General features: G+C 38.3%; 1 protein-coding gene across 1 annotated transcript; it reads right to left on the bottom strand.

The window, feature by feature from the left end:
- Nucleotides 1-35,269: 35,269 nt before the first annotated feature.
- ELOVL4 (ELOVL fatty acid elongase 4) lies at nucleotides 35,270-67,918 on the bottom strand. Its single transcript, XM_015073998.3, has 6 exons — nucleotides 67,486-67,918; nucleotides 43,672-43,859; nucleotides 42,424-42,504; nucleotides 40,893-41,064; nucleotides 39,759-39,886; nucleotides 35,270-36,496 (listed from the first exon to the last, which is right to left on the bottom strand). Exons 1-6 carry the CDS (start codon nucleotides 67,583-67,585, stop codon nucleotides 36,221-36,223), a joined length of 945 nt encoding a protein of 314 aa, XP_014929484.1. The 5' UTR covers nucleotides 67,586-67,918; the 3' UTR covers nucleotides 35,270-36,220.
- Between the last annotated feature and the right edge of the window lie 4,171 nt (nucleotides 67,919-72,089).

Below are 72,089 nucleotides of genomic sequence, written 5' to 3'. Positions count from 1 at the left end.
CAGATCTCATACTTCTGGAAACTGATCCTACAGAAGTGCCTGCACAGCTACAAGGTGGCATATGCACAAGTGCTATGTTGTGGTATTGACTGTAAGAGCATAAGAAGAGAAGCAGCCCGTTTCCATAAATGGAGGATTGGTGATGTCAACCATGGAACGTCTCACAACAGAATCCATACAGCTGAGAAAGAGTGAGGTTCCCTTCTCTGTTGTGCTAGAGGAAGGCATCCAGGACAGATGGTTGAGTGGAAAGGCAAAATTCACAATAGTGAACACACTGGGATGCCTGTGGTGTCATAAAAGGGAGGGTAAATTTATTTTTGTTTATTTTTTAAATGTTTACTTTTGAGACAGAAAGAGAGAGTGCGTGTGCACATGAATGGGGGAGGGGCACAGAAAATGAGAGAGAGAGAATCCCAAGCAGGTTCAGTTCTGCACTATCAGCACAGAGCCCAACGTGGGGCTCGATCCTACAAGCTGTGAGATCATGACCAAAGCTGAAATCAAGAGTCAGACACTCAACTGAGTGAGCCACTTAGGCACCCTGTTTTATTTTTGTTTATAATTGCATAAAGTACTGAAGGTGTATACTTCAAGGGGAGGGAAGAGATCAGAGAACAGGGCGGGTAGAGTGGAAGCAGAACTTCTCATCGCATGCCATTCTCATTTTTAAAACCTGTGAATTATTACTTATTCCAAAAATTAAGTCATAATTTTAAAATCTTACATTTTGCACACAGGTTTTGGAGCCAAATTCTATGTCTTTTTATCTCTGCCTCACCTCTTACTACATCAGTGAATTTGGGTAAGCTTCTTAACCTCTCTGAAGAAGATTTTGAGGAGTTGATAAATGCAAAGAAACAAAGCCTAAAACAGAGTAAGTTTTGTGTAAGTTTTGGCTGTTATTAATACTGTATGTAATAATAATAATGTTGAAGAACTCTGGGTAATGCTTTTGTGATAAGATTTCTGGAATCTTCCTAATATTCCCGTGTGACAATGGAGTACTACGTGGCCATGAGAAAGAATGAAATATGGCCCTTTGTAGCAACGTGAATGGAACTGGAGAGTGTGATGCTAAGTGAAATAAGCCATACAGAGAAAGACAGATACCATATGTTTTCACTCTTATGTGGGTCCTGAGAAACTTCACAGAAACCCATGGGGGAGGGGAAGGAAAAAAAAAAAGAGGTTAGAGTGGGAGAGAGCCAAAGCATAAGAGACTCTTAAAAATTGAGAACAAACTGATGGCTGATGGGGGATGGGAGGGAGGGGAGGGTGGGTGATGGGTATTGAAGAGGGTATCTTTTGGGATGAGCACTGGGTGTGGTATGGAAACCAATTTGACAATTAATTTCATATAACAAAAAAAAATATTCCTGTGTGATAGGTATACTCTGTTTCTCTTTTCAAAGATAATAAAATGAATGCCAGGAGAAATAAAGTTAATAATCCAAGAGGGCACTGAGTCAGAGGCAAGTACCAATGCAGGAGCTGACACCTGAGTACTGCCATCTCGTTCCACGTCACACATACGGGAACACTATGAGACCAGTGCATTGATTTCTATTCCTTTCTACCAAGTCAGAGAATATAATACATCTGATTTTGAGGTATTAGGAATGTGCAAACCGTTTCAAGATGAGCAAGACATCTGCAAAACACAGCCCCTGAAAGTAACTGCTACAATTCTTGATGAAATCCTCCTACTAATTTTCTAGTTGCCCAGAAAACAGGGGTTACCATGAGGCTGGGAGTTTCTAAGGAGAAACTTTAACTACAGGCAACAGGTTCAGCTGTAATGCTTGTGTTTACAGTGCTGAACATGCCCACCCTCTGATTGTCTATTTTTAAAAATAAGAATTGCTAATGCCAAAATGATAGAATTAGCTGGGCACTGTCAGATCATTTGTCAGTCCCCTTTGGATGGCTCAGTTTGCCTTCTTCTGTGGAAAACGAATACGTACGTGACATTTTGCTATTTGAATTATCAGATATATCAGATAACACCGATTCAAAACAGTACAAAGAAACATTTCAGGTTTTCTTTCTAATCAAAAAACAAAGCCTAACACATGGTGAAGAAATTGTGCCCCCTGCTGATTTAATTTGATATCAATGTCATCAGCTTAAAAAAATTTTTTTTGAAACCTCCAGGACTGCAGGAGAATGCTTGTGTCTTCAAGGTCAGTAATTTTAGTGTCCTCTCGGATTCTAAGGCAGCCTCTGCCAGCAATTAAGAGCTCTTTGCTTGATATCGACCTTGGAGAAAAAGGAATCAAAAGAGGAATACTTCCTTTTGGGAGCCATATAAGAACCTTCTCAGTATTCCTCATACCTTTGTTGCCTCTGAATGGAAGAAGCAGGCAAGACAAAAAGCTTAGAGAGACGTGTGGGCTGATGGTGAGCACAGCCCCTTGTGATTACTTTCACTTTTATTAGGACACAAAGGACGCTAGAACTCCGCTAGAACTCCGTTCCAACTATCAGGAGAAATAAAAATGCTCCTTGTGATTGACTGAGTTTATTCAGTCTGAGAATACTATTATTACCGTGAATAGCAATCATGGTCATACATTCAAGGCGACTGGAAGTCATTTTTTTAATTTGGTATGAACGACCTCTTCAGATTCTAAATGTGTCCTCTGAAAGGGCTCCAGCCCTGGACAAAATAGTGAACTATAAACGTAGCAACTGCAGCCCAACCCTCCCCTCTGCTGGGATCCTCATATTTGTCTTGATGTCTTGGGCCCTTCCTTGCCTATTATCTTTCAACCTGAACTTTCGATCTATTTCCTTTTCTGGTCTGGTACTAATTTCCAAAAGTGGCCAAGCAATCCTTCAGGAAGTTTTCATTGACAGAGTTTATACTCTTCTCTGCAATGAACTGAATGTTTATGACCTCCCCAAATCCATAGGATGAAGCCCTAACCCCACTGCTATGGTATTTGGAGGTGAGGCCTTTGGAAGTTTAATTAGGTTTAGATAAGATCATGAGAAGGGAGATCACATGATGTGATTGACGCCTTTACAAGGGCACATGGAGAACAGAAAGCTTTCCCTCCACCATTTTAGGATACAGTAGGGTGGCCTTCTGCAAATCAGGGAGAAGGTCCTCACCAAGAACCCAACCATTCTGCCACTCTGATCTTGGATTTCCAGCCTCCTGAACTGTGAGAAATAATTGACTATGGTTTGAGCCCCCCCCCGCCCCCCGTACTATTTTGTTATGGCGGCCTTAGCCAAGACATTCTCTCAAAGAAACACATCTTTAGGAGAAAGTCCTGAACTTAGAAAGGACTTCAATGGCGCATCCACCCTTGGAGAAGACAATGGAGGAGGTGTTTGGAGTAGAGGGCAGCTCCTCATGCCTCTCCCAGCAGAGGCCATGGGCCACATCACTGCTTTTCTGCAACTGTGAAGAAAGCAACATTTTCCAGTCCAAAGGATGTAAAATTTTGTTCTAGATTCAAGTAACAGGTAACTAGGAAAAATTGTCTCCCTCCCCCCGCCCCCATCCCTTAGAAGGACTTTCAGTCTTCCCAAGGTCCCTTTGTTCTTTAACTCCGGTTGCCAGATTTAGCGAAGAAAAAGTACAGGACACTCAGTTAAATCTCCATTTAAGACAATAATTTATCATTTACATTTATTGTTTATCTGAAATTCAAATTTAACTGGAGTCCAGCATTTCATGTGGCGACCCGTCTTTGATGTCACTGCTTTGTTTTCCAGGGCATTCTAAATCCCCCCTGAGCTACTACTAAGCCAGAAGGGGAAGGAGGCCCAGGTCACCGCCGCCGCTGTGTCGGGCGCTGGCTCCCTCTAGCGGCCGTCAGGGACCTCTCACCCGCCGAGGAGGTGCCCTCTGAGCAGCGGCTACCGGGCTCCGGGGCCTGGGAGAAGACGCTCAGACACCACACCCTCAGGGGCGTTCTCCAAGCAGTGGGGAAAGCGCCCGAGGAGTTCAAAGCGGGCTAAACTTAGATCCATTACACACCGCCCCCCACCACCCGGGCTACAGGAAAGTAGCCCTGTTCCCATTAGCAAAAATGGAGTTTCTTTTGTTTCCATTCAAAGTACAATAGAAAAATCTGTCTAGAACAACCTAAGCTGTTGGTTAATGTCTAACCCAGCGCTGCACTCCATCACTAATGACCAACTGATAGCTGTCACTGCGTCCTGAAGGGAAGTCTAAGCCCTTCTCCCCACTGACCCCAAATGCTTTATCAGGAGTATTTATTGAGACAGCAAGCTCCAAGAAGGTGGAGACACTTAACCGGTCTTCTGTAATGTGCCTAACACCCAGTAAATATGTTTCATTGAAATATGTTTCACATTGTAGCACACTAGTGGCTTTGAATTAAAAGTAAAGAAGAAACCCATTCTTATCCTCAGATAAATGACTACTTCATGAGGAGAGGGGGTGGTAGCTAAAGTACTTAACTCTTAGCAATGACTGTGGAATTGGGTCTCGGAATTCCACTTCCGCTCCCGCTCTTACCATAGTGGACTTCCCTCACTTACCATTGGCTGAAGTGAGGGGTTGAGAAAGAAGTGTGAGATTGTTTTACAGTACACGACTCACAATGTAAGTGAAACGTCTATGATAGTGGAATGGAGCCTGAGCATGGGTTCTAGAATCCAGAGGTGACTCCCAGATTCACATTTTGAGTTCCTTGAAGGACAGACAGTTCCTTCAGTAGAGGTGTTCCATGGTTGCTTGTTGAATGAATGAATGAATGAATGAATGAAACTATCACAGCTGTCTCCACACCAAAATTTACCTATTATGAAACATACTCACTGACATTATTGGGATTAAGGCAAGGCAAGTAGAGACTTTAATGACCAACTTTGGTGTTAGGAGCTACGCCCCCCCCCCCCATCAGTGGCAGTCCTAAGGATGATTAGGGGCAAGGGTGGACTTTAATCTCCCTCAGTCTCCCTCAAGCACAGAGGGCGAGAATCTAAGCAAAAGCAAACATCTTGCTTTGCATTTTCAAGGCAAATTGCCAAGAAGTTGCCCCTTTTAACCAGAGTGTCTCTTAACACCTACTACACAGATATGCTGGCCCTCCATCCCCTTGTACACCTGTCTTAACCCTGATCTGTCATCTCACACACTAGGGTGGTAGGTATTTGCACAGGAAATTGAGACATCAGATACTCACCCATTTTTAAATTACTCATAAGGAAGGAAATAATAATATGCATCTAATGTGTGGCAGATACCATTTCTTATTACCCTATGTGATCTTCATGGTGTGTTAGCACAGGCTGCTACAACAAAACATCATGGACTGGTGGCTTAAACAGTGGACATTTATTTCTCATAGTTCTGGAAGCTGGAAGTCTGAGGTCAGGGTGCCATCATGGTTGGGTCCTTGGTGAGGGTCTTTCTCCTGGACCAGGAGAGAGAACGAGCTTAGTCACCTGGTTAGGCTTACGATTAGAACCAGAAAAGAACAGTTTTAAGTCCTTTAACTAAATGTCCCCCTCTTTCCTCTTACCACTTTTTGTTTTTCCAAATAACTTAATTCTTGGGCTACTCAATGGCTCCCTCCTTGGCTATTTGCACTGTTCATACTCTTAGATAATTACTATTTCCTTCTTTAAGTCATCACCCACAGTCCATACATTTCATTATCATTATCTTATCTTGGTGTAAGAAACACACCTAAACATACCTATGGACTTCCCTTTGAAGATAATATCATAACAGTAATAATTTGTCTCTCTTTTAATTGAATAAGTTACTTAGAAAATGATTTCTATACCTTATTTCTACTTGTTTCCTTGTAAAACCTCTGTCTACATTGCTGACATGTCACCTGCTCAAATATCTAAGATTAAATCTACTGGGTGGGCAGGCAAGTAGTTGATATATGATTAACAGGCAATTCTCTTTCAGGAAACTCAAGGTTGTGTAAGTACACCTGATTCATACCTCTGCAACTGCAGTGTGTAATAATAGAGCAACAACAAAGAGCGGCGATGATGCCAGCCCAGCCATGGCAACTGGTTCTCTAGCTCCATAAGCCAACAGGGAAATTATGGCCTGGTGAAACAAACAGCTCCCAAAATCATTCCAGAAATTCCAGGAGGTGATGGGATTTTTCTTCTCATGCTTGCAGTGAAGAGACTATGTTGTTTGATGCTTTTCTTCACATTTGTTCCATTGTTTCTATAGTTGCTTATAAGGCTCTTCACTCTCATTCAATTCGATCTCTGCTCAACAAAGATTTCTTAAGCCTCTTTCACATGCTAGACACTGAGCTCAGAGCTGGGAATGCAGCCATAGGTATCATCAAGTGGACACAGACACTTGTCTCTTCTGTTATATTCTTCTATTCACTTAATCAGGTTCATCTATCTTTAAATATTTTTTAATATTTTTTTAAGTTCATTTATTTTGAGACAGAGGGAGAGAGAGAAGGGGAGGGGCAGAGAGAGAGAGAGAGAGAATCTCAAGCAGGTTCTGCACTGTCAGCACGGAGCCTGACACGGGGCTTGAACTCACAAACTGCGAGATCATCACCTGAGCCGAAATCAAGAGTCAAACACTTAACAGACTGGGCCACCCAGGCGCCCCTATCTCTAGATATTTTGATAATGAGTCAAACTATAAGAGTATGAGGCTAAAATCATGGGCGCTAGTCAGAGAGACTTGAATATGAGACTTAACCTCGTCATTGCTACCTGTGTGTTCACGGACATGCATGTACTACTGAGCCTTCATATTCCCATTTGCAAAACAGAGATCACATCAGTGCCTTCTCCCCAGGGTAGGTGTGAGGACTAGATGAGACACTACTTATAAAAGTACTTGTTCCAGTGCTTTAAATTACGCAAGCACACAATAAGAGGAAGCTCTTATCACTTCATAATATGATTTTCCCAGGCATGTATACACAGACTCGACTGGTTTTCTGCCAGAAGGTGAGGGCCTCCTGGAACCATAAGCTGGACTAAGCTTAAGAAAAGATTTCAATAAGGGATGAAAATGATGTGTGACTCATTTCATAAATGGCCTGTGGTTGAATAGTGAACCAGGGGAATGTTCAAGTTCAGATTTCTCCTGGCAAGTGAAATTAATAGAACAAGAACTAGAGCTGTGGTCTAGAGTTCCCTCCATCCAGCATGACGTTTCCTCAGATTTATTCCAGAGAAAACAAATCCTGGGAGAGGCTGTCAAGCACTGGTTCTCTGGTCAAACACCTTTGGAAAATGCTATATAACATATATTGTGCCTTGTATATTGGGAAGGCACATTAGTGTTTTAAAGATTCAAATACTAGCAGAAAAAAACTTTAAGGTTTCTATCATTTTCCAAATTCATATGTGTATAGAATTCTTTTTTTAAAATAGCATCAATTAACATCTCAAGAAACATACTTTGGGAAATGTTGCTAAAAGAAGCTGAAATGAATTTACCTCACAGTCATCAAGCGATGAAAAAGATGTATACTTGGGAAACAGGGAAATTCTTTTTCTGACCTCGACCCTTACCGGTAGCATAATCTTGATTTCTCCACATATCAAATGAAATGATAACACATCCTCCTCAGATAGCCATAGATAGAAGATTCATTATGAAAATGCATGTAAGGGAGGAATAGAAGTTGCCAAATAAAAGTTAATATTGTTACAGTGTGCATGCTATCTTTTACCAGAATAAACGCCAGGAATCATTTCTTAGGGGTGAAGCTTTTTGACAGTAGATGGCTGGGAGGAGGTTGGCGTGTGTTCAGGACATAGCTATTAACTAAAGCATCAGGTAAGTGTCAGAAAGGAGTAGGAATTGATCAGGGGAAGGTGGACAAAAGAAGGAAGATAATTCAGTGCTGGCATGCTGAGACCACCGGCAGAAATGATGAAAAAAAAAAAAAAAAACCCAGAGTGGTAGAGGGGCAAAGTTAGACTTTTTTATAGAGTGCCAGTTTTGAGGCCAACAAACCACCGAGTTTCATCTCTCTGATCTTAGAAAAGTGATCAGAGCGTGAAAAACTCGGGAATCTTTAGCACATTATTTTTTTTTATTAAAACAATTTTAGTGCTTATTTTTGAGAAAGAGAGAGAGAGAGAGAGAGAACACGAGCAGGGGAGGGGCAGAGAGAGAGACACACACACAGAATCTGAACAGGCTTCAGGCTCTGAGCTGTCAGCACAGAGCTCAACTCAGGGCTTGAACCCATGAACCGCGAGATCATGACCTGAGCGGAAGTTGGACGCTGAACCAACTGAGCCAACTGGGTGCCCCTAGCACATTCTTAAACACACTAAAATTATTATTTTATTTTAGCACATGAATGTTTTAAGAAAATGATCATGTCTTATTCAGCTCTTTATCTTCTGTGTTCAACCTAGTGTCTGGTCCAGGGTAGAAGCTTTGAAATGTTTGGAAAATAAGTGAACAAATTAATATGCTACAAATCTAAAGAAGTAGATTCGATATCAAATGGCTAGAATAGGGTAAAATAGCAAATGGATAAAGAAAACGATAGTTGAAACAATGGAATTAGGAAGATCAACAGCTAAAGGTGTGTTAAGAGAGGGGAGACCAAGGACGAAAACAAGAACTACCCACCAGAGAAAACAGAGGGAATCCGAGAGGCTGACAGAGAAACGAGTGTTTTCTAATATGACAGAAAAGTGGGCAGTCAGTGACATCTAATGGTCTGGGAGGTCAAATAGGATACAAATTCACTCTTTCAGTCATGCTTTGGGAAGAGCAACAATACAATAACCCCAAACCCTGACATCTGGGATATGGTGATGCAGCCTGGGTAGAAGTCTCTCTACATACACACATTTTTAGAATGTGAACATATCATGAGCTCACTGATAGATGGAAAACAGAGATTTAACTTTTTTTGTTGTTGTTTCTCACACAGGTTAATTCTTTTTTAAACTTTTAACTATGGAAAATTTTAAACATGCAAAAGTAGAGAAAGAAGTATAATGAACTCCCAGACGCCCAGCGCCCAGTTTGAAGCCCTATCAACTTTATCAACTTTGTTGTCTACACCTCCACCCACTCTCAGACACACATACTGGATTACTGCAAAGTGAACACCAAACACCATATTTCAGTCATAAATACTTTGAGATTGAAAGGTATAAGGGCAGGAAGTGAAAAAAACAGAAATTTGGTGTGGTAGGCCTCCTTCTAGAGTAGATGAACACAACAAGCAAAAACCCAATAGCAAGGAGGAACTTCCCCTTCCTCTCCCAGAGCACGTGGCTGTAACCAGCAGGAAGCCATCATAGTGGGGCTTATCTCTGAATGAGAAAATAGAGAAAAACTACTAGACTTACTAAAGGAGAGAATGCCTTTGGATGAAGTTGAAATGCCTTTCTTCTAGGTGGATTTACTCAAGAAAAAAGACAAGTTAGAACATTTCTAATTTGAGACAAAATTGTATCTATGAAATTAAGGTGAACAATCTTGAAGATTGTTGAAAAAAATCTTGATCTTGTAAAAACAATCTGAAATCAGAAAAGTTTGGAACTTGAACTAAGAAACATTTAATGATTTGTATGGAAAGATGTAGAATGTTTGTGGATCAGATGATTCAATATTGTTAAGGTGTCAATTGACAGTTTCATAAATTTGATCTATAGAGTCAACACAATCCCAATGAAAACCATAGCAGGATTGTTCATAGTAACTGATTCTAAAGTTTATATCGGCAAATCAAAGGACCTAGAATAGCCAAGAGAATTTTGAAAAAGAACAGAGTTGGAGGTTTATACTACCTGATTTCAAGACTTGCTATAAAGATACAGTAATTGGGGCACCTGAGTGGCTCACTCGGTTAAGCCTCTGATTCTTGATTTTGGCTCAGGTCATGATTTCACAGTTTGCAGATTCAAGCTCCGCATTGTGCTCTGCGCTGATGGTGCAAAGCCTGCTTGGGATTCTCTGTCTCCCTCTCTCTCTCTGCTCCCCCGCACTCTCTCTTTCTCTCTCTCAAAAATAAATAAATAAACATTAAAAAAAAATAAAGTAATCAAGGCAATGTGGTGTTGGTGTAAAAACATTTAGATTCTTAGAATAAAATAAAGAATCCAGTAATAAACCTACGCATATATATTCAATAAATGTGTATCATTGGTGCCAAGGTAGTTAAAAGAAGAATGGAAGAAGACAGCAGATACTATTAAAATAGTCTTATGTGTGTTTCCTGCAATATTATCATCTTAAAAAAAATACCCATGTTAAGACTGCAAAAGAGACACACATCTCTTCTTCTAAATTTTGGAGAAAATACGAGCCATTCGGCACAGGAGTATAGATCCTAACACTTTCCTTCAAATGGGGTGGACCCACCCTTTCCAGGAATGAAGAGTAGTGGCTACTAATCTGTAACAAAACAATCCACGTAGGATTCCTAATATTTTCACAAGGAGTAGCTAGGCTTTAGGAAATTTGACATTGCTAATGTGATGTAGTAATTTTGCTGGAGGCTTAGCATAATTATTTCAAACAGGTCACTAGAATTTGTCTTTTGGGTGGAGTCCAGCAGAAGCAAGCTAAGTGTTTACACTAACCAAAAAACAGTTTCAGTGCTTTACATCATGTTATAAATGTCCGACTTCCAAGAGACAATGAGATTTTGGGAATGACTTTGAGAAGATGCGGATAATTTTGTTCCCTCAAAAATCATTGCTCTCAATAGAGTTATGATGCCATTTATCTTTCGTTTTGAGCCAGTTACTTGTGTGCTGTGAGTCGTGATAATTAAACCAAATTTAGATTCTCTTACTCTTACCCTTCATAATTTTTTTTTTCCATTTGAGACTAATGACAATAAAAAGTCTCTCGCTTGGTATGCCATTAGACCACATACTGTACTATGTAAAAGCTAATGATTAAGTTGATGAGTCAGGTACAGCAATGAAGAATTGGGTGGAGCTTAACAAAATTTTTAATTTCATGGGAAGAAATTTTGTTTATTACCAAAAAAGATCCTTTTCCAGGTGTTCTTCTTTGGTTTATAAGGTAGATGACTAGTATATAAGAGCCATATCATTTTAACGTACATGTTTTTTCAAAGATAGTTTATTTGCAAACACAAATGACTAATTCTTACATCATGGTTTTCCTGTTTTCATCTTTGCCTCTTTGTTAAGCTGGTGTCTGTGTACCACAGGCAAAACCAACCAGAACTAAAAAACCTGGTTGCTGTAACTCATTGTGGTTTGTCTGTGTGGCCACACCTCAGGATAGGAGCCTGGAAACACCAGCTTTGCTTGTCCCAGTCAAAAATTATCCACACCTCAGAAACTGATCCTCTCAATTTCCCATCTCTTCCCTCTCTCCCTATGCACCTATTATTTCCCTCTCACTAAGTACATGAATCTGCCTCTCTTTTTCTAGAAGGACCTATCCTGATTCTATTCTGAATCTGATGTCATTGAGATCATAATTAAATAAGAGAAAGAGTCCAGGACCTGGCTCACACCCAGGAGGCCTGTGTCCTGTTCCATCACTGCCAGTATTTCTGTCTGAAGTGTGTGAGAGGCACAAACTCCCCTGTCCTCACTTGCCTTGCCATCAGGATGAGAGGGCTGGCCTGGAGTATGGCCTAAATTCTGTGATTCCGGTTCTTTAGTGATTCCCTTTTACACTGTCCCCAGCTGACCTCCTCAAAAAGTGCTTTACAGTTTAAAAAGCTTCTTCATATCTTTACAATTTAAACAGCCTTTCACACACCTGATCTCATTAGATCTTTATAGCAACTCTGGGGAATAGGCAAAGCAGACTTTATTACCTTCATTTAGGGATGAGGAAACTGAGGCCAACAGAGGATTTGTGACAGGCTCAATAGCTCGTGGACTCTAAAGAGTGAAGCCAGGACAAGAGTCATACTCTTAGTAATCAGTCCCCTATTCCCTGTAGCTACATCTCATGACGTGTCTGTACATAACAACATCAAGGTTGGATCCTTCTAGTCTCATTTCCAATAGTTGAAAACACAAACGCCAATTCATTCATTTTTTTTGTTCCTGAAACATCTTCCCTCATCTTAAGCTTCAGAAAATTCAAAAGTAATTCAAGAGATAGTTTCACAAACTAATCAATGTAAATGTGTTGAACAAGGATTGTTATAGTAATTGGAACAGGCAGGAACAAGATTAGGGTAAATCAAGACACACCTTTGCTTTAGTCACAAAATTTAAGAGGATATAAAAAGTCAATAATCCACATTAAGGTTGTAATGCAATATTTTTAAAAAATCAGAATCAATGCAAAAAATACATGATAAAATATCAACATCTTAAAGTTGGGATCAGTAAAGAAAAAAGATAAAAATTATTTGAAGTCAAATATATTCCTAACTAAATCAGTAGTTGTTTTTTTAAATGTTTTCAACGTTTATTCATTTTTGAGAGAAAGAGAGAGACAGAGACAGAGTGTGAGCCAGGGAGGGGCAGAGAGAGAGGGAGACACAGAATCCGAAGCAGGCTCCAGGCTCTGAGCTGTCAGCACAGAGCCCAACGTGGGGCTTGAACTCATGAACTACAAGATCATGACCTGAGCTGAAGTCTGACGCTTAACTGACTGAACCACCTGAGCACCCCACTAAATCAGTAGTTTTGAGTCTTCATTGGCCGAACACACACCTCTTCTCTAGGACAGCATCTTATACCAAGGAGATGCACAACAGGTATCTATTGACCTGAGATAAATTTGTATTTAATTGAGCATATTTATAAAATAAAATGATAACAGGTTTGGGGGGTGATTTGAAATTGCTGGGATAGACAGAGTAAAGAGGCAGTGTCGAGCGGGTCATAGCAGGCATTTAATCAATAGAAGTAATAATAGTGATATTTACTATGTATTATGGTTTAGGAAATGTTGATTTTATTTCTAAAATCTAAAGCTTTCTAAAAATGTGATACTTATCTTCATTCAGTTCATGGATGTTGTCCAAGTTATCACTTTACTCCTGAGATATATTATGTATTAATACTGACATTAGCCAGTACTAGACAAATCACAGTAGCCATTTTTAAAAAGCTATTTTGCCAAACCCTAAGGCCTGAAACATCTATTCAAAGGCAAATAAGATATTGCCTTGGCCCTCAAACAACTCACCACTTGATAGGAAGCTCCCCATTGGCCTGTTTCCTCTCTGTCCCACTGTCCCCCCCTCTACCCAGACCTTGACCTTCGGTGGTCCTGCTCTGAGCCATTAGAGCTGCCAGCAACACCATATAGCTCAATGTATTCCTGCTCCAAGTGTGATAGGGATGTCAGCTATGGAAAGGCACCTCAGAGCTCTGAAATCTTTTCCCCAGATAAATACTGCTGATTTACTTGATGGTAAGTTTCAAGTACATCTTTTCATTCCGCATGACCTTTAAATGCTGTAGTCCGTGTTTAGGCCCGAAGTTTATACCTACGTGTGACACTTTTAGCTGGAGGACTAAACAAATGAATAACCAACAAATTTTTGAAACACAATTCAATATTGACTGGGAGACTACTGATATAGATGTTTAGCGCATTGTGTAATATCACCATGCCTGGAGAACATCCCCATAGCACCAACTTAAACTAGTGGTAATGAATCCCAACTTGCTTAGCAAGGCAAACTCCATCATCATTCTTTATGGGTAATAAACATGTAGTTAGTTATTATTGCTTAAATTAATAATTACAAAATGACCTGGATCAACTTGATCTCAACTAGCTCTTATTTTCAACAAGTTTAACATTTCCCTTTGTGTTCATGAGCATTACTATGTACTCTCTTCTAGGCATATGTTGGCATTTGGCCATTTCCACAGCTACATATTAAAGGAATGAATTAAAATATAGCATGCTCTCCAGCACCATATCAACAATCCTTATTTCTGCAACATTAACTCTAGAAATTTGTAACTAATTGAAAAAATCCACTGTACTGATTTTTTATTTATTTATTTTTTTTAATTTTAACATTTATTTATTTTTGGGACAGAGAGAGACAGAGCATGAACGGGGGAGGATCAGAGAGAGAGGGAGACACAGAATCGGAAACAGGCTCCAGGCTCTGAGCCATCAGCCCAGAGCCTGGCACGGGGCTCGAACTCACGGACCGCGAGATCATGACCTGGCTGAAGTCGGACGCTTAACCAACTGCGCCACCCAGGCGCCCCTCCACTGTACTGATTTTAACGGTTCTTTTAAATTGTACCATGTTCTTATGTTAAACCATAATCTCATTTCCAGTAGATATGAAACACGCTGACCAATTACCTACTTCTTGGAGTGTATTTTATTTAACTCTTTCACATATACTAATGGCTTCTAATTGTTAAGAGGGCCAACACAGACTAGGAAAGAGGGTCCTTAGATTCTGGCTGGCTGAAGAACTTGGTCAGTTTTTCTGGTTTGTACTCTGATTAATTTTTTCGTACATAGCCAAAATAAGGGGGTATTTAAATTAAGTATCTTCCCAGATTCATGTTTCCATTAACACATGTTTCAGTCAATGAATTCTTCAATTAACTTATAGAAAAGTAGCATGTTTCATTAACATGGTGTCCAGTTTCCATTATAGTGTCACATGTAAGTCTGCCTTGGCAACCATAAATGTTACATGCAAATCTATTCATGTCTAGGCATGAAAATATTACTCCAAAAAGCTCTTTACAAATTAGAAACAAACTTTTCTGAAGTGGTTAGAACTCTCATCTTTGTCTAGGCCTCTATTTTAGCACCTTTTGTAATATAATTAATTGGTTCTTTGCCCATCTTTTCCATAAGTCATTGGCTTCTTCATAAGCTTGGGATGTATATTACTATCTCCCTCAGGCTGGCACAGTAATTGGGGCATAGAAAGAATTTGTTAAGTATTTGTCAAATGAATATATTCAACAATAATCTGAGAGCATAAAGTAAAATTACCATACAAATGGTAGGCAAAGCTCTCTTCATATTACAGCTTCTGACATAAGCATACTACTTCTTGAACAAGGAAATGTCTTGTTTCCAGAATTACGTAGCTGCCCCTCCCCAAATGTTTACATAAATTATGGTTATAATTAGGAAATCTCTGACTTAAATCTGAATATGAAAGGGTAAATTTTGCATAAATTGTTGCAATTTTAACCTTTAAACAACCTTTACAAGTTGTAATTTTAATCATCCCTGAAGATGTTTAAAATTAAGTCTTTGAAAGATAGTTAATTTGAAAGTTAGTTAACTCCATAGCCATGTCTAGGTATCTTAAGAAGCATATATATATACACATATATATATATAATTTATATATAAAATGAACCTTTCAGAATAAAATTTTTATATGTAAATACAACTTTCAAAGATTAAAACTATATATTAATTTATGCTATTTAGCAAATCTATGAGAAAAGTATTAAATAACATGCATATCTGCTTTATTTTTTTACTCTTCTCCAATGTTACTATTATCCCTTTCCCTTACTAGAAAATAGTTAACACTGTACATCCACAATAGTTAGAAGTCCCATTATGTCATGGTGGCTGACTTTATATAATTCCATGAATAGGAAAATCAGAACTTTTTTCCAGTTGCATATGATATACTTATTAAGTAACCCTGAGGCTATCGTATCGCCTACAATAGGCTCCCAGTCCAGTGTATGTTGAAGGCAATCCCTTTCCTGAAACTTGCTGGCCACATAGTGCTGTGAGCTCTATAGCAGATGAGCACTGCTCCCCAAGTTTATTTATGTTGAATTTATTTATGTTTGTTTCAACTATAATTATGTTGATAGATATAAATCAAAATGAGACAAGTTATAATTCAAAATAATTATTATGTACTTTTACAATTAAATGACAGTGACAATAAGGATTACTATTATAGCAATAATATTATGGAAACCCTATGATAATATTGACTCTTGAGCATTTAATATGTGTCAAGCCCTAGGCAAAATGCTTTTCAAACAATATCTCATTGAATTCTCATCAAAACTATAGCCACTCAGTTATGATAGAGAAGTGGGAAAACTGACATGAATTTTAAATACAAAAACGAAATATGAGGGGCACCCAGGTGGCTCAGTCGGTTAAGGGTCCAACTCTTGATATCAGTTCAGGTCTTGATCTCAGGGTTGTGAGTTCAAGCCCCACAGTGGGCTCTGCACTGGATGTAAAGCATACTTTAAAAAAAATGAAATTTGAGGTGAACTAAGCTACCTCAATTTCTCATTGGAAAAAAGAATTCCTCCATCCCCTTTCCCTACCCAGTTTATAGCACATTGGTGGCATAGCATGATGATTCAATCAATAATGTCTCCGTAAAACAAAATGAATAAATGGGGAACATAAGTGATTAACTTTAAGTGTCTGTGACTGATTATTCAGAGCTGCAAGTAGTACTGCTTTAATAATAGTCTAAGGTTGCTTTGACGATATATTTCTAAAATCACAATTTATCTCTAATAAGCAAGAATCACAATTTTGGGATATATTTGCTCCAGTTTATATCCCCTTAGGAATGATAAACTACTTAATCCAAAAAATATGACCTATCAAGACAGCAAGAAGACAAGCCACAGACGGAGAGAAAATATTTGCAAAAGACACATCAGATAAAGAACTGCTGTCCAAAATATACAAAGCACTCTCAAAACTCTATAATAAGAAAATAAACTACCTGATTTTTTAAATGGCAAAAGACCTGCACAGCCCCCTCACCCAAGAAGATGTATAGATAGCAAATAAGGGTATGAAAAGATGCTCCACATCATATGTCATTAGGGAATTGCAAATTAAAACAACAATGAATTACCGCTATACACTTATTCGAATGGCCTGGCAGCACGAAATGCTGGCAAGGATGTGGAGCAACAACAGGAACTCTCATTCACCGCCGTGAGAGCACAATATAGTCCAGCCTCTTTGCAAGACAGTTTGTTAGTTTCTTACAAAAGCAAAAATACTCCTGCCACATGATTCAGCAGTTTGCTCCTGGGTATTTACCAAGGACTCGGAAATTGACATCCACACAAAAGCCTACACGTAGATTTTAGAGGAGCTTTATTCATAATTACACTTATAATTCAAACTGAGATTTATAGATGTACACAGGGATGGGCATGGTATTAGCAATGTTTCTTAATCCAGGGATCCATGGCAGGTCCCTCTGGATTTAAAGTCATTAATTTCTATTATTGTCACAGTGCCCGGCCATGAGCCCTTAATCTGATTATCTCTCCTGCTATTCTAACCATATCTATTCCCGCACTGTCTTATAACAAGTGAAAATTAATTCCTAATATAAAACAATAAGAGCTAATATAGAAATTCCTTTAAATTTATTGCACTGCTAAATAAACTTTGAAATGCTTCAGTACTTGATTAATAAATCATGTTGTTTCCTTTAGCGATTTTCTTTGCCTGAATTCAAATTATAGTGTATTAATCCACTATCAATAATATCAAGACAGCAGACGTACAATTAATACCCCAATCACTCTTTAATTGGAAGGTCTCCCTCTGCACTAGAGATTTTATTATTTGCATCTCATTACAAATATTTTCCTAGGGGGCCCTAAATTCAGAGCATCACTGTAGCTAGTTTGTGATAAATCATAATACACTAGCTATGCTATGCAAATAACAGTGCACTGAATCCTTTACTAAGCAGTTAATACATACAGTGTATTATGTTATCTTAAAAAGGTTTAATACAACCAACCCATAAGAAAGGCTCTATAATTTTCCAACTATAGCAAAGCCATTTTAGAAGTAGGTTTTAAGCTGTAAATAGAACATGAGAAGAAACTAATAAGTTGTCTTAAAAAGTGCCTAGTTTGTTTCTTTGAAGGGAAAAATAACCTCTTTTAGAGGTGAATATAAAAATAGATGTGGATCACTTCCAATTAGAAAAAAGCCTAGGGCAGTAGTTCTTTCTCTTTTTATGACTGTGGAAAGAATTGTTGCCACAGAATAAATCAAAACATAAAAATAAAACAATTCTACCAAATCGGAGGATGAATGAACTTTCAAGGAGATGCCAAGAAATATGCAAGGAATTCACATTAAGCAAGTTCTATGAGCAGCACACTGTACTAAATACTTTATATACATCTTTCCATTTAATTCTTATATATTACCTATTTGAATTAGATATTGTTATCTTCCAGGAAGATTAAATAACTTGTTCAGGTCATATCAGTGACCAAGCTCAGAGCTGAAATTCTCATTTGCTTTAAGAGCATCTTTAAGGGGCAGGGTGGGGTGGAGTACCTGGGTGGCTCAGTAGGTTAAGTGTCTGACTTCGGCTCAGGCCATGATCTCATGGGTCATGGGTTCAAGCCCTTCATCAGGCTCTGTGCTGACAGCTCAGAGCCTGGAGCCTGCCTTGGATTCTGTGTCTCCCTCTCCTCTGCACCCTCCCCACTCTCACTCTGTCTCTCAAAAGTAAATAGGTGTTAACTTTTTTTTTTTTACAAAGAATGTCTTTAAGAATGTTTTCTCCTTCAGGGGCACCTGGGTGGCTCAGTCGGTTAAGCATCCGACTTCAACTCAGGTCATGATCTCACAGTTCGTGGGTTGGAGCCCTGCCTCAGGCTCTGTGCTGACAGCTGGGAGCCTGCACCCTACTTCCGTTTCTGTGTCTCCCTCTCTCTCTCTGCCCGTCCCCTGCTTGCTCTCTCTCTCTTTCAAAAATAAATAAAAACATTTAAAAAGCTAAATAAAAAAGAATGTTTTCTCCTTCAGAAATAGTAAAGAGTCCTCTGACTCAAGACAGTAGAAAAAGCTTGCATCTTTAATTTACCTATATTTTTTACCTGTGTATCTATTTTATTATTAATACCTATTTCCTATCCCTCTCAAAAATCTATTTAAAAGATAATAAAAGAGGGGCACCTGGCTGGCTCAGTTGGTTGGGCCTCTGACTTCGGCTCAGGTCATGATCTCACTGTTTGTGAGTTCAAGCCCCGCATCAGGCACTGTGCTGACAGCTCAGAGCCTGGAGCCTGCTTCAGATTCTGTGTCTCCCTCTCTCTCTGTCCCCCCCCCCCCCACCCTGCTTGTACTCTGTCTCTCAAAAATAAATGAAGATTAAAAACATTTTAAAGATAATAAAAGAGTAGTAAAATGTCTAAACCCACAATGGGGAGAAGTTGAAGGGGCCACAGCAGGTGAGAGATATTAGTAATTTTCTGGAAGATGGAAAGCAGGTGTTTAAATTATTGAAACACGAGGTAGAGTAGAGGAGACTGTTTAGGAATCCCATGCAGAGGTGGCTATAATGAAGAAGAGAGCCAACATTCCCTCCCTAACGTCTGGAAAATGCCACCCTGATGGAGATTGGGCATGAGAATTTGAGTTGAGAAAAGGGGGTTGGAAAGCCTATATACGGAATAGTCAAAACTCTCATTCCCTTCTAGCACTCTCATCCACAAAATGTATAGCATTACACTATCAATCTTCACTTCTTTCTCCCTCACAGGAAAAAAACACACCAAAGTTCTTGTCTTAAAAAATTATGGGGAGAACTAAGGCAGGTAGTACAGGCGTTGGTGATTTAAATTACAGTCCTCCTCATTTTGGCATTGAGAGACCCCCAGTGTAAGGTTAGGTCCTTGCCAGCTCACAGTGAAGTATAGCCTAACAGACAACACACCCTGCCATGAGCACACAACTCTGAATCAGCCTTTGGGTCAGGCTCAAATACTAATGGCAAGTGTGGATTACATAGCTCTGAGATAGAAGACACACTGAAAATTTGCCCCTAGAAGAAACAGAGGTGATTCAAGGAACAAGGATAATTTTGAAAAATTCTTTATGAATGTTAGAAATCTTCAAGAATGTGCTGTGCCCAGGACTACTGGTGTGACTCAGTTAGTTAAGCGTCCGACTCTTGATTTCAGCTTCGGTCATGTTCTCATGGTTCGCGGGTTCGAGACCCACCTTGGGCTCTGAGCTGACAGTGCAGAGCCTGCTTGAAATTCTCTGTCTCCCTGTCTCTCTGCCCCTCCATGACTCACTCTCTCTTGCTATCTCTCAAAAATAAATAAATAAATATCTTTTTTTAAAAAGAATATGCTGCACCCATAAAACAAAAATAAATGCTATGGGGAAAATAAATAATGAGAGAATATGAATGGTTTTAGAAATTTTAAATGTGATTTATCAAACAATAGTGCAATAGAGGGATTGAAATATACAGTTAAGGAAGTCTCTCAGAATGGAGAAGAAATAAAACACAAAAAATATTTGTGAAAACATAAGGCATTCAGAGGATCAATTCAGGTGCTATAACACCCAAATAATAGTATTTTCAGAAGGACCAGAAAAAAGATGAAAGAGGAAGGAATTGTAGAAATAATGGAAGAAAATTTTCCTTTATTGGAAAAATATATATTTGCCAAATTAAAAGAGACATCCAAGTATGTAGCAGAATACATGAAAAAAAAAATGCACCTAGACAAATCACTGTGAAATTTCAGAAAATTAAGGGTAAAGAAATGCTGTGAGGCAAGGGAAAACATGTCACTAACAAAGGAATAAAATTCAGACTGGCATTCGATTTTTCCCAAACAATATTAGTCACATGAAGACAATGGATATATTCCCCCCAAATTTCTGAGGAAAAGCTATTGGTATTCAACCTGAGAATTCTGCACCCAGATGAATTAGTAAGTATATAAATAGACAATTTGACTGATGTAAGCACTCAGAAAATATATCACCCACATAGCTTGTCTTAGGAAAGGATATAATCCAGAAAAATGAGAGAATAAACCAAGGTAGAGGAAGATAGTGGCCCAAGAAGCAGCAGTTTCAACACGTGTAAACAATGAAGGGAATTACTGGAATGATGGCTGTACAAAAGACCTACAGAAGACACATTCTGCATACGTGTGAGATAGTCCGCTAGGAACAAAAGGAGATTCTATGAGACATTGGAAAATGAAGAGAAAATTCAAGAAAACAGAAAGGTAATGCAAAAGTCGAAGAAAAACATAAAGCTATATAAGAAAGGAAATGTGATCAGGACACAGTACTCGGTTCTGAAGATCACAGAATTTACATGGTCTAAATAATGTAAATGGATTTTATTGATTTTTCAACTTTTAGAATAATCTTGAAGACAAAACACATAATGAAGAGACTTAATTTCGATAATAGAACAGAATGTAAATATTATCACTATTGACAATATAAGCTAAAAAATACAGATGCAGAGTACAAATTGGGGAAGAGTGGAGAGAAAGGACCTAGGGGCATTTATACTTACATCTTACAAAATGTGAGATCAAGGACACTTTCTATAGTTCATGGGAAGAGAAGTAGAGGTGCAAGTATATCATTTAGATTTAAACAAGGTGGGTAGGGGGTGTAACAGAGCTGAACCCTTGCCTATGATAGCAGAACTCGGTATATAATCTCCTCAAGTTGGCAAATCTAGGAATAGCATGAAACACATGTTTATTATTTAGAAATATGAATATGAGACCACCAGAAGATAGGAGATGTTTAGAAACACAAATAAAACACCACCAGAAGAAATCAGACCGAAAAGTTAAAAAGAGTTGCTTCTGGGGAACAGAACTGAGGATGGAGAGGAATGAAGTGAGAAACTATTGATTTAAAATTACAAGACTGTGTATACTTTTTACTTTTTATATCTTAAAATTTTTTAAGCAGAGCAGAGTTATACAAATTCTTTAAGTGATTAGCTAACCATCACACCACCTGTATGACTCTTAAAAAGCACTATGTGCTACGCAATGAATTTTGTGCCTAGACAAGATTGTAATAGACAATTTTGTAAACAACCACAGACAATATTATAAACAACTGTACATATTAGAAATTATACTATAAACAGAGTGAGAGTAATCTTTAAAAAAAAGAAAGACTTATTAAGAGTCAAGTCAGATAGATGTAGAAGGAACATTTGTTTCTAGAACCACATTTCCTCAAATCTCTCTCTCATTTCAGTGCTATAATAGACAGTTCCATGAAAACGGGCAGTGTCCCATTTCAACCTCATTTTTGCTGCTATTCTTTGTTTTCTGCCTCAGGGCTGCTTAGGCTAACCGGTATATTCCAGAATTAAGGGGGAAGGTGCAGATACAGAGCATACTCCCCAGTGTAACCAATGAGAGACAGAAATGCAGAGTTAGATGCCTCAGTCTCCCATCCTCCAGATACAGAATTCTAAGATTTCTTTATGGTTTGTCAGAGAGTTACCAGCAGAGCTGTATCCCAGCTACCCACAGTGCTAACTAAGCCAACACATACCCTTTATTGGCTTTTCCTCTGTGCCGATCTTACTTTCTTTACACACTCACTCCAGCTTCCCAGAATCAACTCTCAAATTATCTGTATCAAAGACCTTGCCTTAGGCTCTTCAGGAAACCTTCTCAAAAAGACACAAGAGGTCTAGGAATCAAGGCTGTGCTGAGACATGTGGGTGCCCAAGTTAGGCCAATTATTTGGTACCTCTTGAAATGTAGAAAAACACTTCAATGCTTATTTACCAGAAAGCCTGGGCACAGCAAGAGAAAAAGACATGCCAAAGATAAGAATGACCATTTTGGAATGCTAAAGCCATATGTAATTGTATTGCCATTGCATTCTTAAAATATTTCATTATCATATCATACTTAAAAATTTAAGTGCCTGTGAGATTTCTTAACAATCATCTGTGCTATTTAGGGTTCTGTGCAGGAAACAGAAACTCGTGTTTTCAAGCAAAAAGTAATTGTTTCTGTTTTTGTTTGTTTGTTTGTATGTTTGTTTGTTTTATATATAGAGAGAACATGAGCAGGGGAGGGGGGCAGAAGGAAAGAGAGAATCTTAAGCAGTGTGCATGCTCCATGATGTAGGCTCAATTCCACGACCCTGGGATCACGGCCTGAGCCAAAATCAAGAGTCACAACTGACTGAGCCACCCAGGTGCCCCGAAGCAGAAAGGGTTTTTACAGAGGAAATTATGTGCTTACGTAATGATGTGAATCCAGAGAAGAGAAATCAAGAGACCACCATTATATTTTGTAACCCAAGGAACCATTCCTTTGACTGGGATTCAGAGTCAGGAAACTGCTTCTGCCATTGCTACCACCACTGATGACTTCACAGCTCTTCCACACTAATGAAGCTGATGGTAATGTTGGAACATGGGATCCAGCTGCTATCAATGTTAAGTCCAACTGAGCTGTTTGGACCGTCTTCTCTCTCCAAAAAATTCAGTCACTCAAGTGCATTTCATCAGCATATTATAAACTAGCTCCAGAGCTCTAACATCAGGGATGTCTGCAAATGTGGATTTTAGTGCTCCAGCCCTTGCAGTGTATGATATGGGGAAAGGGAATGAATGCCATGTACCAACAGGCAGTATTGGGCACGATCCACTGTGTAGCTACCCAGCATCCACAATCTTTTACCCACGTTTAACTTCCAAACAAGCACAAGAGCAAAACCAACATGTTCCCAATCTTGCAAAGTACAATTGGCCTGCATATAAAACAAAAATTTGCTCACTGTCTCCTAAAAGAAAAGATCCAAAGGCTAGTCACTGTACCCAACAATGTAATCTTGTTCATTTCTCTTCTTGGTCAGTTATAAACCATGTTGATATCCTCTATTTTTTTTTTAAGTTTATTTACTTATTTTGAGAGAGAAAGAGAGAGAGAGATAGCAAAGGAGGGGCAGGAAGGGAGTGAGAGAGAGAAAATCCCAAGCAGGCTCTGCACTGCCAGCACGGACCCGGTCGTGGGGCTCAAACCCATGAACCATGAGATCATGACCTGAACTGAAATCAAGAGTTGGACGCCTTAGCCACCAAGGCGCCCCTTGATATCCTTTATATTAAAGAGTAAATTGTAAATTTTATCACCATTAATATGCCTTATATCAAGTATGAAGAGAAAGAGAGAGAGGGGGAAATTTTTGGCTAAGATATACAAACATATACATAAAGCAAGAAAAATATGCAAAACTATCCGAGGTCGTGTTTCTGCAAGAACTGGTCATAAAACCATAAACAGTACAGTTAACTTAATTTTTCCATGGTTCATTCCAGTTATGTTTTGCCTCAGTCATAACTTGATTTGTACAGGGTTCTTCACATGGTAGAGTAACCTGTGCCTTTACAGCTGAAAAGTTGGAGCGCATGATATTCCTGTCTCTTGGGATCACTAAAGGCATTCAGTCAATTTTGTCACTGGTCACATGAATACTTGGAAGCACCAAAGAAGGTCTGGGTTGCAAAAATATTCCTCTTTTCCTCCATTTTGCAGTAGCAATTACCCCAGCTGGTACTGTCTTCCCTTCTTTGCCTATTTGCCCAATGGCATAAGAATCCCTAAATTCCAGGTGGTGGTTTCAACTTCAGGTTAAGTGAAATCACAACTTAGTATCCCTTAGTAAAGACTTTCCTTCTTTAGAAACTCAGCTCTTTAAACTAACACAGCACGAAGTTGAAAAAGCAAAAAAAAACATTTAATGTTGCATGTAAGTGTAATAGTGAAAAGATCCATTTTCAAATTTATCCCTTGTTTCCCAAACCCAAGTATTCTGGCTAAGGGGGAAATAGTGCCATACATTTGTGACCGGTTCAGAGCATATACTGGTAGGAAAGCACTCCAGCTTCTCAAACTCTTGTCTTCACGCTATAGTCATAATAGTCTTCAATAGAACACTTTACTGTTTTAAAGGTCACATGCTCTGGGGAAATAGAGTCTGAGTATATGGTATGTTGGAGATAATGGGTAGAATCTCACAAACACAGTTCCTCCTGGAAACACATTTCGATGACATTTCTCAGTATCCCTTGCTCTTAAGTGCTGTAATTGAGTAAGCTCTTGCCAATGGAGTCTAAGTTGTATTTGATGACTGTCACCGCCAAACTTGGCCACTCCTTTCATAAAATCCTCTGAGTGATCTCGCTCTAACCCCATCTCTGTGACTGAATGAAGAAGGCCAGTTGAGAGAAGGAGACTCGGGATCCCTGAATGACTGCACGGAGCAGAGCCTTCCACCTCTACAGCCCCGCTCTGATGAGTTCTACAGGCTTGTGAAATAGAATTTGTTTAATTATCAATTTATTGTATTTATTTAATACCCCTTCATCGGAGTTTGCTTATTTCAGTAGTTAGCCTATCCTGAATAATAAATGGAAATAGAATTGGAATCCCATGGGTTAAGCCCATTGTCATATTTCTTTTATTATAAAATGATTTTCCAGATAAGAAGCAATGTTATGTGGTATACCATTGTGTTGAATAAAGCATTTAATAAATCCACAGATGGATGGTGTTCCTGGAAAGTACATTTCAGAATGAGTGTTACTCTAGTAGGAATTAACTGATGCCATGTGCATAATGGGAAGCCACCAAGTGGCTGGCTATTCTAAGTACGGTTCCATATCCCAAGGGTTGCATTGGTCTCTGCTGTTGGCAGGTTGGGCACTCAGCAGCGGTCCTAGTCACATCAGCCTTGCTAAGAAGCCCATGCTGTTCAAGCTCTGATATAACCTCCTTCCCTGTATGCATTAGCTTCCTGTGGCTTCTGCAACAAATTACTGCATTACAATTGGTTAAGCAACAGAAATTTATTTTCTCACAGTTCTAGAGGACATAAGTCTGAAATCAAGGTGTCAGCAGGGCCATATCTCTTCTGGAGGCTCTAGAGGAGCAACTGTTCCTTGTCTCTTCCAGTTCCTAGTAGCTGCCAACATTCCTGATCTGCATCACTCCGATCTCTGCCTCCATCTTCACATCACTTCTCTGTTTTGTGTATCGTATCTATTATAAGAACACTGACAATGGCATTTAGGGACCACCTAGATAATCTAAGGTTATTGCCTCACCTCAAGATCTTCAACTTAATCACACCTAAAAAGACTTTTTTGCCCCAAACCTTTATAGATTTTAGGGATAGGCCTTGATATTTTGGGGGCCACCGTTCAGCCCATTACATTGCACCTTGCTCATTTTGTTTATGAACCCGTTGAGCAAACGTGAGGTTGTTAGGAAAAGAGGCTAACAAATAACCATAGAACCAGTCACTCTGTCCCTCTGTTGAGAAACTCTTCTATGGTGGGTGCCTTTGGTAAGCATTTATATGAAACACAAATAATGTCATACCCAGAGCTTCTCAGAACTTCCTGTCACCAATCCTCAATTTTATCCCTTCCAAGCTTTTGAAAGTCTGGCCAAACCATTATCAATTATCCAAAAGCCAATTTATGTTTATAACACTGGTTATTTTTCCTTCTAGGAAAAGTGGGCGACCAGATGTACTGCCCAAAGTTCTTTCATTGGTAATATTTTCCCTCAATATATCCCTCAGGGCCACTCCTAAGTAAAGCTGTAATGCTGCCATGGTCCATTTCCAGCTTGTGTTTGCATATTATATGGAATAGTTTGTAAACCAGGATCAATTATTTTCTTTTCCAGTGTCTCAATCAGGGTTTCAGCATAAATTAAAATTTATCCCATGTGATTTAAGTAAATATCCTTTAATAAAGAATTGCTTGCAGACGTATAGGCAAGGTTAAAGGAACAAAGGATAGTGAGGTACTTAGATGCTAGCAAGAGTGTGATGTTATTATCATCCTCAGAACTGAAGAAACAAGAGAAGAAACGATGATCCTGGAGCTCAACGAGAACTAAAACTATGGTAGGGGCTATGATTATGGAAGGAAGTAGCTAGAGCTAGAGATACAACACCTAAGTAGGGAGAGAGCACAGAATGGGTGTCCTAGCCACTCTATACATCTACCTGTTGATCTTCTACTCATTGCACCCAACTGGAAGTCAGCTGGCAAGGAAGACAAGGTGATTCAGTGCCTATATGGATCAATATCCTAGGACACAAAACAAGGCAAAATGAATCAGAGGTGTGCAAATACAATCAGCCAACATTTCATAGCAACTTTCAAGAGGTCAAACATGTGGGTTGAGGGAGAAGTGACAATGCTTCAGGAGTGATGCAATGGTAGCCTTGGGCACTGATCTTGCCATTTACCTGTGTCTTCATAACCTTCTACTTGATGAAAGAGTGCTGCTGTTCATGCCCTAGTTTATTACATGGTGGATCAGATAACACCCAATCCATGTAAGCAGCTTAGCTTACATGATAATTTGATATTCCATGGTCAGATACACAAACTTCTACTGTGGTCCAGAAGCAGCCCAGGATATGTTTCTTAAAAGAGTAGTTATATGGAGAATAGGCCATGGCTTTGCTCTAAACTGTAATTCTAAATCAAGTCTTGGCAGAGGCCTCTAGAGGATTGCTTTCTGCCAGGCACTTCAAACACCATTTGATCTATTGGATCTTAAGGCTCAAATAGCAAAATAACTTGCACTGTAGTCCATAGTAGTAACAAAGCCTTCTCTTACTCTGGCCTTATTCAGAACTGGCAGCCTTATGGGTTACTTGATAAGAGAGTCAAAGCAGTACCCTGAAATGTGTATATGTTGTTTCCAAAGCCCAGTGAGATTTACCAGCCTAAGAAATTCACTTCTTTAACAGTGATGGATGTAGCAATTGTCTTTCCCTGAGGAGGAAATGTCTCAATCTGTTATAGACCACAGGACCACTGAAGACTTTACTGATGTCATGGCCCTTGAGTTTATGGTTATTTTCCCCTCCCACCCTCTGGCGTACATGTTCCTTACCAAAGAATCTATGCCACTTGCTACCTCCTACTCACCAAATGCAGTCACATGATGGGCCAAAGCAGTGTCTTATCACATGATGAGACAAACAACGTTCCTAGATTATTAAAGAATACTGAATAGTTAATATTGCCCTGAGGCAGGACCATGAGGGAATACAGGTGAAAGAAGCTTCTTCTGTAATATCTTTATTGGAAAGGAGAAGAAAACATTTAATAGCTTGGTTGCAGAATATCAAATGCCAAAATTACATTGATTTGCTTCAGTTATTTGAGTATATCTAGAACAGCTATTGAACTTGGAATTACATGATTAAGTTGATGATAATCCACTGTTATTCTCCAAGACTCTCCAATTTCTACTCAAGTCAAATAGGAAAGTTAAATGGGTGTCTGATAAGTAATCGTCACCCTTGAATCTTCCATGACTTTGATGTTGGCATGAACCTCTGACTTTCACCCAGAAATGTGACACTACTTTTGGTCCACTGTTTTAAGAAGGTGGTTACATTTTTTGAGCTTTGACTTGGGTCTTCATATCATACTAGCCCTATCTATGAGACAGGGAAATAATGTGGATATTTAGCTAGAAGCTAAGTATGTCTAATCTAAAAATACATTCAGGAACTGGAGAGAGTAAGTTTAGGGACCCACTGGGTCTATTGTGACAAGGACTCTGGCCCAAACTGCACTTATCACCTGGCCTCCATAAGCCTCCATTTTGATTGGTGACCACAGCAGAAATTTGGACACCTAATAATCAGCATCAGCTCAATGTACCAGTAATGCTCCCAAAGTCTGACTATTTCCCTTCCCTTTTGGTGAAAGCTAGGATGAGGATTTATAGTACATCCTTGTGATATCATCACAGAAAATTTCTTCAAAGGAACCCAACATTTCCTTCACTTAAGGACCTTTAGGTCTAGGAAGTGACTCAGGAGGGGCTGTGCTAGTGTGTTGACTCAAACTGTGTTCAGTAACTTTAGAGTCAGGTATACAGATCAAGTAGGACTTTAGTAGGTTGCCTATTTCAGTTCTAAAGGCATCATGATAAATTAGCCACCATCATAGATACTCATGCTACTAAGCCATTCTAATAACCACTCTGACTTTTCTGCCCAGTACTGTAACCAAGTCCACTTCATCTCTGGCATTTAAGTACTGCCATTTGGCCTCTAGCAATGAATAATGCCTTCATTGCTACTGAAGTCAGGGAGCCCATTTCAGAGACAGCATCCCCCTTCCTTGTTATTCTGAAGGAGATCAGAATATGTCACTTGAAAATATACAACCGTGACATAAAGATTCTTTTGAGCTGAAGGCAATTGAGAAAAAGCAAGCACCAGAACAGCTCTTTGTCCTCCCTCTACCTGCCTAACAGCAGGGCATAAATGTGTGAAACCGTATCAAGAGATGGAGAACAACCCTTATCACTGCAAACAGTGATGGCACTGAGATGAGTCTGCATAAACAATGTTTTTGGAATAACCCTTATCTACCATTAGTTTCCCCCATATGTTCCCTACTCACTTTCCCACAATTTATCAGACTCCCTTTCCTTGTCTAGTCACTTTTCCACAATTTACTGCCTTTTGTTAAAATGGTATACAAGTCTATAAGGCAAACTAACCACTTCTTTGAGTTTTTCACTTCTTTTCCATGAAGCTCCATGCACATAAAATTAAAAACACTAGTATCGGGGCACCTGGATGGCTCCATCGGTTAAGCTTCTGACTTCAGCTCAGGTCAAGATCTCATGGTTCATGAGGTTCGAGCCCTGCATTGCACTCTGTGCTGACAGCTCAGAGCCTGGAGCCTGCTTCGGATTCTGTGTCTCCCCCTCTCTCTCTGTCCTTCCCCCACTCATGCTCTGTCTCTGTCTCTCTCAAGAATAAATAAACATTTAAAAAAATACTAGTATCAATAGAAGTTACAAACGTTTCCCCTTATTAATTTGTCTTTTGTCAATAATTCACAAGTCGCAGTCACTAACCTAAGAAGGTGGGGGAAAAGTTTTCCTCTCTATAGTCCTCAGCTTATGGAAAACAGCCACTACAGGATTTTTTCAAAGACCTATTACCAATGTACATTTACCTACGTATTTCTCATACATAGTGGGGGGGGGTGGTCAAGTGGGTTGCACATGATAAATCACCTGCAACATTCCTTATGCCTTCAGCCTTTGGATTCATTCCTTCACATTATTCCAGTGTATTTCTAACATATATCTCATTTTAGTGTAGGCCACCAGTGATTTCAGGCTTTAGTTAAAAGCTGCTTCTCACTGTTGAGCTATATCCTTAAATTAACAATGTCTGGTAAATGCACCTGTATGAATAATTTCAGTCCAATCTAAAAGTATGTTTCTTTCTACTTTACTTGGCACTCTTTCTATTCCTACACATTTCTGCAGGTGGGAATTAGCCAAATCCTATCATTCTAAACTATCTCCTCCCAGGGTAGATTGTGAACTTTCCCCCTGAGGCATCCTGTGTTAAAATTATCTTTACAGATCTGATGGCACTGAGAGAATAAGAGGCAGCCCTAAGGAAGATCAGCATCCTCTTGGAAGGTAACTACCTTGGTTCAAGTCATTACAGGATCTCAAGCAATGAAAAACTAAGGTCATCTGACAATGGAGGAGGGACTGCTTTTCTTGGCCAGGGATATTTAATAGGATTGAGAGATTCAGGTTTGCAGTTTCATCCAAATCTATCTATGTGTCCCCATTTCAATTCTTTGGGTCCCTCCCCCTCCTGGCCCTGTTTTCAATTAATGCCACAATTTTCACTTAGAAAACTATTGCGGCTGTGAACTGAAGTTGTAATTTTGCAGCCCACTTTGGATCAACATTTGGATCTTATTTTAAGATGTTTCAGATCTGTACCTATAAGATATAACAGGTCCTTGTAGGGCAGCCAAGAATTTAAGACACAAGCTAATTTTTTTTTTCCTATAAACTCTGCAGGGCAATCAGAGGCAACTATCTCACTTAAATCTTTATTTATATTTCTCATTTCCATCACAATACTACAATGTAGCTACCACTTATTCGGCCAATATCTTGTCTTGCAATAACTATTTCATTGTAGGTGGCCATAGGTGAAAATTCAGCTATTCACTACATGGAAAACTGTATTGCATTTTCCAGTGGTCATTAAGTTATCACTGCCTGTAAACTCAAACAGGTCAGATAACCAATTTCATATTATTATCTTTGGCAGTCTATTTCCTGATCAAATTTTGGTGCTGAATACTAAATTAGGCAAGGTTCACTGCATGAAATAGATACCACTAGGTATTTCAAGCAGAGTGCTTTAAATCAAAGGATTAGATGCTTATAAGATTATAGGTAACTTGGAGGAATGAGTCAGGAGGCCACCCCTAGTCTTTAACTTCAAATTTGTAAGACCACATCTGCCATGATCATTATCACTATTACCACTGCCTGCATTTACAAAAATGGTGTCAAGATAGTGGAACATGTAATTCAGCTGTTGCCAACACTTGTATCTGTAAGGGGCCCATTTATATAATTATGTTCTCCAGAAGGATGACATCCACCTCCCTTCTACCTTCCAAAAATTTCACGAGTGCTGCATATTGATAAAACCTAAATTTGTGAGGGAATCTGAGAAGTGTAATTTTTAGTTCTTTAGACCGGGGGAGGGAAAGAGGGAGATGTATTGAGGGGATAGAAATGGATTCATAGAACCAATAAATATCTAGCACACTAATCTAAAGATGGTTGCTGGATTTCTCAGGTAGTATTTAGGGTAGATTCTAAGATATAAACTCAAAATCTCAAATACAATTAGAAATTAGAAATGTGTTCCCATACTCCTTTTCTTTCTGAAAAAAAAGACCAGACCCCACTTTCATAAGGGCTGACAGTAATAATTCAAACATAACGAAAACACTTAAATGTTGGTGAATAAAAATAGCTTTGAAGCACAGCTATTTGTTCTTTTGTGACCATATGACATCTTTATTACATTTTCACTGTGAGGACTGACCTCAAAAAATATTTAAAATCTAACCGTATATGTACAACTGATATACCCTAACTATATAATATGCTTATAAAAATGTAAATGTTGTATTTGATTCCCAGATTTATTAAAAAATTAGAACACAAGCCACTTTCAAAGGTGAGGTATGAGTGTCACTAACATAATGCTACCTCCTGTGCAAGACTCATAACCTACCACCCTCTCATTACCAAATAGCTAACTAATCATTATTCTTGAAAGACTGGTTCTTAGGATAGCTTCCTCACAGGGAGGAGAAACTCAGTTTAAATATGATGCATCAGGGATGACAAAGAAGGAATTTCAATTGGATGCTTTTTCCCAAAGGCAAATTCAAAGAAAAATTTTAAAACTGAGGAAAGGAGTAACCTAACTGGCTTCTCTAAAATTGCAGAAAAGGGATCCAGGGGTTCCTGGAGACTGACAGAGTATACAGAATATGCATCAGGACTGACAAATTCTCTTTACAACTCATAGTCTTGTATTTAAATTGGGAAATATCCAATAATATCCAGACCCTATCTTTTTAGAAATGGCTAGATTATTTAAACCTTCCAAGATTTTTTAGTTTTAGAATGGCTTTTAATTTGGACATATTCTCTGTGTATGTCCTGTGTAGATGTTTGATTACAATGTGACCTTCTGATAGCTGCATGAGATTATTATAATTAGGTAGATAGTTATCAAGTGATGTGTTTCAGCATGTATTTATTCTCAAAGGAGATACTACTTTAAGGACACAATCCTTTGGAGAACCTCACCTGTGAGAAGGAGAAAAAGAGAAAAAGCTTCTGTTGGATTTCTATTTAAGACCAGATGGATCTTGAAGGAATAAAAGTATGAAGGAAATTTGTTCACGTGTGGACATGTAAACATGCTTTCATGTGGTAAAATGAAAAAGACAAAAAGACCTAAGTTCTAGGCCTTTTTTTTTTTTTTAACAGGTAGAAAAAAGCTTATTTTCTCAAAGGAAAACCTAGAGTTATAAGTGCAAAAGAATACCAAGTTGTATCTCATATCATCCTTTACAAACCTAAAACTCCTATTAACGAATCGCCATCTAAAGACAGCTGTTGACCACCTTCTTCATAACTCACATACTCTTTTAGTGATATATTCTAGAATCTTAGAATCTTAGTCTTCATCTGGTAGTAGTTCTATATGTCAATTATAATTTTTAACATATCCCTTTGAATCCCCTTCAGGAACATAGTTGTGTTATAGCCTCCTATTTTTAAACTTAACAGGTGTGCCTTCCCTCTATAATTTAGGAGGGAAATTAGGAAATTCCAGAGAGAATTAGGAAAACTAACTTCTAATACTTACATGATCTGTAGTGTTTTAAAACAATGAATTTGCTTACACTTCTCTGCCTTTTCATAACTATTTTTCTGGTTCAGATAGCATCAGCCTAAAATACCAAAGCTTAAGCATGGGTTCTAAAATACACTATTAAGAACGTGCTTTCCAAGGTGATTTGCCAAAACTGCTTGCATGCTGAGGGGCAGGTGAACCATCTATTAGGCGGGTGTTATGTTCCTGGGGGAGTAGCTCAGCACCTCAGCTCTGCAGCCTTAGCCACCATCCAGCAGGATCCCAGTCTGTCACGCAGGTCTGTAGTAAGCACTTGCCCTCCTACACAGTCTGTAGCCGTCTTTTTCTCGATAAGGACAGTGCCAGGAATTCAGCTGGCCGAACTTCAGGCTACAACAAGGCAAGAGCTGAGAGAGCGGGACAGTTCGGCATGCTGTCACATTCTCATCAAGGTGAGATTCAAAAGTCGGGTCCCAACTGTCAATATGTAATGCCTGGATTGTTGTATTATCAGATGGACCGGGCAGCAAAAATCACTTCCACCTCTATGTTCTCTTTCATTTCACATATGAATTGCATACATGGAATAAGTCTGTAAGTTAAAATGTTCCTAATAAACTACAAACACTACATTCCATGTTCTAAAATGTGAATGTAAAAATCCATATGAAAATATTTTTGAATACCTAGGAAGCGTGTGGGGAGAAACAGAGAATGACTAAATTAATGGTGCTACAACTGAAACTAGTCATCAGTCAGTGTCCATCAGAAAAACAGAGTCAAGAGTATCACAGAAAAGAGAAAAAAGAAGAGATGCAGTCACTGATTATACTAGGAAAATGCACTGTCACATGCCTAAGGTATTGCTAGCCACTGCAAACATTAAAAACTTCTGTTTTTTGCGTAAGAAAACATTTCTTTCGTTAGTGACAAAGTTTTACCCAGAAGAGGATGCAATCCTCCTCCCCTGATTTTAGGTATGAGGCATGCAACTCAGTGTGATGACTGAGAAATTAGGAAAGCTACCAGAACGGCTGCACATCACATCTTAAAGTCATCCTAGATAAGGAATCTTATAAAGTGTAGAAAGAGCTGAATGATCTAATGTAAGAACACAAGAGTTCCTCCACTTTATTTTTGGAACCAAAAAACCCCGCAGCATGAAAAAGTGTTAAGCTAACATCTGAAGCAACAAATGGAAGGATCATTTAGAAGAAAATGGTATGGTTTATGTCTGGATCCAAAAGCTCTTCCAAAGGCAACTAATTTTTACAGTAAAAAATGCCACAATAAAAAAAGAAGCTTTTCACCAGAAGTTTTAGGCACCCAAGTTCTAATTTCACTTCTTTTCTACATTAGTAATTGGCAGTGGAAGAGAATTCAGAATACTAACAACTGAATCAAATAAATATTTAGCAGATAATTTACGTAATAAACTGATTAACAGAAAAAAATCATTTTTTCCCACAGCAGTAGTATATTTATTGTGCTGAAATCAGGTAGCGGGGAATGAATAGGTCTGGGGAAGCAGTACAGAATGTTCACAAAGATTTACAAGTCTCCAGTCATTCCACACCAAGCAGCAAAGACAAAGGTGTTGAATCCTCTCAGGCCAAACTGTTATAAGTTTTGCAAATATTCTGTATTTCTCATGACTGCATGCCTTTGGGGGAAAAAGTGGGTAACTTTAATGCACAATAAATATGTTATAGTTTACAAAATATTCTGAAATAGTTTGTCTGCACAAACAGCATACATCCTGCACCATGCAGTTTTGACATGTTGAGATAGTTAAAATATTCATGCTTTTTTTTTTTTGTCACATTTTCTCTTTCAATAATGATCCCTGGTCAACATCCCCTACCAATTCAACCTATGCAATAAGACAATGTACAAGTCTCTTTCCTAGTCTATTTCCAGTTGCTCATTTATATTACATAAAACACTTTATTTGTCAACAGCAAATTTAATTTTCTGGTTCTGACTACTCTTACTTTTATTCATTTTGTGTCTTAACAATTAACACCTTATAACAATCACACACTAAATTTAATGATCTTTAGCACCAAGGAGTCAAGAATATTGCCCCAAGATGGGTATACACTTCATATCTAGTTAATAAATAAGATCTTGCAACTTTGTCACAAGGAAAATATCACTCCAAAATTAAACACATTGAAAGAGAAGGATCGTTTCACGATAAATTGGGTGTATGCTATTTGTAAAAAACGCAAAAAAAATACTAGCAGATTCGAAAGTTATTAAAATTTACATTAGAGGACTCCTTGATTTTTTAATTAAAATTTATTTAATTTTAAATGTTCTTTCCAACATAAGAGGTAGGTATATTTCCACATATGAAAAATCGGTAACAGCCACAAATCAAAACAAGGAAAGCCTGATAAAAATCAACATACTCTCTTCTAACAGCACATAAGTGTAACTCTTTTGTGATGTTACTAATAAAGACATGAGTTGTTTCATGTTCCAATCAGACAATAAACTTAATTTTCATAATATATTTCTGATAGTAACAAGAGTATTAAAAGGCTGCCTTTTCATCACAAAAATTGTTTCCCACAGTGATTTGTGCCGCAAGTCATGGTGACCTTTGGGTCGCTAGACAGGTTTTTACTGTAATTCTTCTTTATTTTCACCAACACCATCATCATCAAGCCTCTAAGAGTCTACAGAGATCATCAGGTTTTTTTAATTTAATTACAACCAACAGGGTATATTCAGACTAGAGGTGGAGAGATTCGACCATTCCAGTCAGCAAATGAATCCAAATGTGCAAATTTTAAAGTATCTACAGTTCCAGCTTTGGACCAGAAAATGTTAGATAACTGATTTTCATCAGTAGGCAATAATAATTTAGCCAAAAAATTCATACTGTGTTTCTGTGATCATCAGACTGAAGAATGACTGTATATAAGATACATGAAAAATCTCATGCATTAGACAACAGATGTGAACAGAGGGAGAGCCTCCCAAGTCACATAATGATTGCTTTGGTCTGGACAACATCAAGGCTAATAAAAAAATGTTTAAAATAAAACTTCATAAATAAAACATCCGGATATTGTATTTAACACTTTACTCTATCTAAAGGTTACTAATACATAGAGCACATTTGTCTTTTTCTCCCCACCCCAAACCCTCATTTGCTTCTTTTTCCCTGAAATTTTATATGAAATGGGAGCTTCCTCACTGTCAACAACAGTTAAGGCCCAGTTCAATTTACTCTCCTTTTGCTTTTCCATTTTTCTGCTTTTTTCCATTTTCTATTACTAGTTGTTTCTCTGATTTGCTCACACCATTTGCTGAAATACCATTCACAGCTGTTTTTCCAGCTTTTGCTTTCTTAGGCTCTTTGTATGTCCGAACATAGAAGTTAAGAAAGAGAAATATGAAGCTGATTGCGTAGGCAATGAGAGCCCAGTGCATCCATTTGGGGAAGGGGCAATCAGTGTACAGAGAGAGCGCTGTGTGCCCGATGGTCACGTGGAACTGAACCTGAAAAACAAAACAAAACCACGATGCAGGATACATTTACTGCAAATAGTAAATAACTTTTTTTTAAAAAATTTTTTTTTTAACGTTTATTTCTTTTTGAGACAGAGAGAGACAGAGCATGAACAGGGGAGGGGCAGAGAGAGAGGGAGACACAGAATCTGAAACAGGCTCCAGGCTCTGAGCTGTCAGCACAGAGCCCGACGCGGGGCTCGAACTCACGGACCGTGAGATCATGACCTGAGCCGAAGTCGGACGCTTAACCGACCAAGCCACCCAGGCGCCCCAATAGTAAATAACTTTTAACAACACCAGAATCCTCTGCCTGGCTAAGATAGGGTCTAATCTTGCCACACTGTTCAAAGTTTAATAGCTCTCGGGCTCCCACACCCAACTCCAGCTCCCTCTCCTTCCCTCAGGAAGGGCTTCCTGCCTTTTTGTTTTTTTTTTCTTTTTCTTTTCCTGACTTTTTTTGTTGTTTTTCCTGCTGGTACAAAGTACCTCCATCCAGCTGGCCCTCTCTATCCCATTCATCAGGGTTTTTGTTTTGTGTGCACTTTTTTCTTTAAAACAATTAAACCTATCTGGAATTCTTAACTTCTTGGTTGTCCATCTTTCCACTAGTATATAACTCCAGAGGGTAAGGCTATGTGTTGCTCCCTGAGGATTCCTGAGTCCTTGGCACAGGGTCTGGATTCAATGAGTATTTGTTGGATAATGCTGAATAATGTTATTAATGAGAGGGAATATCAATGGCCTAACAGAATAAAGTAAATGGTACCGTATGCCCTTTTTGATATTTGTTTTCCTCTCACATTTTAACTAATTTCTTTCCACAAAACCGTAAGCTGGTACAAATCCTTTTAAAATTGAAACTACCAAAAGGGTTTTTTATTTCTTACAAAATAGCACACAGGTAAAACTGCATTTGAATTAACACTATCCTTTACAAACCAAGATTTTTAGTAAAATTTAGTAGATATTTGAGAATAAGTGCAAAAAGAGAGAATCACTTTCAACTTTAAAAGTTTTTAAATTTTTTTTAATGTTTATTTATTTTTGATAGACAGTGAGAGAGAGAGAGACAGAGTGTGAGTGGAGGAGGGGCAGATAGAGAGGGAAACACAGAATCCAAAGCAGGCTCCAGGCTCTGAGCTATTAGCACAGAGCCCGATGTGAGGCTTGAACATCACAAACCACGAGATCATGACCTGAGCTGAAGTCAGACACTCAACCGACTGAGCCACCCAGGCACCCCCAACTTTGAAAGTTTTTAAAAGAAGAAAAGCCAGGGGTGCCTGGGTGGCTCAGTTGGTTAAGCGTCCAACTTCGGCTCAGATCGTGGTCTTGTAGCTCGTGAGTTTGAGCCCCGTGTTGGGCTCTGTGCTGACAAACTGCTCAGAGCCTGGAGGCTGCTTTGGATTCTGTGTCACCCTCTCCCTCTGTCCCCCTCCCCTGCTCATGTTCTGTCTCTGTCTCTCAAAAATAAATGTTAAAAAAAAAAAGAAATTTTTAAAATAAAATAAATGAATAAAAATAAAAGAAAAGCCAAAAATTAAGAAGCTTTTTAATTCAGATAAGGCAAATCAGTTTAAATCCCAATATATCAATAAATGAATGACTCTCAGTAGAAGAATTACATAGTGAATTCCATAGTGTTAACAAGGGTTAGCTTTTTATAAGATTAACTGATATGATTGACTGTTATGAGAACTTCTGGCTTGAAAATACTGTGCTCTTCACAAAATTAACATCCTATTTGGAATGGGCAATTGTGGTTTCTCTTTTAAGCACAGCACTATCTAAGTTAATTATTATATAAATATTACTAAAATAATTTATTCCATGTAAGCTCTAAATTTATATCAGACTAAAGAACTTTAAATTCTCTAGGACAAAATCCAGATTTTCAGAAGTTTTGATTTCACACTGGTTCTTAGAACCTAAGTCACCAAAAGAGTATGTATGTATATAGGTGTGATCAAGTGTGGCATCACTCAAGGAGACTGTGGTGAAGACTCCAACAAAATAGATACAAAGTTCAGACGACTTCTGTCATCTCTTCATTTTCTTGTGACCATTTACTGATGACTGAGAAAAATGAATTACACAAACTATATAAACAGCTTAAACATAAACTGGAGGAAGCCTCCTGCAGCATTTTAGTTACAAATGAATCTTTCACACCCAGCATTCCCCAAAAGTTGTGTTTCCTGTTCGGCCAGCCAACTGTTTAGCAACTTAAAGCAGAGATGAATAATATTTCCAAATGTGATTCCACTGATAAATTGTGTACATGCTATGATTACAGCAAATTATAATAAATTCCAAGGCTTGAAGAATAGCTATCAGGTTGGTGTTGGATTTCCAGTTTGATTACTGGGCTAGCGCCTCTCTCTGAATGTTTCACTGATATATCCAGATGCTGCAAGAAGTCCCACTAGGCATATGTGCTGAAAATTGTTGCCTCTATAGGCTAGCATTTGAAAAAACCTAGCTTTGCTCTCTAAGGACTATGTGTTAGGGAATTAAGAGGAGTTCTCTTGTCCTTATTCCTTTCCTTTACCCCACCCCTTCCTTGGTTCTGTACCTTCTCCTCAACTTTCATTCTCTAAACGTATGGGCTCTGTTAACAAGGACTGAAAAATGGAACAGAAAACAAAATTCAAGCAAGGGCAGGATGAAGAGAGGTAATAGTAACATTTTAAATTAGAAAAAAATCACCTGAGAAAGAAGTTACACTATTTTTCTGGTCATATATGAGTTTATGTACTTTATGGTGTACTTCGAACATTTCTCTTAGAGAGACCAGAGTTGTGTTTAGCCTTTTAAGAGTATCTTAAAAGTTAGTGGCAGTGACAACTAGGTCTATGAACAAGAAGCTCAGAGCTAAGCAGCCTCAACTCCCACATCTAGAGCACAGAGAAAGTCAACTTTGTAACAGAAAGTTGTCGAGGATAACTTAGCCCTTTAAAATTAGTAAATTCAGGGGTGCCTGGGTGGCTCAGTCATTTAAGGTTCAACTTCAGCTCAGGTCATGATCTCGCAGTTCATGAGTTCAAGCCCCGTGTTGGACTCTGTGCTGACAGCTCAGAGCTTGGAGCCTGCTTCGGATTCTGTGTCTAACCTCTCTCTGCCCCTCCCCCATTCGCACTCTGTCTCTCTCTAAAATAAATAAACATTAAAAAAAAACTGCATTTAAAATTAGTAAATTCAAACATTTTCAGTGTTTCACCACAAGAAACTTTAGAAGCATTTCACTCACCAGCTGCAACATGGTCAAGTATCTTTTCCACCAAAGATATTTCTGAATCCATGGGCCAAATGCAGTTAACCCATAGTATGAGTACATAATCACATGGATGAAGGAATTCAACTGTGCTCCAAAAAATGCTTCAGAAAAACAGAATCACAAGATACAGAAAACTTTAGTAGGCAATAAACCATCTGAACATAAAATAAATGAATCCACATTATTTTATAACATTTAATCTTGGGTACAGATTAGGAATAAAAAACGGAAAACATTTCTCTTCAGATCATGCTAGGTATTTTTAAAGTTTAGACTCAGGCTTTTAGCATATTAAAAAAATGAGTGTTCTTCAAATGCAAAGGATTTTCAAAGTGGCAAGGTTCCAAATGGAGCACCCCAGTGGCTTCAGTATGCCCTAACATAGAACTACTACCTATATTATTTTTCATGCTTGGGGAAAAAAGTCATGGTACATGTAATTGTATAAGTAGATTTTTAAAGCCTCATTATTGCCTTTAGACGTGCCCATAAATATATCTACGAAAAAATCGTACTTCTTACTTTCCTAACAGTTTTAAATGAAAATAGAAGGTGAACTGTACTACTGTAATAACCTGTACCCTGGGTCTCCAACACAGCAATAGTCTGTTTCCAGCTCAGTGATGTAAATCATCTTCAATCTACATCTGAAAAGCTGAAGACAGATCTTGGACAAACTGTGAATCCAGATCCTCTTTAACAAGGCTATATATGATTTCCTTTGAGTAAGATCCAACAGGTTCATTTAAGGCCTGTTTTAGAGCAGGAATGGGCTCTGGGCTCTGGAGACGGAACCTTCAAACTCAGGAGTTACAGCTTAGTACCCTTTGAATCAGAACAACTACAATTGCTTATCAAAATATCATTTGCCACATTTAAGATTAGTTTATGCTTATCTCTGAGACAAATCTTTAGGAATTTAAGTAGCAACAGATAAAAAGCTAAAGCTTCACTTTGTTCAAATTTCTTTAAAATGAAATTAACACAGAAATAATTAACCATGAAAGTAAGTTAAAGACCAAGTCAAATTTCCAGCTTATAATTACTTTTCCACACAACACATTTATATAACTTAATATATGCAGATATGTTCCTGAAAATGCTCACCTTGTCCCCCGGCGACCCACTTAATTCCAATCCACCACAGTGTAAACATTGTACAGTGATGATATACATGAAGGAAAGAGACTTGGTTGTTTTTCTTCCTCAGGATAAAAAATACGGTGTCCAAATACTCAACCCCTTTAGATACAAAGTACCACCACAGAGCAGCAGCTATCTGTACAAAAAAAAAGGGGGGGGGGGGGAGCATGTTATAAACACCAGAGTGACACTGTATTATATGGCTTTCTATTCTATTCATTCTTAGTCCTAAACAATCTTCATTGCACAAAATGTATGAGGCATAGAATCATTTTTGCCTAAGTAGGTGTGAAACCTAGGCATCTCTCCGTGGGGGGGGGGGGGCGGGCGGGGGAGATGAGAAAGAAAGGGTCCAAGGCTATATCTACACAGTGGCAACAGTTTAGGGAAAATTTCTAGTCTGCTACATAGCAAGATGACCTGAAGTACCAAACTGCTGAACACAGAGCCGTAAACACCTTCACACTACTGTTTTTCAATATGGTAGAGAAACAGAGATAGTTACTTTGTAAAGGTTATTTCAGATGTTCATGCTTAGCCTATATTAAACTTCAGATATTATCGCAAGTATGTTTGGGTAGCTCCTGTCTCTGTTAGTGTCTGTCTGGCACTTTAACATGTGCAACAAAGTAAATACCTAATCATAGCATTTAGTATTAGGCAGTAAAATCTTTAAAGTAGTGAGTTGAAACAAACAAACGAACAAAAGTAACAAATATTTCTTAGGTCATAAATATAATCCTACTTACATGAATAAGTCTTTTCTTTTCCTGGGCTCTAATTAAGACACCAGATGGTGCAGAAAGATTATGTTACATGCTGAGATTAAGGATCCAAGGATCCAGTGAGAGGTGACCTCTGTAAATGTTTTAAAATATTTTGCAAGAACCCTACTATAATAGTAACCTAGACTCAACTTTTTTTATATTAAGTATTTTCTCTGATATGTATCCTATGTACCAACAACAAAGAAGACAGTACATAACTGAACTGTTTATAAATCTTTTGTGTGTCAAAGGTGACTGGAAAGTAAAATATGGGAACATTATATTATCAATGCTTTATTTTTCTGCAAATATAATAAAAACTGAGTTTATGCCTATACAGATTGTGCTATGCTTAATTTACTAAACATTACATAGTTTATAAAACATTTGTTTTCCCTCAGGCTCTTAACAAATGAATTAGACTCTCTTTATAAGTTTCTATTCTTCACTGGAACCAACAAAACTCCAAAATGTCATCTTTACACTAAACATGGAATTTTCTAAGTACTGCATTCTGGTAATCCAGAACAAATGCACTCTCCCACAGCCAAATGGGACATGATGGCCATGAAAATATTTTCAGTTATATGCTTTCAAAGAAACGCACAGCTTTACTGACACACCACAATCCTATCCACTTTTGCCACTCTACAAAAGTACATTTTCAGAGTGGAGATTATAAAATTAAACCCACTTCTACTGACGAATGGTATTTTTAATGTACTTACCCTAACTTCATGAACATTATCAGAATAATCCACACTCTGGCAAATATAGCTATATCCTGCATTATATGATCCCATGAATAACTGGAAAAAAAGGGGGAATAATATTTAAAGTAAAGTTTTAGTAGATACAGAATTTTAAAAACTCTAAATACAATATGCAACCTTTCAAATTATTTTAAAAAGCAATATTGTCTAAAAAATTCAGATGCATTAAACATTTAATGTATTAGAATTTCTAAAATTTGCTGTGTGTCAAGTTACTCTCAAATTGAAATCTAAATTAAAAATCACCAGTAACTCATTGACTGAGGCTTCAAATCTATCTACTTTATAATATTAAGAGAATTTTTGATTAACTATGACTCAGATCTAAGCGTGACACTGATTTCTTGCTCCAGAGTGGTTTTTATCTAACAAATGAGGTCAAAGTATCTAACTAAGTTAAATAAAAATTGTTATGAAGTTGAGATTCTATAGGCTAAGTTGTCAAAGATTTCTTTAAAAGAGAGTACTGTTTATTTTCCTAGCCTCACCACTCCCATTCTCTGGGTTCATACAGACTTTTAATAAGGAGTCTCTTTGGAAACAAAATCCTTCCACTCTTACAACTTAAAAAATGCCTGTGTCAATCTAGCCTTTAGGATTTCTTTCCAGAATGTCAGGGAGCATTTGCTGGTGACCAGAAAAGTACATGATGATTAACAGTGTGTAACAGTTAACTCATTTTAGTTGCAACCCAAAATATAATGACATAATGTAATAGGATTTCACTTGAAATCAGTATTTTACACCTGCATATTTTAATCTGTTACCAAATCTGAAACTGCTGAATAAGAATTATAAATAAACAACAGCAACTATTTACTGACTATTTAATATGTGCCAACACTATCAAAAATTATTTCACTTATTTCTGACCTAGAAGGCAGGTATTATTCCCATTTTACAGATGGAGAAAATGAATCTCAGAAAAGTTAAATAACTTTTAGTGTCAGAACAGTTAATAAGGGTTATCTTGGAATCTAGTGTGTCTGCTTGAAAATTCCATTTTAAAACAACTGTTCCATACTTTCTGTATATTTCATATTTTTGTTATCCAAACATGAAAAATGTCAATAATACAAAATTTACCTTTTAGAGTAGCTAACGGTTATCTTGGGGTACAATATTACATGATGGTTTTACACATTCTAATTTCTTAATTTCCAATAACCCTGGGGAATTACAAGGTGACTTTAGTAAACCTACCTCTCTGAAGATAAAAAGGTTAAGCAAAACCATCCCAAAATTATAGATAATGAGTACTAAGCGCATCTGGAAAGGTTCTCGGTCCTTCATCCATTTTGGACCCAGCCACACGAACAAGAGATAAAAAGTACTTATACAAAGTGTAGGCCATGGAGACTGCATCAGAGGCCAGTTCTCCACACGTTTATCTACAGAAAGAACAAAGTGATATTAAATTCATTAAACAATACATTCTTTTGAAATGAATTTCTCAGGAATTATAATATTTCAACTTAGCTTTTTTCCTAATTTGACCAAATGCAAGTCATTTTTCTCTGAGTCACAACAAAAATACATGGCATTAAAACCAAAGAAATGAGACCAATTCCTGTGAGTAGCTTTTGAAAATTATGTTTCACTCCTATGGCACACATTAAGTTTTATAGAGAACCTAGAGAACAAAGACAAGAAATCAACCTTGCTAAAAACACAGAACAAGCTGGGGGTGAAAAGTTAATGAAAGACTTCATAGACAGAAAATAATTTTTTTAAACGTTTATTTATTATTTTTGAGAGACAGACAGAGTGCGAGTGGAGGAAGAATAGAGAAAGAGGGAGACACAGACTCTGAAGCAGGCTCCAGGCTCCGAGCTGTCAGCACAAAGCAACGATGCGGGGCTCAAACTCACGAATCGTGGAATCATGACCTGAGCTAAAGTCAGACACCTAACAGACTGAGCCACCCAGGCGTCCCAGAAAATAAATATTTTAAGGAGAAACTTGTCATTCATATCAAACATGAGATTTATCAGAGCAGTTTGGAAGCTGCTCCCTCCCTACCTAAAGCAAAGCAGGAAAAAATAGCAAACTGAAGAGGTGGAGCAATGCAAGCAATTGCCTGGCATATTTTTGGACACTAAGACAAGAGTATAGTTATATTTGTGTGATTAAATTAGGGGGGACTACAGTTCTCTAATTTATTTAAATGGAAATCACCATATCCAAGACATTTCCATTATATTCAAGACATTGAATATAACCAACTTATGAGCTCTTTTCTAAAGCTATAAGCATTTACTTCACATATGTGCAAGTATTTCATTTAAAATGAGTCAATTGTCCTTAATATTCAGATATGCAACCTTGAATCAATTTTACAATAGAGCTCTGCCACAAGTAACATTTCTAAGAGAAGCATGATAATGAAATACAGGGCTAACAAAGATTAATATTCTAATAAATTATAAAAAGATAGTGAAATTTATATTTCTAAAGGCTAACCAGTATTTTACAGGTTGTGAATCTAATGTCTAGTTTATGCTTGGTAATGCAAAACATTTCCTTGTTCCATGCTGAAGAATAGGATGTACTTTTAAAATAGCAACAACAAAAAAATCCTGTCTTTCAATCCATTCCTAAAATCTAGCCCGAATAAATTTAACTTAATTACTCATTACAATATCCCACCATTAAAATGTCAGTTTTACTGAGAATATATATGCAGAAGAGTTCTGGATTAGATAATTAGGTTTCAAAATAACTTACTTAAAATTAGTCTGTTTCTATACACTATTGATAGAAAATAAGATAAAAGAAAGGAAATGGAAGTAGAACAATGTTTAATAACATAGTCTCCCAAGTCAGGAAGTGACATAATAACTATGGTTTCTACGAAATAAGAGTTGTTAGAAAGATGGGCTAGTGACTTGAAAGAAAAACACATATGAAAACAAGAAAAAACAAAAACTGATTTTATTTCAGAGTTTACAGGAGAGGCTTACTGTCTACTAATGGAAATTATGGTTCTGCCACTCAAATCAAAACATATTCCAGCGTTAAAAATAAACTAAAACACAAGACAGGAGAAAACAGTCCTCTTATGAAGAGGGTGGCTTAAAAGATGAGTGGCTGACTTTTGTTGAAGGCATTGTGCCACAATGGTCTTATCACTGATTGTCTGCTTTTCTTTAATATTGTCATATTATCCTGCTATGACCATATCTTTCTATGCCAAAGTCCCCCCTTAAAACATGGCATATTTATCCACTTAGATATATATTTCCTATAGGAAAAAAACTTAATACAAATCCCTAAATCCTAGTAGCTTGTGGTGTCCTATTCGTTTCTAGAAACTAGAGGGCAGACATTGTTTTTCCAAGTGTTTGAAACAAAGAACAAAAGGTGTCTGTTATGAGATAATCCACATAGCAAAGAAAGGAAGATAAATTCATCTGAAAGGAGATTCTTATTTCTAACATCACAGATTATATCACACTCTTATCACACACCGAATTCCTGCTGATTTCAAAGTTAAGTTCTGAACAAGTAGAAAGCAATTAGAGAAAAAGGTCCAAAAATTTTCCCCAAATCAAGAATGAATAAAAATGTTCATTCTTTTTGATATATAGTGTGGGTAGCCTGTACCATTCTCTTATTCAACAGAGAAGTTTAGAGAGAGAACTAAGAAAGACACCGAGAGGAAGGGACACAAGTAAGAAGCTGGAGATCTGACAACATGAAACAACAGAGGCCAACATAAGAGTAAAAAGGTGGAGGGGAGTAGGTAAGAAAAAACAGAGATACTAGAAAAGGCATTTGAGACTCTATCAGTAAACAGATGGGTTGAGTTTTAATATCAGCTCTGCTACCATTTAAGGGCACCATCTGTCTTCATCCTGTTCATCTATAAAACCTATTGGAGAGAAAGGGAACTAGATTAGTATTTCCCCAACTTTAATGAGAAAAACAATCACGGGGAGGGAAAGCATAGCTTAAATGCAGGTTCTGACTCAGTAGGTCTTAGATATAGTCCACTTATTAGGAAGATTCTGCATTTTCTAGGAAGCTCCAATGGATGCTATGTCAATATTCCATGGCCCATCCTCTGAGTAGCAATTTCTGAAAGTTGTTACTTTTAAAAAATGATAATTAGGAAGAAGAATGAAACTTAAGGTGAGGAAAACTGGGTCCAAAAAATGGGCAATTTTCACTGGTCAGGGAACACATTTTGCATGCCAGAGTACCCGACATTTCTATTCCACTGCGGCACTTATCACACTGTCCTATACCTTCTTTTAAAATGCAATGTCCCTGAAGGCAGGGGCTGTGTCTTTCATTCATGTACTGCAATGCTCATGAGGGTGCCTAAACCACACTTATTTGATACATAAATTATGAGTGGTTGATTTGTTTTTCCATTTTAGTCCTTTATTCTTGATACCTTCAAATGAAATCCAACAGTACATATACTGATATTCCAGGTTTCTTCAGTGCTCAGCAACCCTTTCTACAGCTCCTCCCAGATCTTCCTCTATGGGACATATAACTTGAACCCAAGTCAGCACTTCAACCCAGTATTTAGGGGTAAATGTGTGCTCTCTCTCTCTGCCTCAGTGTCTTTACTTCATTGCTTTCTCCAGGGAAAAAAGGCAATGCCTCCCATTTCTATATCCAACATTGCAAGTCATGTGTTCATTTAGCAACCACTTAACAAAACCATCTTCAGACTATAAAAGTCCATAGTTCACACCGTATCTTTCTCAAAATAGCCCACCAGTTCACCAGGGTCAGAAAGCCCTCAAGAATTCCACCTGCAATAAGCATTATGGAAGTGTAGTAACTGTCAGCAATCTGAACACAGCATCACAACCCCCATCCTATGGTGATATTTGCATATCTCTCCATGTCTCTGCAGTTACTTGTGTCTTTCTAAATTTATTTGCATAAATATTTCCTTTAGTACTTCTGACAAGATGCATATATCCAATACTTCTTTTACTTGTTCCCTTTTCCACTAAAAAGGATGAAGTGAGTCACAATAGTGTCATACAATAATATGAAAATTCACGATTACTAACAGGTCCCCCACACAAGTCTTGAGCAAGAAAAAAAAAAAAGAAAGAAACGAAAAGAAAAAAAAGAAAAAAGATGTAGAGTTAGAACAGTAAAAGAAGATCATGAATACTAAAGCTTTTATTTATTTTATATAATCTTAAAATAATGAATTATCCAGCCTGTCATTAACTCAAATGTTTCAATAACATTTTTACATGTTGCCTCTCTTCTAAGAAAGATGTGTACATCTGCTTAGATTCTTTGTTTTTTCCAGTTCTATTGAGACATAATTGACATACTTCACTATGTAAGTATAAGGCATACAGCATGATGGTCTGATTTACATATATTGTTAAATGATTACCACAATAGGTTCAGCTAACATCTATCTTTTCATAGATAAAACAGAAAGAAAACAATAAAGGGAAAAAATGGTTTCCTTGTGATGAAAACTCCTAGGATTTACTCTCATAACAACTTCCATGTGTATCATACAGCAGTGTTTGCTACAGTCATCATGTTGTACATTACACCCCTAGTGCTTATTTATTTTATAACTGGAAGTTTGTGCCTTTTGACCACCTTCTTCTAACACCCCCTTCCCCCTTCCCTTGGTAAGGACAAATCTGATCCCTTTTTCTGAGTTTTGTTTATTTGTTATAAACAGCATATTTTAAGGGTAAATTAAATCTTCTATTCATTTGAGTTACACTGAATCTAAGTGTAGATTACACACATTAGAGTAAATGATGACATATTTCCAATATGCTGTCAATATCCTAATTCTACACAGCTGTGGACAGGAATTCACACCATGAATTTATTAGGAAAAAAACAAGGGAGAAAACAATTCAACTGATACCCTATTCCTCCTGCCACCACTGAAGTCAAACTGTCATCAAGGAATACCCAAGATTCAAATGGGTTTTATATAACATTCTTAGAAATTCTCTATTTGTACAGTTTGGGGGGAGGGGATCAATATGGCACAAATATAAACTGACTCTAGTTGACTTGTCAAATTGTCTTATTTTTATATTTTATATCTAAGTTTATTAACATGTTTATGCCTCCATGTCTTAGTGATTTTGCTCTTATTTTGAGCTTATCAACAATTTTAAGCCATTTGTGTTACATGTAAACCTTTACCTAAAGGAGGGCTGTACAATTTTAGATTTAGATATGATCTCTTTATATTAAAAATGAAATTCAGAGAAGTCAAGAGCCTCATGTAGCCTAGCAGGTATTCGAATACCACTCAGTTTTCACGTCCATTAATTTTAAGAGAGATGATTTCCATCAATTTGATACCAATACCAAATTTTGGGTACAAATGGTATGTTAAGATAGAATTGTGACTATCAATAATGTTTCTTTAAGGGAAAGAAAATAAGAGAGACCTACAAAAGTTCCCTTAGTAGAAAGAAGGACAAGAGATAGTCACACTAAGTTTCATACTTTTTTAGGTGCTACATCTAACACACCTGGTCTAGGATCATGAATGCTTTGGAAGCCATAACACAAAGAAAGGTGGGAAAAAACTAAGGATGTCCAGCCTGGAGAAAAGAAAGAGGACTCATCAAACACTAAAAGACCTAAAGAGAGCTCAGATTTATTCTCTAATTCCATAGAATTAGAACCAACGAAAAGAAGTTTTAGGAAGCTGAATTACACCTAAATTCAGAAAATTTCTAAGAACTTGGTCTTTCTTTTTGTAAGAAGAAAGAGCTGTCTTCTTTGGCAATGAGTTCCTTATCCTAGTTTTAAATTAAATTTAAGCGAACCTAGAGCTAAGCACTGTAGCACATCAAGTTCAGGAGCAAGAGACTATTTTAACAATAAGAATTACTAAGATACATTATCTTAACTCTTTCAGACCCTTAAGAGTTAATTTTTTTCCTCAAGAAATAGTTTCCATTTAGAACATTTTGATTGTTTCATAAAGCTCATACCAAGTGAGAATGATTTATTTACAAACATTCGTTCAGTCAGTAATCATAAAATTTTATTTGTATTAAAAGGTCATGTAATAGTTACACAACTGTATGTGTCAAAACTCACACACTGTTAAATAAAAAGAGTTAGTTTTATTATGTGTAGATTATACCTTTACAAATGGGAGGTAAAATGGTCTATCTGAAGTGGAGCTTCCTTCAAACATGCTACACCAACAGGTTTTTATTCTTAACCTGATCTGTATCTTAAAATCACACAGCATGATGGATACATAGAATAGACTTTGAAGTGAGACTCTCCACCCCTTCTGAACTAAGTGATTTGGGGAAGGTAGTCTGGTTCCTGACCTGTCAAAACTCATTTACTAGAAAAGGAGACAGACATAAAAAATCTATTGCTTTGCAGGACAATGAGCACAATATAAGAGAAGACAGTTAAGAACAGTGGTAGGACAGGGGACAAGATGGACTGCAGGGATAGACATCTGAATTGTTTCTTGAAGGAAAGAAGAGGAATTTGCCAAACAGAGAGAACGAAGGCCTTCTTACAGACAGAAACATATGTATAAAAAGCCCCAAATCAAGAAATAACACATTTATTCTGAAAACTAAGCAGGCCTGAGGTAGAGGATATTTACAAAGGAAGATGGCAGGAAATGACTGGAGACTTATGGGTCAGATCAGACCTAGGAGAGTCTTACAAGCTATGCTGAAGAGGCTAGAATCTGTCTGGTAGATAATGGAGAGATGCTTAATTGGGTAAAAATAGGGGATCACGTTTAGCTTATAAAAAATAATGGCAGAAGCAGGGGGAGATGGACTGAAGGGGAAGAGGATACATCAAGAGGCAAGGAAACCAGTTGGATCAGTGGTTCTCAAACATCTCTGTTGCCAGGCCACCCACATAAGAACCATCTGCTTGTTAAAAGTATAGATTGTTGGGCCCCACCCTAGATCTACTGAATCAAAATCTCCATGGATAGGGCCAGGACTGTGATCTCAATGTTCCTCTGGTGATTCTGGTGGGCAGTCAGACTTGGACACCACTATAATGCAAGAAACCTGAATAACGGAATAACGGAAACCTGAATTAAGAGGGCTGCACTGGTGATGAACATAGGCAGACATGAAAGTAATCTCTACAGACGTGGTGACTGATGCAGATGTAAGAGCTAAGGGTGAAAGAAAATTCAAAAGTACTCCCAGATTTCTGGCATGGCTGGTGGCAGAAGTGGTGAAACCATGATCCTGGCCAGAACATAAAAGGAGAGGAACAGATCTGGAAGGAGATCCAGGACAGAGCATAAAGGAAGAGAAATGAATCTGGAAGGAAATGACCAGGTGACTTTTTAAACATCCTGTGTCTGAAGTACTTGTGTGTGTCTGAAGTACCTGGGTGGACGTATCCAGTAGGCCTTGTGGCTGCAGAGAACTACCAGGGTTACAGACACATGGAAGAGTCACTGGCAATGTGACTCACTCACATCGAGTTTGAGGTCACAAGGGAAAGAGCATGTGGAATGAGAGAATAAAATGAACAAGGAATGAAGCCTGAGGAACACTTAAGGGAAGAGTGGGAGAAATGGAAGTGAAGCAACCGGAGAAAAAGGAGAGTAAGATGTTTCCAAAAGGATGGGGTAAGCAACAGACACTTACAGATGGAGAATCAACTGTTCTTTTCTTTTCAATCAGGAAATAGTAACTACTTCACAGGTTGATGTGTGATGATTAAATGTAAAAGCTGCAGCACACATGAATACCACAATTGTTGTTCCTTCTGCTGTATCCTATTCCCTATCCATGCCACATCTTCACACAGGTGTGTCTTATTTCAGGAATAAGCTGAGTCCCTCCCATTAAAAGTCAAGTCCTGAGGTACCTGGGTGGCTCAGTCAGTTAAGTTTCTGACTTCAGTTCAGGTCATGATCTCACAGTTTGTGAGTTTGAGTCCCGCGTCGGACTCTGTGCCGACAGCTCAGAACCTGGAGCCTGCGTTGGATTCTGTGTCATCCTCTCTTTCTGCCCCTCCCACACCTGCACTCTGTCTCTCTCTCAAAAATAAACATTTTAAAAAAAGGTTTTTTTTTTTAAAGTCAAGTCCTGCAATGTCTTCTATGCCTTTTCTTCCTGCTCTAAAGTTCTCTAGATTGCAAATATTGACTCTCAAGTCAGCCTACCAACACTGGAATCCTAGCTCTCTAATTTACTAGGTAAATACATTGAGGAAGTCACTTAAGTCTCTCTGGCTTTATGGATGATAACAGCGTTGTTGGCAGGAATAAGATATTGCTTTATGTATGGTGCCTGACACAGAATAAGAGTTGAATAAGTGTTGGCACTGTCATTATTATTGATAATAATTAAACCACTAAATCCTCTTTTCCAAGAGAAGAGCTTAACCAAATGAAAGGGAAAATACCATCAATAATAAATTGTATAAGAGTTTAAACTGAGAAAACAGAACATTTTTATAACTTATATACTGAGAAGACAGCACATTCTATAATTTATTCAGGAGAACAAATACATAACAAGTCTAACTTTGCATTTTGAATTATTTAGAGGCTACTTAAAAGAACAAAACCTCTTTTTTAATAAAGTGTAAACCAGAGGTGCGTGGGTGGCTCAGTTGGCTAAGCCTCTGACTTCGGCTCAGGTCATGATCTCACAGTTCATGGGCTGGAGCCCCGCATCAGGATCTGTACTTATAGCTCAGAGCCTGGAGCCTGCTTCGGATTCTGTGTCTCCCTCTCTCTCTGCCCCGCCCCCGCTCGTACTTTGCCTCTCTTTGCCTCTCAAAAATGAATAAATGTTAAAAATATTAAAAATGAAAGAAAGAAAAAAAACAAAATGTAAATAAATAATATGGATTTAATTTTCATAAGTAACAAAATATTCATAATCCAATAGTTTTGAAGTAATCCAAGTCCTTTATAAACCTCTACTTATACACAAACAACTGTAATTAATTCTTGTAATTGATTTTTCTTAAAGCTTCTTAGAATTCAGGTTTCTACCAATCAAAATGAACTTTATTTCCCAAGTAGTCTAAGCTAGTTATCATCTTCCAAAATAAAAAGCAGTAAAATTTTTAATTTTTAGGACATAACAAATTTCTAGAATTAACAAAAGTGAGCACAAGACTAGGAAATAATTCTAGTCTGGTGATGACTTAGGAACACACATGGAACAGAGGGAGTGTGGTACAGGGACAAGGGACAGGACTTGAATTAAGAACACCTGGATCCCAGGTCTATCTATGTGCTAGCCCCATGACTTAACACCTGAAACTGTTGGAGCATACTTTCCTCTTATGTAAAATGGGGGTAATAATAAAATTACCCAAATCACAGAGTTGCTTTGAGGCTCAAATTGATAACCCTCTGTAAGAAGCCCCTCCAACATTAACTCGTTTTTTATTTTAAAAGTATTAAATATGTATTTCTTTTGAAACCTTTAAAGCACACTGTGATTACCTCTATTATACCATGCAACTGTCCGTTTAGTCTGTTTAAGCACATCCCACACAGACTGGGCAGGGGCAGTATTGTTATTTCTATAGCCATAAAGGCTTGTTAACAGTGGATGTACCCAGCAAATGGCTGAAGACTAGTGGACTGGATGAAGGCCGCAAAGTGTCTGCAAAATAAATATTATTATTATGGCTACTGCTATTGTGAGAATAGACATTCAAGACATTTCTCAACTGCCCTTTTGATTCAGTTAAAATGAGCAAGAGTTATTGATCAATATGCTTCTAAAAGGTATACAAAGTCCCTGCTGGGGTAAAAAAACAACTAAATATTCTATAAAAATCCATGCCATTGTTTGTTTTTCTTAAACATATTTTTAAAGCAATCGCTTAGGAACATTTGTAAGTCTTCTTTTTCAATACTAGTACAAAGTAGCAGATTATCAAAGAAATTAAGAGTCCTCCATTCCCTTGCTATTCCAAGTGTGGTACACCAGCAGAAAAGTATCTCCTGGGAGCTAATAGAAATGCAGCATTTCAGGGGCACCTGAGTGGTTCAGTAGGTTAAGTGTCCGACTTCAGCTCAGGTCATGATCTCACTGTTGGTGGGTTCAAGCCCCGTGTCGGGCTCTGTGCTGACAGCTCAGAGCCTGGAGCCTGCTTCGGATTCTGTGTCTCCTTCTCTCTCTGCCCCTCCCCCACTCGCACTCTGTCTCTCTGTGTCTCTTGAAAATAAATACATGTTTAAAAAAATTTTAAAGAAATACAGCATTTCAGGCCTCATTCCAGGACTACTAAGCCAGAATGTGTATTTTAATAAGATTCGCAGGTGATTTACACATTAAAATCTAAGAAGAACTGCTCTAGTTTACTCATAAACGTGGGCCTATTTTATATTAAAATCCAGTCATAAAAGCTTGGTTTATTTATTTGTTCCTAGTGTCTACCTGAATCACTTTATTTTCCTTTTAACAACATCTACATCTATTTAACCTGCCATAAACAAAAACACACGCCTAACAACCAACTAGAGATACTGAGTAGCTTTGGGAGTATATTCAAGACATTGAGAAGTATGTACTATATATTTTCCAAAACTATTCATCCTTCTTTAATAAGTTAGAACCAACAGCTGCGAATCAATACCATTTTTTACACCTGTATACTAACCACTAATATACAAGTAATATTGTTAAAAATCCATTTGCCTTTACTGACTACACAAAAATAATAGTCAATGTCACACCGTACACTAGAGGAACCCCAGAGGGAAACCGCAGACTTTTTCTTAATGAGGTAGTCAATGTCTTCCTCCATTAATTATAAAGGTCATGAGGGCCAGGGCCACAGTCTTTATTCCTTGATGTATCCATATAACAATGCCTAGGATACAAGTGCCCTCAAACATTTGTTAAAAAGAAAATTTTTAATGAAAAATGTAGGTAACTGTTGTCAAGAAGACTTTGAGAAGGATTTTATCTCTATGATAGGGGTAAACCAAATAACAGCATAAGGCCTTTTCTGGATTCTAGTCTAACATGTGATGCTTAATATATTCTCCAAGCCAAGTAAGGTTTTGGGTATCAGTGAGATGAAGAAGGCAGAACTAGAGGGGAAAGGGTCTTTATACAGCTGGATACAATGGACAGGTAACAATCCAAGATATACTCTGGAAGTAAAACACAGATTCTGAAGGCACTGCATGAAGGAAAGTGTAGTACGTTCCCATTGAGTCAGAGTGATGAGCAGGGAAAATTTCTGCTTTAGCCTCCCCTTACATCCTCAGGAAAAAGGGTGATGGTTTGAATTAGGAAGAGTGCCTGGATGAATGTAAGGAAAGGGCAGACCTTGCAGAATATAGAGGTGGTGCAGGCAGAGGTTCGGCTAAAAAACGACGAAGAGGTCGGCGTGTGATGGGCAGACAGGAGGGAATGGAGGTCTCCACCAGCAAGGCAAGGGTAAGCTGCAGCATCTGAGGGGACGAGGGGGCAAATGGCCTGAAAGTAGTTACAATAGGAGGGCAAAAATGTTTTCTGTAACTGAGTTGTAGAACAGTCACCAAAGAGCCTGAAAGCATGGATAAAGGAGTTAAAAAATAGAGAAAAAAGGAAAGAAGAAATTTGGTTCTAAGTCTGCCTGAGCAGAGATCATGAAAAGGTAGAAAGTGAGACAAATGATAAAATCTCCCACAGAGAGCAGATGCACAGGGGGGGATTCAGACACTGCAAAGGAGAAAAGACAATAACACAGATGAGGTGAGTGAATCATTGTGTGTTGCAAGCTGGAAGACTGATTCCTTTGAGGTTTAACTTCAAAGGATTAGTACTAGAAGGAGAAGATCCAAGGAAAGTCAGTTCACTCACTTGGGAAAAGGGAATAATAATAATTTATTCTTTTCAATAAATACAGCCCAAAGGAATATGAGGATTAAATGTGATAATACATATAAAGCATTAGACATACTGCCTGGAACTTAGTAAGCATCCAATAAATGTTTGCTATTATTAGTAGACAGTAAAACAGTATTTGTTGGATGAATAGGAAGCTTATACTGCCTTAGGAAAAAGTCGCTCGTGTAGGAAGGTGAAAGGTCCCAGCTTGATTAGGTCCCAGCTCCATTACTTTCCAGCTGTTTTGCTGGTGTTGTTTTAAGAATTTAGCTTTTCAAAAAAAATGTTAATTGAGTTTTGAGAAAGAGAGAGAGAGCACAAGCGGGAGAGGAGGACAGAGGATCTGCACTGACATCAGTGAGCCTGATGTGGGGCTCAAACTCACAAACCACAAGATCATGACCTGAGTCAAAGTCATATGTTCAACTGCTGAGCCACCCAGGTGACCCCAAGCTGTGTAGTTTTAAGTCTGTTTCTTCATCATATAATGATTAAATAATACTTACCTTATAGGGATGCTATGAACATTAAATAAGGTGTATAAAACACATACTACAGCATTTTACAAGTCCATAAGGGTCTTATTCTAGAAGCTCAATAAATAGCAGTAAGTTTCACTATGTGCAGATGACATCTAAATCCATGGTTGAAATATATATATATAAATACATATACACACATATATGTATATATATATACACACACATATATTTACATATATTTATGTATATATTTGACCCTCGAACATCATAGGTTTAAACCACATGAGTCCACTTCAATTCGTAAGTTATTTTCAATAAATACAGTACAGAACTGTAAATGTATTTTCCTTATGATCTTCTTAATAACATTTCTTTTCTCTTTCTTTATAATTAAGAATACAATATATAATACATATAACACAAAGTACATTAATCAACTATTTATGTTATGGTGTTATGTTATGGTGTTATGGTGAGGTTTCTGGTCAATAGTAGGCTATAAGAAGTTAAGTTTTTTGGGGAATCAAAGGTTATACATGGATTTTTGACTGTGCAGGGGGCAGCATTTCTTAGCCCCTGAATTATTTAAGTCAGTTGTGTATTTTTCCCCCAGACCTCTTAATTGCCTAAAATCCCCCCACCTTTAGGCATTGTTTCCCTTTCCCTACAAACTGGCTCTTATGAATATGTCTTCATATATATGTATTTGATATGAAAGAATGACGCCTCACATCCTGGAAGCCAAGATAAAATGCAGCTAAGTGGTTTCCTTCTTGCTGCATTTTCACATTTTGCTTGACTTCTCAGAAAAGCAGTCATAAAACTTCCTCCCTGTGCTAATCTGGAATTCAAAGTCCAAACATCCCCCTTAGTGCCACTAATGATCTTAAGGATTTAAGGAAACTGAAATGGTATTTCCTTTTAGCAAAAAACAAAACAAAACAAAACAAACAAAAACACTGAAAATACCATTGAAGTGTGTGTATGTTTTAATGGGAACTGTGACCATAATCTTCTCTTGCTAACAGTTCTATATGCTGAATATCCAATGGGTAATTTACTGTTGGTCCTGAATTTATTTCTTTTCACTAATTACCAATAGTTTCACACTTAGACTATGAAATTTAGCAAACATTTTCATAATTCACTTTGAATATATTTTTTTATTTTTAAAGAGAGCACGTGTGGTAGAGGAAGAGAGAATCCCAAGCAGGCTCCATGCCTGGACCCGCCTCCTGCCTCCTGGCTGTCCCCCCACCCCCACCATCCCACCATGACATCACAAGCTGAGCAGAAAACAAGAGTTGGATGCTCAACCAACTGAGCCACCCAGAAGCCCCTGAATATACTTTTTTATAGTTCTAGCCACTCCACCATATAGAAGTCAACTTTATCTTCTCAGGCTAAATACTGATGTTGTTTATATTTTACATATATGTACAATTTAAATATATAAATCTATATAAATATCAGTTTTTAGTTTAATCTCATACAACAGCCTTACAGTACTTTTGAGTATTTCAGACGTTTTTATTTAGATTGCCTCTGGCGGTATTACAACTTTGTTCAGATTTAGTATTCTAAGTAGTGACAGTACATAGATAAGATAGCAGTATAAGATCAAGTAAAGTAGGTCAGAGGTTTGATTATTGCTTTCCTGCTTGGCTAGTGTGATGGGAGACAAGAGCACTGGGCTAAGAAACAAAACATGCTATTAATACCCATTTTCGCTACAGCGTTCATCCACAAGTGATTTAACTTCTATGACTCTCAGAGACTTCTAAACATATGAAAATAATAATGCCTACCAGTCCCATCTTCCAAGGTTGTAAAGTTCTTGCTAAAATTGTAAAATAAAATACAAAGGCAAGGTTGTCTTTCTTGTTATTTGCTACTTTCTAGCCATTTGGGTACTGCTCTTTAGGCAACACCTATGCATTCCCTTTATAAAGCCATTTTATTTTTTTTAACTTTTTTATTTAAAAAAATTTTTTTTCAACGTTTATTTATTTTTGGGGGGACAGAGAGAGACAGAGCATGAACGGGGGAGGGGCAGAGAGAGAGGGAGACACAGAATCGGAAACAGGCTCCAGGCTCCGAGCCATCAGCCCAGAGCCCAACGCGGGGCTCGAACTCACGGACCGCGAGATTGTGACCTGGCTAAAGTCGGACGCTTAACCGACTGCGCCACCCAGGCGCCCCAAAACTATCCTTTTTTTAAATGTTTATTTATTTATTTTGAGAGAGAGCACTAGTGGGTAGGGGCGGAGAGAGAGAAAGGGAGAGCAGGCTCTCCACTGTCAGCACAGAGCCCTACACAGGCTTGATCTCACAAACCACAAGATCATGACCTGAGCCGAAATCAAGAGCCGGATGCTGAACCGACTGAGCCACCCAGGCGCCCCTAAAGCCATTTTATTATAAGCTGAAAAAATAAAACAATAAAAACTTAAAGAATACAATATTTATTTATTTTTTTTAATTTTTTTTTTTTTTACGTTTATTTATTTTTGAGACAGCATGAACGCGGGAGGGTCAGAGAGGGAGACACAGAATCTGAAACAGGCTCCAGGTTCTGAGCTGTCAGCACAGAGCCCGATGCGGGGCTCGAACTCACGGACTGCGAGATCATGACCTGAGCCAAAGTCGGTCGCCCAACCGACTGAGCCAACCAGGCGTCCCGAATAAAATAGATATTTAGTTTAACAACAAAATGAATTTATGTGAGGAGAGCAGAGAAATTGCAATTTTGAACATGCAAACCATGGTGAACCACAGGAAAGTCCTAAGAACAAAGGAGGAGAGCATCCTTTTTTTTTTTTAATTTGTTTTTTCTAACGTTTATTTATTATTGAGAGACAGAGAGACACAGAGCATGAGCAGGGGAGGGGCCAAGAGCTGGAGAGACACAGAATCCAAAGCAGGCTCCAGGCTCCAAGCTGTCAGCACAGAGCCCGACGCGGGCTCGAACTCACAAACTGCAAGCTCATGACCTGAGCCGAAATCAGACTGAGCCAGCCAGGCGCCCCGAGAGCATCCTTTTAATAGAGAGGAAAAAAACAAGTTGGCAGAGATTGTTAAGAATGGCCTATGGGGGGGCGCCTGGGTGGCGCAGTCGGTTAAAGGTCCGACTTCAGCCAGGTCACGATCTCGCGGTCCGTGAGTTCGAGCCCCGCGTCGGGCTCTGGGCTGATGGCTCGGAGCCTGGAGCCTGTTTCCGATTCTGTGTCTCCCTCTCTCTCTGCCCCTCCCCCGTTCATGCTCTGTCTCTCTCTGTCCCAAAAATAAATTAAAAAAAAAAAAAAACGTTGAAAAAAGAATGGTCCATGGGAAGAGGGTGAGAGTTCAGGGCTGTGGCAACTTCTCATTGGCTGGGTTGCTGCTGGCCAAGGAGAAAATCTTCCTCCTGCTAGGGTATTAAAGTAAGCCTCTTCTTGTCTGTGGGAGTATATAAAGTAGGCTGTGACAAATGGTACATGCCTGAGAGTTCTCCCTTCACGACTTCCCAATTCCATTTTTAATGAGGTTTTCCTTTACACATTTTCACAGAATCAACTGTTGTACCACTGAACACTGAAGAAAGATCATTTCTACAGGTGCTATATTAATTTTATAATATATGAATTTTTTTAATTGTGGTGAGAACACATAACAAAATTGACTTAATCGTTTTTAAGTGTACAGTTTAATGATATTAAGTATATTCACAGTGTTGTACAACCAATCTCCAGAACTTTCTCATCTTGCAAAACTGAAACTCTCTACCTATTAAACAACTCCCCATCTTTCCCTCCTCTTAGGCCATGGCAATCAACACTGTACTTTCTGTTTCTATGAATTAGACCACTTCAGAGAGCTTATATAAGTGGAATCATCAATATTTGTTTTTGTGACTGGCTTTTTTCACTTAGCATAATGTCTTCAGGGCTCGCCCTTTTATAGCATACATCGGATTTCCTTCTCTTTTAAGGCTAAATAACATTCCCTTGTATGTACACACTACATTTTGTTTATCCATTCATTCACCAATGGACATCTTCTACCTCTTGGCTATTGTGAATAATGCTGCCATGAACATAGGTGTGCAAAACTATATGAACTTGTTTAACAATACATATCTGTGCCTTAGTTTTTGTTTAATAAATAAAAATGAAAAGAAAGCTTATTCCTTTGAATGCTCCAGTTCAAAATCATAATGCCTATCTGTGATTACACCTAACAGTGAGTAACTGATTCCTTCAGTGGATTAATGCATTTGCCTTTCAAATTCCAAGATTTGTAGTCTAATTTAAATGTAATCAAAATATATTGACAGGTATTTAAAAATGACAATATTCCATGGGAAAAAAATGACAAAATTAAGAGTTTTTAAAATTCACATTTGGTTAAGGACATATTTACAACAAAATTATTTAATTTTTTTGTTTACCCCATATACTAAGACCTACATATCTGTAGCAATTTTACAAAAATTTTAAGCCATACTTTCAAATTTTAGAAATGCTCATAAAGTGCCTATAACTGAAAATCTTTTGTAACGACATATGATAAAATTTTGCATTTTCTGTAGGAAAGAATGTAAAGTAAGATTAAGTTTAGACTATTTAAGCCATCACTTTAGGAGCTATTATGAGAATTCAATAAAGTGGCCTTAAGAGATGATACTGTTTCAACCATCTCATGGTACAGGTAGAAATATGAAACACAAAGAATCATGAACTTGCCCCAAACCACATAACAAGCCATCCTCAGAAGTCATATATTACATAATAATTGTAATGCATAATTGTATATATTGTATATAATGTACAATAAACTAATTATTTAATGTTATTGCTATTAGCTTTGACAATATAGGCAACTCTTGATTATTCAAGAAATATCTAGATGATTAAATAGGTACAGTATAATGGTAACAAACAGTGCTATGTCAAAGCAGGTACTTAAATATCTGTATCCTTTTGTTTTTCTATTCCTTTATCTACTTCTTATGGAGCAGATAAGAAAGTAAAAAAGATTAAATATGAATCTATTGTTATTTTTACTATCTTAGAAACACTAATAACAGGTTTGTTGGAAAGATTAAAATTATTGCATAGAGTGAGGTTTTTAAATTACCGATCAATGTATGTTTATAGGAAATTGCTTGACCTATTTAAAGAATTTTTTTTAATTGCATATATATCCAGAATTTAAGAGCTGGGTGAGACCTTAGAGATGACCTGATTCAACTCTCTCAATTTACCGGTGAAAAAAGTTGAGATTGGAAAGAGGGACCTGTCCAAAGTCTCCCAACTAATTAGTGAAACTAAAGCATTGGTCATCTAAATCCCGGTCCAGTCCACGCTGCCCTCCTCACTTCCACATTCATCATGATACTTCCACATAGATAGGAAGAAAGAATTACATCTGATTTCAGATCTCTCAAAAGTAACGGTTTTGTGCTAATAAATGATTTAATGGTTTGATTCCTTCACTAAATTTAGTCAACATCAATTGAATATGGCTAATTTATGATAAAGGTCATTAAAAAAACTTTATATAATTTACTGTGGCACCAAATATTATTAGTATTTAGCAACAGAATATATCACTATTTGAAAATACGCTAGATTAAAGGGGTCATCTCTTGACACATATCAAATCAACAAACACAAGGATATTCCCTAGTGTTGGGGAGAAAAATACAAAGAGGTGAAAGGGTAAATAATAATGAAGGTTAAGATGGTTCAAGAAAATAGAGTTACAGAAGGAATGGCTCAAGGAAATGCATGAGCAATTGCTAACAGGAATGGGATCAGATTAAGGAATGAACTGCTCCAAGGGTACCAAGGCCCAGAAAGGCTTTGTGACAGAGGGCAGTTGAGCTGGGTTCTACTGCAGTGCTCCTGGAGAGGTAGAGAGGAGAAAGGGCAGCAAAGGCAAAGGGAACAGTGTACTGAGAAGCAAAGACAGACATGGGCATGATTTACTCAAGAGGGAGTTATCCAAGTTGGCTAGAGCTACAGGTCTGTGGCTAAGGAAATACTACAGGCTGACGAGGCTGAAAAGGAAACTTGGAAATCTGGTTTCGAAAGTCCATTGTATTTCCTCCCTTCTCTTTTCTAAAAGTCAAAACTCTGGTGAGTTTTAAAAATATATTAGAATTCATTCTCATTCTAACGGAAAATAAAACAATAGCACCTTGATTTTTTTTTTATTTTTTTATTAAAAAAAATTTTTTTTAACGTTTATTTAATTTTGAGACAGAGAGAGACAGAGCATGAACGGGGGAGGGGCAGAGAGAGAGGGAGACACAGAATCGGAAGCAGGCTCCAGGCTCCGAGCCATCAGCGCAGAGCCCAACACGGGCTCCAACTCACAGACCGCGAGATCGTGACCTGAGTTGAAGTCGAAAGCTTAACTGACTGAGCCACCCAGGTGCCCTAGTGCCTTGATTTTTAAAAGGAAAAATGTCCAAATCATGAAAAGGAAAAAAGAGCCATCTAAAGTGAGAAAAGAGTCTGCTCTGTTATAGAATCCTTCTCTATGTGCTTATATGTCTAATTTGAAATAATAAATGACTCAATAAATCCAAAATAATACTTAGGTTAGTTAAATTAAATCACTCACTAATGACATTATCATATGACTTGAGAAAAAAAAATCTAACAAATTCAATTTTAAAAGGATAACCAACTTTTTTGTGGCTCACAAAAGCACTGTCTGACATAATTACCTATGTAATTCGTAAAACCTCATCTACCTAAGCCAAAAAATCTAACTGTATAAAACTATCCCGACGCCAGTTTTAGAATTTGCATTGTTTTACCCTCCTGTAACTTCATCTGTGATTGGATGTTCTGCTATGAGGCTGTTGGGGAATGGACAAGAGTAGCAGACATTAAAGTCTAAGAGTCTACCACCAAAACAAGAACAAAAACAAAAAAAATCCTTAAATGGTGTGGACCTTTTAGAGGCTTCAGGGAGGTTATGAGAGAGAAGGATAACTCTAGGACCTCACTGAAAACACTAGCTAAGGGAGATCTCATGTTAGGAGCTGGTGATGTCCCACATATTTATCTTTAATTAGCTGCCTGGAATTTAGAATGTCTTTTCTCAAAGAAACATCAAAAATGGTAACTAGGCTTCCAGGCTAGGCCAAACAAACAAACAAAATATACTTTAGACAATAACAAAGATTAAAGACTACACATTAACTGTGACAAATAATAAAACTAATATAAATATATTGTAACATGTTTAAAACACATGCTAGCATGTGGGCCTAGCACTCCCAGGGACAGACCTTTTACCCCAGCTTATATGAGCTGAGTTAAATGTCCCCTCTCACACATCCCCAGTTTCAGCAAATCAGGATGACTCACTGACCCTAAAACACATTCTCAGTTCCATGAATTTTTAGTCTTTGAAGCCCTTCTCCTTAGTCTACCTATACAAATACTCTCTGACAATATTCACATCAACTCCACATGGTGACAGCTGAAATATTCTAAAAACAGGGCTTGTATATTCTTCTTACAACTCAAGACCGTACTGCAGGTAAAAGAAGTAAAGATAAGAATAGTGAAGAAGGACTTTTTGGACTTTCCTAGGCACCAGCTAGGCCTAATTCTGACAGATCACAGAACCACAGATCATGCCTTCAAAGGACCCTTTGGATTCCCAAGGTGGAACAGCCATGACTTTATAAGCTGCATGGGTGCAGTGACCAAGTGTCCTCATTCTTTCTCCAGAGCCCAGAACTATGCCCACACATGGTAAGGAGAAAAGAATAAATCCTTATACAAGCCTTGCTTCCAAATTTCATCATCATCCTACAAGAGTCCCCCTTCCTCCTGTACCACTCATCCTCGTCTCCCTTCTGCCCCTCCAAAAACAAGCAGACCCTTTATGCTCTAAGTTTAACTCCCAAGTAAACACAAATTTTGCATCAAAATATGGGCTACTATTATCTGTAAACAGAGAGCAATGCCAACCACCTCCACTCCCCACCCCCCTCCCCACCACTACCAATACGTACTCCATGAACAATGGCTGTTTAAAAACATGCTGCCAAAAAGAAATATGGCAGTTCAGGAGACAGCTGGCCTTATTGCAGGCATGCTGGCTATTAACTCTGTAGGATATTTCTATGCTAAATTCAGTTACACAAAAGGCTACTAATAAGCATTTATTTTAATAAACAAATACAATAAATATTGTAGATAATTGGGGTATTTATAAGTTGGAGAATACTAAGATTCACCAGGTTTAAAATTTTACATACAACTTTGATTCTATATACTTTGAGCCTAGTATCCCAGTCCTAATAATTTTAATGTACTCATAAAGTAAAAGAACAGAAGGAAAAAAAGTTCAATAACATCAGAATACCTACTCCCATGCCACCAACTAGTATAAAGTTCTACAGCAGTCTATACTTTCCTGTGTAATATACACCGAGATTAACTCATTGTTCAAAATCTCTAAAAATATAATATAGGGAAGTAGAGAATTATTTTTGTTGTTTTTCCTAAAGTACAGCTTTTTCAAAGTTTCAATACTAACGTATAAAGTGTTAACAGCTGGGGCTCCTGGGTGGCTCAATTGGTTGAGCATCAGACTTCAGCTTAGGTCATGATCTCACAGCTCATGAGTTTGAGCCCCGCATCGGGCTCCCTCTCTTTCTGTCCCTAACCCACTCACATTCTGTCTCTGTCTCTCTCAAAAATAAACAAATATTTAAAAAAATCTTCAGTGCTAACAATTATAGTAAAAGTAACATTATCTGTGTTAATACTCTATGGGTCATATTCTGTATTTGCTAGACATGTGCCTTTGAAAAGCCCAGTTTTTATACATTGCTTTGAGCATCACCGTATGTTTTATTAAATAGTACCATTTGATATAAGAGCACAAAATGATATTTTTCCAGAAACCATTTGCCCTAGGGCAAATATCTCTTGCATCACCAAATATACTTTACAAATCTGTAACTATTCTTGTTATGACAGTCCAAAGCAGATACACTCATTTACACTTAGGTAGAAACTTCAGTGGAGAGAAATATTTAATGGACTAATAAAATGGAGATAGAAGCATGTAACTACAGTCTGGGAATGAAAGCACTCAAGGGCACAGAGCCTAGTTCATATCTTGCTCTCTGAATAATCTGTGTCCTTTCATCACTCACCTCTATTTCTCAAGACCATCTTTTCTCTCCACCCATTTTTATTTCTCCCTCTTTCCAAACATCTGACTCATCAACTTTTATTCAGCTTCATCTAATAAGCTACTCTTCTACTTTGAAACTCCTTCACTCAGATTTTCATGAAATTATAGCAAGAGGAGATCCTTGTGGAGAGCAGTGTGAAGTTGTGAAAGAAAGGTAGCATGGAGAGCATAGGATAGGGGGTGAAAGGAAATGGGACACCATGGGGTTCAGGTCTGTCCTGCCTGCATCTAAAAAAATATTTCTCCTCACAGTAGAAAGGCAGAACAAACTATATCCCACTAAGCCTCTAAGTTGGTTTAAGAAATACCATCTACCTACAGCAGGTAGCTCATTACAGAAAGCAAGGAAGCAGTCTCAGGTTTCGTAAGTGGATAGCCGGGGCATGGGTGAATACCTTCCCTCTAACTTGCTAGTGAGAGGTCACTTGTGTTCCAGTGGCTACTCTCACTTCTCAGACTTGGTCTACAATATTATCTTATATGCCCTTCACAGGCTAGTAGCAAGTTTTCACATGAGGCAACTGCACAAAATTTCCTATCTTTTTCATATTTTTTGACAGCAGCATCATTAGGAAGGAATTAACCAACACAGAAAAGTGTATTCTACCTTTGCACTCAGTTTTTGTTTCTGAGACTCGAGAAGTAAGAAAGCTCTGAGATAGGAAGGGAATAGACAGGAATGAGAACTTCTGGGTGTGGCTCTGGCTGAATTGAGATTGGAGGACCTTGACGATGTCTGTACTCTAAAGTATGCAAAGTACAATTATCTGCCAAAGCTGATGTTCAGCTCTGCACAATTGTGTAATGGGAAACCCTGATGCAATGCTTAAATAACCAAAATCAGAGATGAAGGGAAGGGTACATCTTTCCCAGCTCTCGTAGGTACAGGGTAACCTCAGTGTAACAGCACATAGAAGATTTAAAGAAAGACTCCATTAAAAACTGCCTTTTAACCATTTCCAACTGCAAGGGCTAATTAAAACAGCTTATTTACCAGTGCCAAACATGAGATTCCTAGCTGAAGAAGTTAAAGCCACAACAATGTCGAAGAATCATTTTGTCTCACAGAAATAATTCCAGCACACATTTTTCTCTACAAAATGTATCCCACATATTGTACTGTAATCATGCTGTAACCACGATTCCATTTACTCTCACAACAAATACAAAACTACAGGAATATATTTTCATTTCTAGGGAAAGGAGGCAGAGTCATAATGTGTAAGGTTACTCTCCTCCACTGCTGGAGATGCAGTGCCACACTGCAAAAGGACTAGAAAATTATAAGTCATAAGATCATTTCTAAAATCCCGTTAGGCTATTTTTTTTGTAATTTCAAAAACTTTTAAGTGCTTTAAAACCAAAAGCAGGGGCGCCTGGGTGGCGCAGTCGGTTGGGCGTCCGACTTCAGCCAGGTCACGATCTCGCGGTCCGTGAGTTCGAGCCCCGCGTCAGGCTCTGCGCTGATGGCTCAGAGCCTGGAGCCTGTTTCCGATTCTGTGTCTCCCTCTCTCTCTGCCCCTTCCCCGTTCATGCTCTGTCTCTCTCTGTCCCAAAAATAAATAAACGTTGAAAAAAAAATTAAAAAAAAATAAATAAAACCGAAAGCAACTGAAGCAAATTAAGAAAATCAATGGCAAAATGTAAAAATAACATAATAGCCCAACTGCTCCCACTAGAAGAGCTGCATAAATCCACCAATAGACGATCCCTGTCAAACTACAACCGCTAAGGGGAAAAAGTTTGCTAATTTAAGAAAATTGTATACATGCAGGCTGCTGGGACGACCTCTAGGTGCTGCTGTAGAGAGACCCCCTTTCTAAAGACTTATTTCTTTCCGGGTATTTTAGCCTCCCCCACCCCCTGACTGCACTGCACTGCGCAAAGCCATTATAGACAATCACTTCAAACATATTTGCTGCTGAAAAAGCCTCAGAAACTAACATCCTGCAAGGTTCAAGAGAACAAACAATGGCTTTTTACTTTTTGTTTCAAATTATAGTATAGATGGATGAGTTAGACTAAACATTAGCAGGTTTAGCAGATTGTGTCAATGCAACCAGGAGGCCGAAGAGACGCAAAAAAAGCTACCACTGAAGCCCTCCTCCTTCCCCCAGCCATCTCTACAAAAGGACTATTATTAGTAAATGTTAAAACCAATCCTGTGCATAAGTTAAAACTGTCAGACGAGACTGGGAGATGTGGGAGTACAGGGTGGAGTGGTTCCTGCGACGAGCTCTTAGCAGCCCAGGCTCCATCGGATATGTCAGCCCCAGCATCCGAGAAGCTGACGAGAGATGGAAGCTCAGAGGAAAACCCTGCGAGCGTCGCGGGGGGAGGGGGAGGCCTTAACGTTCGGATCAGATTAACCAGTGCCAGACCGCGGTCCCCGCGCCCCGCATCTCCTCTGATCCGCAGCATCCCAAAAGCCGCAGGGAGCGAGGGACTGCAGGGCCGGACGAAGACGGGGCAGCCAGCCGCTTTACCTGTGATGGACCAGGTCCAGCGGTAGAACTCCACGGTGTCGTTCAACGCCGTGGACACCACGTTAAGGACACTGCCCGGCTCCGAGTCCAAGAGCCCCATCGCGGCTGTAAGCGGGCGCCGGCGGCAGCGGGAGGAGAAAGCGGAGACACCGCGGGCGGATTGACCCCGAAGGCGACGCCGACGGAGTGAGAGGCAGCCGGGGACCCCTCTAACGGCGGCGGCCCAGCTGCGTCTTCTCCTCCTCCTCGGGGCGCCGCGGAGGTAGGGATGCGGCGGCTGCGCCGACTAGCCGGGCGGAGGAGAAGGTACGGTCCAGGCTCCCAGGAGAAAGAGAAGGAGATCCCGCCGTGAGCTCCAGGCGCTGCACCAGTCTGCCGCCTCGCGCCGCCGCCGCTCCAATCCCCTCGGCCCGAGTCACGTGGCCGCGCGCGCGGGGCGGAGGGGCCTCCGCCCCTCCTCCCGCCCGCGCCACTGGGACTCTTGCGCAGGGATGCTGCGGTCGTGGGGTGGCGAGAGCCAGGTCCGCGCAGGCGCGCGCCGCCCCGCACCTCTCGCCGTGCGGGAGCAAGACACCTGGGCAGTTCTGAGCTGTCTGTCTTCCCACCGCCCACACCGCGAGTCTCCCTAAGGCTCCTTCTCAGTCTCGGTCGTCAGCAGGAGAGTACGCCGCCTTCCCACGGGTGACCTCGCTTCCTCCCCGATACATCTTAGAAAACAAGACAGGGAAGAATGGGCGTTTTGTGAGCAAGGATGAGGTAGGCGAGGTGCTTTGGTCCTTACCTGTCATTCACATCTATTTCCTTTAGGTTCGGTGTTTTCACCCCTACTAGCACATGCCTGTCCTGACAAGAGAAATGCACAAGTTATCCCTCTAAGTTAGTGAAGTGATATTTGTCTTCCAAGCTACACTGTGATTGGACTTTGGGGTCTACTCACTAACCAATTTACAAATAATTTGAATGAATGCTTGCGTGTGATTTGTAGACTCATTTATTATACCTGGAATAATCAAAGCAATATAATTGTCTTAAATAAGGTCATTATGGCTTCAGACAAGAGGGAGGACGGAGAGAGCCCTTACTGTTAGAGAAGTCCTCTTGGACCTGAAGAAGTTGAGGTGAATGTAAAAGGATAATTGCTCAGGAGACAAAGGACAATCTAGGGGAAAGAAGAAAATATTAATTTTTTATTTTAAAAATTGTTTAGATGGTAAGGTGGGAGCCAACAGTATAATATACCCCTGAAAAGTAGCAAGTATAATCTACATACAGTTCTTAATTTGATAGTTTCTGATGTCAACAAGACCTTTGAGAATAAACTTCTCACCTACTTGTTACTTAAACATGTCACCTACGTTTTGTTTAACCTTTTCTCCAGTTGTTGGTTTAGGATGCTCCATTTAAACCACTGAGCCAAGTGTGTGATTGCTTCTGCTCTTTGGCACTGTTAAAATAATAGGAATGCTGTTTTTTAGCATATTTGGATAATGTTTGTTTTCCAGTTGATTTGGTTATATGTTCTTTGACTTTATTTTATCTTGGCAACATCCTAGAGGATAAGAATTATTTTTAGTTCCTCATTGAGGACCTAACCCAGTGCTATAAATAATAACTAATGAATATTTATGATGATGTCAACATTATAACATACTTATTTCAGAACATAAAGACTATTATAAGTGGCAGGAGATTTAGGGAGAGAAGAGGTAATTAAATGTAATTGATTTATTATATCAAGCAACCACAGTCTTCTTTAATGCTGTATTCTTGAAATTAACCAAATAAAATGTAATTTATCAAATATATTTACCAGATTAAAGTTTTTGGATTGAAATTATGGTTTCTCAAGTCTCAACCCCAAAGTTCTGTGTATCATACAGAATTTAGTAGATATCTATATACACACAGTCAAACTGTAATACCTGAAGAGTAGATAAAGATCAGTGATCTACTCTATGTACTTTGATGATCTAGTGAGGTTCAGATTAGTTTGACCTTCACCTAGAAAATTGATTACTACTTCTATATAGTGAAATCCTGGATACTTTTTATGGAGAACAGATCCCCATCCTCACCCACATTCACACACACAAAACTTCATTCAGCATCTTAGTTGTTTAATGCAGTGTGAACTTGTTATAACAGCTTCAAGTATTTTTCTAGCCTCTCTGTAGTAGAGGCCAATTTAAGCCCCTCTATTCACTAGGGGGCGCCTGTCACATACAAGAAAATCCTAGACAAGTGATGACAAAAAGTCAGGAGTGGCACTTACACTTCCTTCACAGTACCGAGAAGAGTAGTATGTTTACTTGCATTTATGATCTGTCTAATCATACAGCATGAAAAGTACCCTAGAACTTACCCACTCTGGAGCTCCATTACCCAGTATAGAGACTAATAGTCCAGTACATACTCAATTTGCAAAGGGAAGGAGACCTGCATGTTCATTCACCTAGAGTGACAACCATCTAACCAAGGCCTTGGTGGCATCGTGACAGAACAAAATCAAATATATGCATCCATAGTATCTGCAAAATTTTGAGGCCTAGAGTTATTTGTTGTGGATTGAATACAAATAAGATATAGTTATCTACAAAAAATTGAGAGGGGATATGATTATCATAAAAATTGATTTTATATAAAATAGCAAAATATTTTAACATTTCTTACAGCCCATGCAGAGTTAACAACATAAATCAAGCTGTCCATTTTTTCCCTAGTGTTTCTGCCTTTCCACATTGTCAATATCATTAGCAACGTGTGCTTTCAAAAAAAAAAGTGAACCTAAGAATCTGTTGAATCAGGAATGAAAGCATGTAGTTTGATGAAGAATCGTAGAAAGGCCTCAAATGTTACGTAAGTAAATTGTAGATAATACTTACAGAAAATGGAGAAAATCCTTGGTAATAAAGTTGACCCTTGAACAACACAGGTTTGAGCTATGTGGGTCTACTTATACATGGATTTTTTCTCATAAGAATCTAGGAAAAACTTTTGGAGATTTGCAACAATATGAAAAACTCACAGATGAACCACATGATCTAGAAATATCAAAAAAATAAAATTAGGTGTGTCATGAATGTGTACAATATATGTAGATACTAATCTATTTTATCATTTGCTATCATAAAATATAGCAAATCTATTATAAAAAGTTAAAACTTATCAAAACTTACCCACACAAACATTTATAGACCATACAAGGCACGATTCACAGTTGAGAGAAATGTAAACAAGTGTAAAGATACAATACTAAGTCATAACTGCATGAAATTAACTGTAGTACATACTGTACTATTGTGATAATTTCATAGCCCCTTCCTGTTATTGTGGTGAGCTCAAGTGTTGCCAGTATCCACTTAAAACACTGTGTGAGAGGCACCTGTGTGTCTCAGTCAGTTGCGCATCCAACCCTTGATTTCAGGTCAGGTCATAATCCCAGGGTTGTGGGATAGAGCCCTGCATCAGGACTAAGCATGGAGCCTGCTTAAGATTCTCTGCCTCTCCCCCTCTGCTTCTCTCTCTCTCTGTCTCTCAAATAAAATTTTTTAAATACACACTGTATGATACTGATCCTCTCTGTATGAATAATATGTCTCTCCAGTAAACTGGGAATCACAGTAATAAGTGATCTCTCCTGGATCTCACATAGTTTTCATCATGTTTAGTGCAATACTGTAAGCCTTGAATGGGACCCATACAAAGTGTCACTAGTGATGCTGGGAGTGCTCCCAAGAAGCAGAGAAAAGTCACAACATTACAAGAAAAAGGTGAATTGCTTGATATGTACCATAGATTGAGATCTGCAGCTGCAGATGCCTGCTGTTTCAAGACAAATGAATCTAGTGTAAGGACCGTTGTCAAAAAATAAAAAAATAAAAAAAAATAAAAGGACAAGTCATGAAGCTGTTGCTACAGTTCTGCCAGCAGGTGCAGAAACCTTGAACTTTTTGCAAACTCCCTTTTTATCTCATACTGAAAATGCAGCTTTTATGTGGGTTCTGGATTGCTATAAAAAAGGCATAATTATAGACTCTAATATTTGAAAAAAAAAGTGAAGTTATTATATGACAACTTAAAGCAAAAGGAAGGTGAAGCGTGTGATGCTAGAGAATTTAATGCCAGTGAAGGATGGTTTGATAATTTTAAAAAAGAAGTTTGGCTACTAATGTCAAGCTAACAGGAGAAGCAACTTCTGCCAATCAAGAGGCAGCATATGAGTTCCCAGACACCATTAAGAAATCATTGAGGAGAAAGGATATCTGCCTAAACCGGTTTTTAATGCAGATAGAAGTGCCCTATTCTGGAATAAAATGCCACAAAAGACATTTATTAGAAAGAAAGAGAAGTGAGCACCAGGTTGAAGGCAAGAAGGGAAAGTCACCTGTACTGTTTTATGCAAATACGGTCAGGTTTATGATCAGGACTGCTCTTATCTATAAAGCTGCTAATCCCTTAGCCTTGAAGGGAAAAGATAAACACCAGCTGCCAGGTTTTTGGTTGTACAACAAGACAGCCTGGACAACAAGAACACTTTTTCTGGATTGGTCCCCTCAACAGTTTGTCCCTGAAGTCAGGAAGGATCTTGCCTTTGGGGATTGCCT

This window comes from Acinonyx jubatus, chromosome B2 (genome assembly GCF_027475565.1).
Source record: "Acinonyx jubatus isolate Ajub_Pintada_27869175 chromosome B2, VMU_Ajub_asm_v1.0, whole genome shotgun sequence".
Lineage (NCBI taxonomy): Eukaryota > Metazoa > Chordata > Mammalia > Carnivora > Felidae > Acinonyx > Acinonyx jubatus.
The sequence above is the reverse complement of the archived record's forward strand: the minus strand, read 5'-3'. Positions and strand labels throughout refer to the sequence as shown.

What these genes read in the sequence shown, in the direction of transcription:
- ELOVL4 (XM_015073998.3), bottom strand. Translation starts at nt 67,585, where the DNA reads ATGGGGCTCTTGGACTCGGAGCCGGGCAGTGTCCTTAACGTGGTGTCC. An exon ending in CTGGACCTGGTCCATCACAG is followed by an intron (nt 43,860 to 67,485) that starts GTAAAGCGGCTG and finishes TTCTTTCTGTAG; the next exon opens with ATAAACGTGTGGAGAACTGG. An exon ending in ACTTGACCATGTTGCAGCTG is followed by an intron (nt 36,497 to 39,758) that starts GTGAGTGAAATG and finishes TTTGTTTTTCAG; the next exon opens with GTTCAGTTCCACGTGACCAT.